We start from the raw sequence: 71,411 nt of genomic DNA on the forward strand, positions 1-71,411 counted from the left end.
AAGTAGCTCAGCAGGTAAGGCACCATCTGCTATTCCAGAGGTCCTGAGGTTGATTCCCAGCAACCACATGGTGGCTCGTGACCATGTATACTTAGATCTAATGCCCTCTTCTGACAGTCAGACATACATGCAAATTTAACATTTATATTAAATATGTATATCCATTATATGTATCTATGTAAATATATATTATTTAAATGCATATAAATGTATATGTATAAATGTATAATGTAAATATACATATACACAGAAAGAAAGAAAGAAAGAAAGAAAGAAAGAAAGAAAGAAAGAAGCACCCAGCACCTTAGCAGTTGACTATGCCAACACCTTAAATGTTGACTGTGATATATTTTAGCCAAAACCTATCAGGCTACTTTGTGGTACTCTTGTAGAAGTCAGCTGGCCATCGGCCTACAGCACTGCTATGTGCCACAGGCTGGACTCTCTGATGAGAGCTGAGCCTGTCATGGAGGAGCTGGGAGAAGGCACATTCTAATGTACCAGTCAGCTAAACCAGGGGCACGAGTTCACCAGCACTCACAGACTGCTTGGAAAAGGAGACTGCTCCCCCCAAAGTGTAACTATTTAGTGTCATGTTTTCTGAGAAAATGGCTTTGAAATAAGAAAAGACATCAATCAAAGCATGAGTTGAATCAAGTCCTTAAATTTTTTCAGATAGTTGTCACTGAGGATATATCTGTAGGTTTATATTTTCCAAAACCTACTTTAATAAGTGTATTCAAACACTTGAACCTTCCTTCTGGCCCACCACCCTCCAGAGGTAGTGGAAAGGAAAGGATAATAGAGCATAGGAGGATGTGGGCCTGTTTAGAAATAGTTCTTTGGAATGAATCCAATATACATCATAAGGACATCAGCAGTTCAGTTCGCCCAAATCAACAGCAGTTGCGTGATCCACTTGCAAACACTTGTAACAGCAGTTTGATCCAGAAGAAACTGAGAGGCTTTGCCAATCGGCTTGAGTCCACAGAAGCAGCAAGAAGCTGCTGGAACACCACCAGATGTTCCTTCGAGCATTTCTTTCTATGAAGTCATAACAAATGATGACCAGCAAAGAGTGGCAAGGCGAACCAATACTACACAGCATCGTCCACTGTCCTTTGGCTTATATTTATACCTGAGTTCTAAGCATCACAAGTTCTCTCAAGCATCCACTCTAGCAAAACATCACATGCCCTTTTTCCAGGCTGCTTCCAGAAAAGCACCTTGTGTCTTTTCTCAGCAAAACATCCTCTCACATGTCTGCCACAGTAAAAACATCCTCCCATAAGACAGTTTCCAGAAAAATAGCACATGGCACAACTGAGTCTCCAAAGAAACCAGAAATTTCCACTTCACATACCAGTTAGGTACATTTTCCCCATAATGAAATGGACACAGAAGAATTCTCTGCAGATTCTAACCTGGGTTGACTTCACAGTGTCTCCTTTCCTCTTATAGGCGTCCCCTTTGCAGATCATTGTGAAATCTGCGAATCAGTGTTCACAGATCATAAAGCCAAGCATTTGGAGGGGAGGGGGACAGTGAGATCAATGAGAATGCTTTTCTCTCCACCAGCTACAGGAAGGATTTTCTTTTTTACCTCAAGGTGGCACCCAACAAATATTAAAGCAAGGCATTATATTCTTGTTTAGTAGTTCACCGTGAATCTGGCTTCATGCTTCTAAACACGGCTCTAGCAAGGGGGTTTCCAGAAGTAGAAATAATAGCAGCTATGCTTCTAAAAGTTCTTTCCCCAGCAACTTACAATGGATCCATGACTACCATATAGGTCTTCTGCCTTTATAAAACAGTGTTTCAAAATATGATAAATAAACACAAAGGAATACACCATAAGTATGTAGATTGGTGAATTTTTATAAGCTGTGCATATCCTAGTACCACTCCTGGAAACATTCACTTAGGGACCCTTCCCCTTACTAGTCTGGTCATAAGAATTTGATAGCTACCACCTTGACTTCGAGCAGTTGTTCTCTCTCTCTCTCCTTCTCTCTCTCTCTCTCTCTCTCTCTCTCTCTCTCTCTCTCTCTCTCTCTCTCTCTCTGATTTATATGTACAGGTCAGGCCCTACACATTCTTTTGTGACTGCTTTCGTTAGCTTAATGCCATGCTGGTGGGACCCAGCCTTAGAGCCTACACTGTAGCTTTAGCTTTCTGAGGATTAACTAGTGTAGACTAGAATGTTCCACACGATTCACAAGGCACTCCCTTCCTCTCGGGGCACTGATGAGCGGCTTATCATGTTATCAAATATCCCAAGACAACTGGCCAGGCTAGCTACACTTTAGCCCCAGAACAAGGAGACTCATGAAGAAATGATCTGGGACATCTGCCTCAGACAAAGTTTTCTTAAGCATGGTCCCTTGGGTCCTCAGGGAGGTGGCCACTGTCATGTCCCTTAGCCTGTTGGTGACCTTGGGGAACTGTTCTTACTCTTTGAGTCAAGGGAAAGATTATTAGTAAGTCCAAGTCCCTTCTAATGCTCATAATTTATGATTCCATGGTTTGAACTCAGATGCCATGAATACCCAAGTCCTCCTCACTACCTTGTGCTCCCCTGCAGCCAGACCAGCTGGTAGCCAAAGAAAAGCCACAGCCTTCAATTAGAATCAATGAAACTAGTCTAATTTTCATTTTGCAATATCCAGGAACAGACCATAAAATCCAGAAACAAGGTCATAAAACCTAATCCCAAAGAACAGCCTGGGCATAACCACAAAAATGGTGAAATAATCTTGTTTCAGAATGGGTCATCTGTGCTGGGCAGCCATATCTCATTCTACGGTTAAACATTCTTGACATGGGAATGCAGATCACTGTCCACCTGTGACTCCCTAGCACCCACCATTGAAATTTTAGATTATCTAATCCTTCTAGAGAGTTCCCTATAAGAAGGCCTCTGCGCCTTTGTCTGGGGTCACCATTTTGAACAATGGCTGAAAACCCCCCAGCCTCCGCATTCTGGTTGTTTCTGCAGAATAAACTCTCTTTGTCTTTGCAAACTATCTGAGTCTGGGGTCTTCCTTCAGCAATTTTCAAACCCTTACATTTATTGCCTTGGCTGGGAGTCACTGATGTACCCTTTGACTTGATAGTAGAGCTTTATTTTTATTATTATTATTATTTTTTTTTTTGGAGAGCAATTGACACTACACTGATCAGAGAGTTGGGGTGTGCCTCTCTGTGCTGTGTGTCTTGTCTCTGTCTTGCTCTGAGTTGTCCTTTGTCTTGTTCAGTAAAGGGTGATTTTCTTCTCTTTTGTCTGTACAACCTGGAGGCCAACTAACACACCACTAACTCCCTCCTGGTGTGGGGAGGACTCCAAGGATGCTCCCCAGTCCCCCTCAGTTGGAGACAGAGAGCTCCATTCTGATCCAGGACTTTGCAGAAGCTAATGGGTTCTTCCCAGCCAAAAGAGCTCATTCTTAGGGATAGGCCGCTGTCTCTAGACTCCTTTCCGTTGGAGCCATAGAACACCAGTCCAACCTAGACTTTGGTAGATTGGCAGGAAGCTCCTGATTGGTGGAGTTCATTTTGGTGGGGAGAGGGATAGGTCACCATCAGCTTCATTTTGGTTTCTTTTCTAGACACCTGTAGACTTATGTGCATGTTTCTGTGTTTGTGTTTTATTAGTTCTTTTTTAGTTTCTTGAGAACTATCATGGGCAGGCCATCAGCTCCACCCCACTGGGCCCAGTCCAGTCACACTTCAAGAACTTCAAATGTCTGGTAGAAAATTTGGGCCTAACTGTACAGTCAGGGAGGATGATTGTTTTGTTTGTTTGTTTGTTTGTTTGGGTTTTTGTTATTGTTGTTGTTCTTTTTCATTTTTTTTCAGTAATGAATGGCCAGCTTTTAATGGGTGGCCAGAAAAGGGCACTTTCCATCTTCCCACTATCTAGTTGGTTAAAGGTATTGTGTATGGAAATTGTGGATACCCTAACCAGGTTCTAATCATCACTGTCTGGCAACATCTGGTAGGGAGCCTTGCTACCTGGCTGAGGGCGGCCTTTCCTACCATCTACCCCAGTGGCCTTACAGATAAAGGAAACAGAACCTCCAAAGAATCAAGCCAGCAGTCCTAACCCTTTAGATTCCAGAGGAAGACTCCTCCATCACCACCATACACGCAAACCTGGTTCTGCCTTGCAGGAAGCTGCTCCCATCTGTGAGTTAGACCATTTCTGCATCTGGCCAGGGGATTTCTGTCAGGTGCCCACTCCATTATCATCCTATCCCAGTGCACGCCCCCTCCCTTGCAAATGGTGGATGCTGATCCAGAGCTCCAGAGAAGCAGGAGGGGACATAGTCTGCCCTTCTCACACACGAGCCTGCATGGCAAGGTAGGCAGATTTCACCACAACTGTACTGCCTTTGCAGGCTAGATAGACAGGGCACACAGTACCGGACCCACATCCCTTTCCCACTAGTGATCTATATAAACTGGAAGATACAGAATCCCCAGTTTTCAGAGAAACCCTCTGCCTTCTTAGCCATATTAGACTCTGTCATGGTTACTCACAAGCCTACTTGGGACAACTGCCAACAACTCTTGCAGGTGGTCTTCAAGTCCGAGGGAATGAACAGGTGACAGCAGCAGCCTGGAAACTGGTTCAGGGTGCGAATGGCCAGCCCACCACTGTACAAGCTGACATTGAGGCTCGATGAGGCTTTTCCCTTGGTTTGTCCTGATTAGGGTCCTGACAACCCTATGGTTGAGGAGAGGCTAAAAGTCTACTGCCAGATTCTAATGAGAGATCTTCAGGAGGCTGCTAGGAGATCCACAAATTTGTCTAAGATAGGACAAGTTTTACAAGATAAGGAGAGTCCAAGGGCATTCTCAAAAGGTCGCTGGAAGCCTACTGCATCTATACGCCTCTGGACCCAGAGGTGAGGGAAAATCAATGAACCTGGCATTCACCAACCAGGCAGTGCCAGACATCCACCGAAAACTCCAGTGAATGAAAGGATTTGAAGGTAAGTGCATGGCTGAGCTCCTGGCTACAGCCAAAAACGTCTTTATCAACAGGGAGGGTCCAGAGGATGGGCAGACTAGGGGGCTCACCAAGGGGCTATTAGTTGCTACTGGAAGAGACCCATGGCCTATCCGTGTAAGAAACTAGACCCTGTCACAGGAGGGTGCCCAGCTGGCCTAAGTACTATGGCAGCTGCTGCCTTGGGGTCAAAACACAGATGAAATCACCATGGGACAAGGACTGGTTATAACCACCCCTCATACCATCCAGGGACTACTCAAAACCTCCCAGACTGCTAGACATCTAATGCCTAGCTGCTGCATGACCAGTCCCTGCTCCTGTACCTGCCCCCACATTAAATACCACCCCACCTCTGCCTTAAACCCAGCTACTCTGCTCCTGAACCAGGACCAAGATGTTTGTGTATGACTGCCCAATAGTGCTGAGGCACGTCTAGAACCTGAGACCACACCTGACAGAAAGCACCGGGCCAGATGCAGAAATGATCTAGCTCACAGATGGGAGCAGTTGCATCCAAGGCAGACCCGGGTGTGAGGGTGTGTGGCTGTGGTGGCTCCTGACTCTATAGTGTGGGCTTCGGCCCTACCGCCTGGAACTTTGGCTCAAAGAGCTGAATTAATTGCCTTCACTCAGGCCCTAAAACTGACAAAGAGCAAAACTGCTAACATCTGCATGGATGGACGATACGTCTTCGCTGTGGCTCAGGTTTCTGGACTCTATATAAAGAAAGGAGGCTGCTCATGGTGGGAGGGGGAAAGGCTATAAAAAATAAGAACAGATTTTGGCCCTATTAGAGGCACTCTGGTTGTCCCTCAAGGTAGCCATCGCTCACTGCCCAGGACGTCAAAAGGACATGGGTAAGAGAGCAGAGGAAACAGGCTGGACCGTAAGGCTGCAAAGAGACTGCCTTAGATTTCACAGCCAAAGCCATGAAAGCTTTAGCTCCACCAGAGCTTCCCCCACCTCACCAAAAGGGAGACCACCAACGTGGTAGCCAAGAAGTAGCTGGGGAACATCATCCCCAGGTGTGGACTGCCCTTACTGCTGGGTTCTGACAATGGGTGGGCCTTCATCTCTCAGGTAACAGTCATTTGTTAAGGTATTGGGGACAGATTGGAAACTACATTGTGCTTGTTGTTCCCAGAGTGCTGGGAGCACCCCTTTTATTTCAGGTTCGACCCCTTTGAAGTTCCTGTATGGGAGGTCCCCTCCCTTCTTACCTAACCTTCAGTCTGAAATTCTTGCAGAATATGACCACTCTGGAAGTCCTAGAGTCCTTCTCAGGATGCCAAAACAAATATGGCCAAGCGTCCACCAAATCTATGAGTTTGCACCCCTCCTAATCCCCATTGCTTTGAATCAGGTGATGAGGTCTGGATTAAAAGGCATAACCACCACACCCTTGAGCCTCATTGAAACAGCCCACACACGGTGATCCTGACAGTGCCCATGGCCATGATGGGATAAAGGCTTGGATCTACCATTCCCACATCAAGCCTGCAGGACCAGAGACAACTCAGCAGTTGAAACACTGCAGAGAACAGCTTCTGGAGGACTGGGCACCCGAGGCCAACACTGGACTGTAGCTCACTGTTGTCTTCCCACAAGATCCACTCAAGCTAAGAATTTAAAAAAAAACCAAAAACCTCTTGCTTCACCCACAGCCCATGTACCCTAGATGACGGAGGTCCTTCACAGGTCTCCAAAGGGTTCCATCTACCTGCTCCTTACAGACTCAGACTTAGCTTAATTTAAAAAGCCTATTCATCACTTAGAAGAATCTTTAGACTCATTAGCTAAAGTAGTACTACATTAGACCTTTCCCAGGCCCCAGGAGAGCAATGCTATTTCTACACCAGCAACTCAGGCATTATCAGAAACAGCCTGGCCATGGTCCCCCAAAGACTAGAGGAAAGGGCTACACTCAGGCAACAGAATCACAACTGGTATGAATCATAATTTTTCTGGTAGCTGACTACTAGTGAGGACCAATTCTGTTCTTGCTAATTGTTCTCACTTGTGGATCTTGTGTGATAAATGCTCAAATTCATACGAGAACAAATCTCTATGGTCCAACTGATTAGATCTTTTTTTTTTTTTTTTGCATTCTAAAGTAGATTTTATTCAACACCATCCTTTCACTCTACACAAGTACAAACACAACCTTATCTAAAATGCTACAAAGTTATAAAACTCAAAATAAATTTTATTGTACTGACTATAATAAAGTGAAGAGGGGCAATGTACACATTGCCAAGTTTAACCCGCAACATCACCATGAACGGCAGGTGAGGAGGTGAGGGGGGGGTTGGGGGGTGGGGGGTGGGTAGGGTGAGGGGGTAGGTAGAACTGGCTCATGAATTTTAGAAAGTAAGAGACACAGGGACAGAAAAGAGATAACCATTTGTGGAGGAATCCTTCAAAGGTTTTAACCCTAGAAGTTAAAGAGCACTCAGCAGGGGGCATGGCCAGGCCTAACAGAACAGCAGCTTGGTGCTATCCACGCGCTATCCACGCTATCCACGGGTGCAGCACAGTGACAGCAAAGGGCTTGACCAGGTTGTCTGACTGGTTCTGGGTCATTTGTGGAAAACGCCATAGGCTGCCATAGGCTCCAGCTGGCTCTGCTACCAGACTATCAAGAGCTGAAGGGGTGAACTTTCTAGCCAGACAACCCTCCTGCAGAGGAACCATCTCAACTGCTGTCTTCAAAACCTACCCTGGTAAGGGGTCCTTCCCTACAGATAGATCCTCATTTGGCTAGAGAAAAGGACAAAACTGAGTCTGCAGAACGTAAGTTACAGAGGTACGAATCAATGCCCCTGCTTATCTGGAGGAGTTGGAGCTGGATTTGCTCCTGTGACAGCAGTGGTGGCGGTAGCGGCGGCCAGGAGATCAAGACCTTCTACCCACAGGGGACCTGCATCTTGGTGATCGAGAGCTTCTCCTCATCCGTGGGGGTGACTTATGCCACATGGGAGGTGGTGGAAGCATTCTCCTGGGCTGACTGGATCGCAGAGGCTGTGACCGAGCCCGGGGTGCCAACAGCAGTAGCAGTGATCTCTTGGCCATCAATTTGTCCTCCGTCCAAGTGTTTCAGTGCCTTCTCTGCTTCATCTGGAGTCTCAAGTTCCACATATGCATAGCCCTTGGATAGATGAGGATGCATCCTTTCTACAGGCATGCCAATCCTTTTAATTTTCCCGTATGTCGAAAACATTTCCATGATATGATCTTTGGTCACATTCCTGGTGAGCCTCCCAATGTGCACTTTGGTGGGTTTAGGTGAAGGGCTCTGCCTTTTCCTCTCTTTTTCATCTCTTTGAAGGGCTTTCATCTCTTTGAGAAGGGCTTGGGGAGCCGGAGGAGCTGCTAGAACTGGAGCTTCGGGTTGTGCTGGAGCTTCCTGAGTGGCTGGATGCAGAGGCGGAACTGGAGCCACTGCTTGAGCCTGTGCTGGGGCTGGAGGCTGAGCTGGACCGAGACCTGGTGCTGCCGTTTCCCCGCTTCCGCTTCTGCTTCTGCTTGAAGCACTGAGTCTTATCTCTGCCATGATCCTTCTCACTTAACTCTTTAGTGGCCGCTTTATCTTTAGATCGATTCTTGGACTTCTCATCAGAGCGGTCCTTGCGTTTGGTAGAAAAAGGAGACATCTTCCTAAGGCCACCACCTCCTTCGGCTCCTTAGACCCAGATGCTGTGCAACCCTCCCAACTGATGATTCTTATGTAGCAATATCAGGCCCTGGAGACATCTCAAAAATTAAGATGGGGCCTTGCTCAAGAGATGAATGAAAGGGTGACATACACCCCATTGTCTCCATTTAAGGACCAGGCCTGACTTTGAGAAGAAGGCCGTAAGGCACCAGCTTCAGGAACATACCCTAAGTCCCAGGAACTAAGCTATAAGGCACCAGCTCCACGAACAGACCATAAAATTCAGGAACAAGGTCATAAAAACCCTTCCCAAAGAACAGCCTGGGGATAACCACGAGAATGGGAAAATATCTTACCTCAGGATGGAGCCCTATCTCATCCTGTGGTTAAAAGTTTATGACATGGGCATGCAGACCACAAACCACCTGTGACCCCCTCCCCCAGCACCCACCAATGACATTTTAGATTACCTAATCCTTCTAAAGAGTTCCCCCAGTCCCCTATAAATCCTGTCTGCCTTTGTCTGGGGTCATCATTTTGGAGAATGGTTGACCCCCCACGTTGGTTGTTTCTGTAGAATAAACACTCTTTGTCTTTGCAAACTGAATCTGGGGTCTTCCTATCACTTCCTTTTACATCAGAGCTGAACCAAGCAAACAATCAAGCCAAGAATCCCAGATCATGCTTTTCTTCCTTTCATTTTCTTTGTAAACAGAATATTTATATGAAATTAAGATGTAAACACTTTCAATATTTAATTTCAAGGCTTAAAATATTCTATCTATATCTATATCATCTATCTATATCTATTTTTTTTTTCTGAGATGAGTTATTTCTGTGTAGTCCTGGCTGAAACATATTCTGTGGACCAAGCTGGCCTCAAACTCAGAGATCTACCTACTTCTGCCTCCCAAGTGCTGGAACTAAATGTATGCTCTACAATTTTTATAAACCAATTTTGATTTTATCAACTTTTTCCTCCCCCTTCCCAACATGGAAGTCAATGAAGGCAAAAATCCTTCCTTCAGTCTACAGATGCCACCAGCCAGGAGACAGGAAACCAGCCTACCCACTGTTCTTACAAAGGATTCAAAACTAGTAGTATGGCCTGGAGATGATGTAGTGTTTCTCAGTGGCAGGGCATTTGACTGGCATGGGTCAGACACTGAGTGTGACTTGTAGGTAACAGCAAATGTAGATAAGAAGCCTGCCTTCAAGAGACATGCAGAGAAGAGAAGTGGTAAGCACTTTTATTTACTGAGTCATCTTACCAATTTCCCACCTCATTTTGTTTTTTTAAGACAGGATCTCTCGTTGAACCCAGAGCTCACTGATTTGGCTAGACTGGCTGCCAGGCAAGCCTCACAGTGGGGTCCCCTTGCCTGGTATCAGAATTACAGACACATCTCTGTAGCCCAAAGTTTTGCTTTAAAAATAAAATGAGAATCCTACTTTTAAGAGCTTAGTATAGATGGGGAAGTGATAAAAATTAGGGGTGGCTTTAGTCAGGGGGATGGGAGGTCATTCCAGAAAGAAAGGGAAGAAACAAGAAAAATAGCACTAAGATGTCTGAAAAAGTAGATATGAGGAACTGTATTATATTTTATTTACCAAAATCACATGCATTACATGTGTGTGTATGCGTGTACAGATACACAATTTAAATGACGTTATCACACTTGTATTGACAATGTTCCCCCCAAGAACCATAGGCTACCTAATAAAACACACAGGACTGGACATGAGATACTCTCTCTTCCAAATTATTGGTCTTGGTTGTCCACGGGTCTCCCAAAACATTATAGGTAGGCTACTGTTGTTGGCCTTGGTTGTCTCCAAGAGGTTGAACACAGCATGTACTTCAGGCACAGGACTCAGAGGATCCCAGCTGGATCTGGCCTGAAAGCCTCCTCTCCAGGGACTTGCTTTCACTGTACCAGAAGGTTCTGTGCAAGCTCCTGAGGGAGGCAACCCAGTAATCCCACCCAGCTGTGATGCCTATGACCCACAACAATGGCCAGGCTGGCAAGCTATCCCTAAGGACACAATCCTGGCACTCATGCCTTGATGGTAATCCACAGCTGTGTAATTGGACCAAGGCTTGCTCAACAGGAGGGAAATCGTGCCTAATGCTGGGAACCTAGCCAACTGCTTGGGAAGTCATGGACTTGAGAAGTGAGCCTTCTACCACACTAAACCCACGTAATTCCTGGCTGTATTCTAAAAGCTTATCCTTATACTCACAGATAAGTATAGCTCTCTCTCTCTCTCTCTCTCTCTCTCTCTCTCTCTCTCTCTCGCGCGCAGCGCGCGCGCGCTCTCTCTCTCTCTCTCTCTCTCTCTCTCTCACACACACACACTGTGCAAAAACACACACAAACCTCTTTGTAATAGATGGAGACCATTTAGGAAACCAAAACTGGACAAAACACAGAGAGGAACTAGAGGGCTACTGTCTAATAGATGATGTCTACAACACAATTCCTGGACATTGAGGCTCAGGGAACATCGTGAAAAGTGGGGCAGAAAGATTACAAGAGCCAGAGAACCAGGAAATTTGCTGTGGGATTTGTCTCCTAGAAGTGGCTGGGTAGCTTCGGCCACTATATGTCAATAATGACTGCCAAAACAAGATGTGAAGCAGTTCAGCATCAATAGACATGCTAACGTGGAAGAGGAAATAACATGGGGACCCAGCCCTACACAAAGAACTCCAGGCAACTAAGGAATACTGAGAGCAGGAGAGATAGTCTTCCCTAGGGGGGAGATCTCTACCTGGGGAATTGGTTATCCAATACCAAGTGGTCAGCCCTGAAATCATATACATACAAGTAACGCAAAAAATCATATACATACAAGTAACGCTAAAAATCATATACATACAAGTAACACTAAAAATCATATACATACAAGTAACGCTAAACGAGTATGAGTGCATTCATGTGTATGTGAGAGAGAGAGAGAGTGTCTCGCATGCGTGTGTGCATGTGTGTGTTTAAAGAAAGAAAAAGAGGCCAAAGAATTTGTGAGGGAGTGGGATATGGAAGGTGTGTAAAGGGGAGAAATTATGTAATTATATTTTAATTAAAAAAATAACAGTATACTCATGGGGGAGGGGTCACCTCTAACATGTTTCAGTGACAGGCTTTTTTTTTTTTTAATGAAACGAAGAGAAGTTCCCCCCCCCCAAAGCTTAGGGTATCTGTGTAGTGATGGAGTACTCACCACCCAGGATGTCCCCCAGTCTTCCACATGCATCCACTATTACCAACCTTCTTTGTATATCAGAGCCCTTGGAGGAATTTAAGGAATATGATGGTTTGATCTCATCCTCAGGGATTCAACGGTAATGATTCTTCATGTTTTAAAAGTTCCTGGGGTGGAACATACAGCCAAAGTTCAGATCCACTGAAGCAGATGCAGTCTAGATGCTCCCACAGTCTCTAATCCTCCAGACTTGTCCTGATGTGCCCAGACATGTCTAAACCCTAGGGTAAGCAGGGTTATTTCTCCTTGTTACTCTAGAATGTCTGGGTCTTTTCAGTCCAATGAGACGTTTATAAAACTTCTTTTATGCAAAAAATACTCCATCCACATATAATGATCTGTTGTTATATGCTATGGGTGTGTACAGTGCCTCAGTACCACACATACTAAATCCAAAGGTCAAAAACATAAACAACTGGTTATGGAAACACTACCTGTTCTACACCAATCCTAAACTTCTCTGAGCCCAGCACACACCACAATGCTGGACCCAGGCACATTGGAGTTTGAGAATACAATAGCAACAGGAAGGTCACTGTTATCTTCTCCCCAAAGCAAGCAATAGCAGACAGTTCTCCCGTTAAGCAGAGCCTGACTTCTCAGGTGAGAGGTACCTCTCTTATCTGGGGAAGAGCCTAAGGCACAGGAGCAGAGAAGCAACTGAGCAATTGGGCTTGGTTAAATCACCCAGCGTGAACCGCAAGATCTTAGAATCTCTCCAGCTTACTTCACAATGAGTATCCACTCTTCCAAAACTTAAAACGAAAACACCTAAACTTGCCTGTTTCTTTGCAGCTTCATTTCGTTATGAAGCCTCTTGTGTCATATAAAACATATTAATTAAATTAATGCCTTTCTCTTATTATTATGTCTTGATTTAGGAAGTCCTCAGCCATGAACCTTACTATTCAGAAGGAAAGATATTTTTCTTCACTAATATAATCAGGAGGGAGAGTGATGGGAACTATGTGTTTATAGGCTGTGGCTATAATGCTCATGGGCAGAGGGAGAGAGAGTTTACCTAGAATGCACAGGCTCTGGGTTCCAGTCTCAGTATTGTAAACATAAGAAAAGTGTTGTAATATGTACCCAGCCCAGGGGCAGAATACCCAGCTTAGTGTATGTTCTAGAGTAGGCATATGCAGGCCATGGTCAGACATACAGATATTATCATAAAAGCCAAGAGATGTCCTCAACAAGCTAAGGAAGGGAACGTGGGTTATGGGTGAGAGTGTGCAGGCAGGAAACAGGCATCAGGAGAGAGGTGCTAATGCGTCCTAGTTTGGTTTTCTGTTGCTGGGATGAAACACTGACCACAGACCTGGGGAAGAAAGGGTTCGTTACATCTTACACATTAGAGTCCATTAACGAAGAGATGCCAGGGAAAGAGCTCAAGGCTAGAACTTGGAGGCAGGAACTGAAGTAGAAACTATGGAGAGATGCTGCTTATTGCCTCCTCCTCACGGCTTGCTCGGCCTGCTTTCTTATACAACCCGGACCACGTGACCAGGGGTGGCAGCATTCACTGTGGTTCTCCACTTCTGAGCATTACAGCCACAGCAGATGTCAATCATTAATCAAAAAAAAAAAAGTGTCCTTACACACTTGCATGCAGGCCGTCTGGTGAAAGCAACCAATCAGCAAGGCTCCTTCTTCCGAGATGACTCTACTCAGCGTCCGGTTGTTCAGAACTAAGCAACACGTGATGCTTTGGCCACAGGAGGTGGTTTCCAAGGATTTTCATGCCACTGAGTCGAGTCACCCCAAAAGATTGCTCGCGCTACCTTAAGTATGAAGGAGCCAGAAGTTCCAGGGGCTTTGCCCAGCAATCCTTGCAGATTCTCTGTGTCCTCCATCTGTAGCCAAATGCTAGTTTGGAAAAGAAGAAAGGAAAGAAGAGAAAAAAGAAAACCTGGGAAAGTGGCCTCCTCTTCTCATCTCGGTTTTCTGTTTAATCATTTAGCTGGCACACCCCTGCCTACTCAAGTGAGAAGATATGTGAACCAAAGGTCAGGGTCACAGTCTGACTCAAATATACACACGCGCCCCTTTGTATGTACCTGGGGGGAGACGTGAGGATGTTTATAAAACTATTTTCATCCAGTCACTGTTTCCTAGCAACCAGGCAAAAGCATCTGTGTTCATGATGACTTTAAGTACCAGCTCAAGCCTTTCACTGCCTGCAGGTACTGGAGAGAACAGAAGCGCTGGAATCAGTCTCCCAACTGGTGAGACATTGGGGCTAGGGTTTAAGAGCCTGCACCTGGTATTACATAGCAGAGATCTATACCGCCATGACAAGACTGTGGAGAGGGGATCTGTTTGGAATATTCAGATATTCCACAGTTCCCAGGATTCCTTAAACTATGGGGGCTGTGACTTTTTGGAGTTTGGTGTCTATGACAAAGCCAGAGGTTACAGCAGCTGACCACTTTCCAGTACCTCATTTGAGTGTGTTTCCAGTTCATGGTATTGATTGGAACAAAGGCTGTGGTGGGGCGTGCCTTTTGTCCCAGCGCTCAGGAAACAGAGGCAGATGCATCTCTCTGAGTTCGAAGCCAGTCTGAGTTGGAGGTCTGCAGAGCTAGTTTTCAGGACAGCCAGAGCTACAAAGAGAAACTCTGTCAGGCAAAAATTAACTCTAACTGAATGAATGAATGAATGAATGGTCTATGGAAATGGTCCTCTCTCAACCAGGCAGAGCTGACAAATGACTCTAAATGAATTCTTTAGTTAGCCATACTTGGCCAGGCATTCAATGCTTGTTTTACAGAGGAAGAAATGCACCCCCCCCCCCCAAAAAAAAAAACCCAGAAAGTTAATTTGCATAAGGTGAAACAGCAAATAGGTGGTCTTTCAAGGTCACCTGACCTCCAGCCTAGTGATCTAGAGGTTGTAGGCATTCATATTTTTAATATCTAAAATATTACAAATATGTTATCTCTTTGGAAATTATACCATATTGGGGTAAGAGAAAGTTGGCAGACGCTTATAATTTATAAGTTTGACATTCAAAGGGCCTACTCAGAACTGTAAGATAAGAATTACAGTAAATGCTAAGACTTTTGCTAAGGTGTTGAGCCCACTAAGAAATCAAGCCCACTTTTTTTTTTTTTTTTGAGACAGGGTTTCTCTGTGTAGCCCTGGCTGTCCTGGAACTCACTCTGTAGACCAGGCTGGCCTCGAACTCAGAAATCCACCTGCCTCTGCCTCCCAAGTGCTGGGTGGGATTAAAGGCATGCTCCACCACTGCCCAGCTCAAGCCCACTTTCTAGTCAGAAACTGGAATAGAAAAAAATCTTATGAACATGTGCTTTTATAAATGATTGAATTAAAAGAATTTTAACATATTCCAGCCATCATAGAGTGATAGAATTTCAGGGTGAAGCTAAGTATACATACATACATGCATACATACACACATACGTGCATATATACATGCATACATACACATGGGTGTATATTTTTTTGGTGATACCAGAGACTGAAAGCCAAGCAGTTTGACCTTGGTCACACCAACTGGTTGGAGAGGGGATGCCACATGCCAGTCACTGCTTTCCCTAGGTCAGGGCTTTTCTTCCTCTAGACCATGAGGCCTCCTTTCTAACCCACAGCAAGCTTTCTCTCCTGCCTCTCCAGACCAGAGGAATAGCAGTGTCTTTGGAATTAATCCATCTATGCAGTGCTTCTCCGCCTCTTCATACCCAAGTCTTCCTTCCCACAGGCTGAAGCAGGGGCCACAGCAGGAAGAACGATTCTAATCAATCACCCTGTAGAATTCACTCAAGTCAGTGTCAGTCTGTTTGCTCTCTCCTTATTGTTAGAGACCAACTCAAAGGAACCTTCATGATCGTGAGCTACAATTATCTGCCAAGCTGTCTTTCCATTTATCTTCAAAGTAAGAATGTTAAAGCACATGTACAATTTAAGTAGTCTGTCAACATTTTTTGTTGCATTTATAGTCAGCTTTCTTCAGGGAAACAAAACCAGCAGTGTGTGTGTGTGTGTGTGTGTGTGTGTGTATTGTGAGAGTGAGTATGTGTATGTGTGTATATATGTGTATATGTATTTATGTGTGTGTGAGTATATGTATTTTGTGTGTGTGTGTGTGTGTGTGTGTGCAGGTGCAGTCTGTACTAAGACAGCTATTGAACTACCAGAAGTAAGAAAGAGACAGAGACAGAGACTGAGAGTGATTTAAACAAACAAACAAAAAAATACTGGTTCCCATGAGTGTAGAGGCTTGGTCATTCTGAATTTGATGGAAGAACTGCAGAGCCTGGAGACCACAGCAAGAGTGGCCGTTAGAAGTCTAATGGGCTTCCTTCTTGCTAGGAAAGGGTAACTCTTGTTCATTCAAGACTTTCAACGAGTGAGGTAAGGCTGCTCAAATTATAGAGGAATGTATATTTTACTTTAAAGTATGGTTCAAAGTTTATTTTTTTAAAGATTTGTTTATTTACTTTATGTATGTGAGTACATACCCAAAGAGGGCATCAGATCACATTACAGATGGTTGTGAGCCACCATGTGGTTGCTGGGAATTGAACTCAGGACCTCTAGAAGAACAGTCAGTGCTCTTAACTGCTGAGCCATCTCACCAGCCCCCTGATTCAAAGTTTAATGTTTAAATGTTTATCTCATCCAGAAAACAATTTTATAAAAACATCAGAATAGCGTTTGCCCAAATATCTAATAATAGTAACTCAGCCATGATGATTCATTAAACTAGCCATAACAAAATGCTCCAAGTCTTTTTAAATTAATACAAATGATGCTGATAGATTTGGTTTATAGTCATATTTGTTGCCGAGTTCCTTCATTTATTAGCAACAATTTGTGTGTGTCATTTCAGAGTGCCTTTGATCCCATAACCTTGTCTTCCATTTCCAGTTCAGAGTTAAGCGAGACACAGAAGGAAGACACATTTGCCACTGTTGTGTGGACTGTCAAATGACCTCCCAGCTGTGGGGAGTCAGAGACAGTTCCATCACGAGCTGTGTCTCTGTTATAAACGCACCGGGAGTCGCCAAGTCAACCACACACAGGACACGTCCAAACGTTCAGATCACAAGTCAGTGTGTTAGGGTGGGTCTGCCCAAAGAGCCTTGTCAACCACTCCAGAAACCATTTCTGTTCTACAAGGTAGAGTACTGTGAGGATGCACACACACACACTGAGTGTGAGAAAACTGTAAAAGAGGGTGAGTGACGCAGCTCAGCAGGTCAAAGTACTTAAACTCAGACCTCAAGACCTGCGCTCCGTCCTGGATCCCACGTGGTATTGTGAGAGAACCAACTCCTGACATTTGTCCTCCGACAGCCACACTTGTGCCAAGGCACATGCACACCTGCACTCATATGCACACCTCAAAGGAGTTAGTTAGTACATGTATTTTTGAAAGGAATAATCTCTCAGATAGGCACAAGGTTTGGGGCAAGCCTCTAGGTCACTTTCTGCTTGGAATTTGGCTGGGTAAGAGCCCTGAATTCTGGATGGTCTTGGATCCCTTCCACAGTCTCAAACTCCATGACTGGTATTTGTAGCAACAGCATCCCTAATCCATATCCCCTCTGATTTGCTGCTGTAGTTTCTAGGCTTGCAGAAATTGCTCTTCCTAAAGGCTATCGGGTGATAGCTATCCAGCCAGCAGATACCTGCTCAGCCACAGCCTTCCGGCATGGAGAGGAGGCTCGTGAAGCAGGAGGTAAAAAGACTGCTGTGAGTATTGCCGAGAACAACTCTCGGTTCTCACCCTTGCATTTGGGATGCTCTCACGGATGGTCTGTATATTAGCAGGAGGACAAAAAGCTAAGGAGGGATCTCTGTTCTGCTTCTGCAGGAGAAAGCCAGCAGATGCTTTAGTCTCGTCTCCTGCCATGCAGGTACGCGTGGTACAGGGCAGGATGCAGAATCTCTTGGACAAATGCTCCTGCAGGAGCCTGCATGTGCAAGGCCCCCCTTACAGCCCAGGAGGATAGGATGCACCACAGAAATGGGCAGGATTTACTGGCAAAAGATAGATCCCTCAATGTGCCTTAGGGCCCAGCATCTGGCCCTCAAGCTTAGTAAACAAATGATCCATCTCCTTTTTTTTTTCCCCTTGACTTCTGAACTTTCTTGACTAATAAAAAGAAATGACGTTTCCCATAAAGTTTCCCCATCTCATTCAGTTTTTCTTCAACCGGGTACTTTGCAAATGTTGATTAAAAAAATCACAGATCATACAACAAGAAGTCATATTTTATTTTGTATACATTGTTGCCACAACATGAATATGTTTTTCCTCAAAGATCTTATCGTAGATACCACCAAATGTCCTTTGTCTGCCTATGAAAGTGAATGTCTTTACTAAATCTCTAAGAAATTCTAGAGTAAACGTGTATAGAATTCACTCATGTTTATACATATATGTTTGGATGCTAAGATCACAACAATAACAAAAAACAAACAGTAATTTAAAAGACAACAACGAAAGACAGTAAAAATGCCAACTCTGAGGAATATGGTCATGACGCCTTTAACCCCAGTACTTGGGAGGCAAAGACTTGAGGATCTCTATGAGCTGAGGCTGGCCTGGTCTACAGACTTCTGGGACAGCCATGACTCATAGAAACCATATCTCAAGAAAATGAATTAATGGATAATAAATAAATAAGTGAATAAATAAATAAATAAATAAATAAATAAATAAATAAATGTTTTCTTGCTGCACATGCTAACTTCTGACAGAATGCCTAATGCTAGTGTATTCTGTGGGAAATTTTACAAAAAAATGTATGCTTTATTGTCATGGCCTCTTCTTAGAGTACAAATACCCGTAAGAGGTGTGTCTGCTTCTGTCTCCTGAGTGTTTGGGTTGAAGGTGTAGACCACCATGCCTGGCAGGAAATCTGTATTTTACGCAATGGATCCTAGCCCTCCTGTTGTAAAAATCTTTTCTGTATGATGGCATTTTGAATCCTTCCTTTTTTTTTAAACTGTAAATTATTCTAGTCATGTGTTTAATTCTAAGATAAGTGTGATTTATGCTCATTGTGATTAGATATTTTAAACCTGCAGCCTTCCGAGATCATTATGCAAGCCAATTTTGAATATTAATAGCTGCTAGACCATGACTGACTTCTGTTGTATTTTTGTCTCGGGAGGAAGTTCGCAGAGGGGGTTGCGGGGGCTGGCGGGAATATCAGGAAAAAAGCCTCTTTGTGAGGATGGAACCCTACATCGTTCCCAATAGTTCAATGTTGCTCTCTTGCTTTTCAGGGGAGAATATATTGGAATCAGACTTCGGGAAAATGAATTTGATCCTAAAGGAAGAGGCCAACTCACCTTTCTAGATGATATGGTAAAGCAAGTCATGGTTCAACTCCATTGCATTCTGTATGTGATATGGGGACAGAACAGGTATCAAATGCATATGTAACTAACACACACACAGACACAGACACACAGACACACACACACAGACACACACAGACACACAGACACACACACACACACACACACATACACACGAACACATGCACGCACCCTGTCTGATCCTAAGGCTGTCTCTGTGATCATCATCTTCACCCACTAAATAGGAAGCAAAAAGAGAATGAGAAAATAAACACAGTTGAGAAAAGATTTTGAAACAAATGACTGCAAGATGAAATGTTAATTCACAATGTTAAGACCGTGACAAAATTAGCAATAGTGTAGATCTCAGTAAGCACTTACCATCATTGGCTTTAGTGGGGAAGGCAAAGTGATACAGGATCTGAGAATCCATTGTGTTATTCACACTGAGCCTGACTCTGTGAAGTTCTGCTACCTTGCTATACAAAATTAGAGAAAAAACCACAATAAGATTTAATCCAAGAGAAATCAGTGAACTCAGTTCGCCCCCTGCCCATGTGCTATCCTCATGCTAAGAGGGATGTGTTTCTTCTTAGTTTCCCTCCAAGTAAAGCCAAGTGTGCCTCTCCAGGCACACATCACCAAGAGGCATCAAACAGATCAGAACTGTCCTTCTCAAACTTTAATGAGGTATTGTTACCTCACCGTTTTTATTCTGGAGGTCAGGGTTGGGTTTGTATTTCTAATGAGCATGGCCAGTGTGACTAACCTAGGCATCAGACTCCAGATGAGGTTTCAACAGAATGGCCGAGGTTCAAAACCCTTATCTATTATTTAGGCTGACATTTTATTTTCGTCCAGTCCCTGGAGAATGCCATTGCATGATTGAGGAATTCTTGGAACCTTGAACAAACCCAGACCAACCTTTGCTTCCCTGGATGTGGGGATGGGAAGAGAATGTTAGTAAGTGCTAAACATGCTTAGGAAGTAAAAAAAAAAACCTTACAATCAACCAGGGAAAAGGTCACCAATGAAATAAGAATCAACACGCAAACTGACTCTCGGTTTTGAAACAAGTATGAGGCTCTCTGCCTGTCAGTCTGTCTGCTCCATTGCTCCTGCTATGTCGCCTAACAATGAACAGGATTAGATATTGTTCTCTGTAGCTTTCTTTCCCACCTTCTCCTTTTACTTTTTTTAAAAACTTAAGGAGACGGAGACCCAAGAAAATACTGGAAATTCTAGGGAGAGGCCACATTCTCCAATTCCTTGTTGAGGGTTCTTTCTCTTCTGGGTTATACACAGTAAGAAACTGTTTAATGAGAGATAAACTTAATGCCTGAAGATTCTGAAACACCTCTTGCTGAGTATCACGCTGTAAATAGGAATCTCCCCCCACCTTCTACACACACACACACACACACACACACACACACACACACACACACTTGAAGCTTGGTAGTTAGGGCTTAGCAGTACCATTGTTCAGGGAGTTGCTTGGCCAAGGTCTCAACCTTTCACTCTGCTTTCTACTTCCTGATTCCAGGCCCACTATGACTTGGCCATCAGTGTTGCCAGTCAGTGGCTAGATCATCGCTCAGAAAACTTAACTTGGCTCCAGTGGGAGAAAGTGTAAGTTGAAATATGTTTGTTGTTTTTCTTTGTGATCTATTTATTTAGTGTGGGCAGGGAAATATGTATGTATATGTATTCCTGTGTATGGGTGTGAGTGCATGCAGAGGTCAGAGGTCAATGTCTTCCTCTGTCACTCTTCATCTTATTTTTGAGATAAGGTCTCTCTCCCACTGAATCTGGAGTTCACCACTAGCAAGCCTAGCTGTTTAGCAAGCTCCAGGGAGCTCTGTCTCCTGGGCACTAGGACTGCAGGCTGTGCCACTATGCCGAGCTTTTTATATGGATGATGGGGGAAGGCTCCAAACTCAGGTCCTCATATTTACGCAAGGAAAACACTTTACCTCCTGAGCCATCTCCTCTGCCCTTGTGGTTTTTCCTTTTAAAACATGACTCTAATTGATGGATCAAGTTCCAGTTCTATCTGGCATCTTCCTATGAGGCCCTCTGATGTAGAAACACAGAGCAAACTTCCTCCTCCAGCCAGAAGCCTGAAGACACATTATGGCTGCAGCGTGGGGACATCGTAGGTATGCTCACATATTTTATATTTGTGATCATTGGTTTCTGTCAAGTTTTTTTTTTTTTTTTTTAAGTCTTGCACGGGCTGCTTCTCCTGAGAAGCACGTCGTCACTGTATTGTGTACAAGCTCCACACTGGCCAGTTCTATAGGTAAAGACTGAAATTGCTTCCCAAGGACTATTTCATGGTTTCTGAAGCACGTTAGCAACTTGAATTCATGGGACCATTTCTTTCCCAAGATTATCAGCACTTTCCTTCAAGTGTAGTGACTCAGCAGATTCAGTCGACTGCTCAGGACAGGGAACTGAGAGGCAGGATCAAACAGCTCTGTCCAAAGTCCAGATGCTGTTTCTATTCCTTGCTTCTGGCTCAAGCCCCAGGTGAGGGGAACTGACAGTAATAAGCAGAAAATCCAGTTTGAACCACCTGGAAAGAACAAGAGCAAGGGGTGGGGCGGGTGAGAGAGTGGGAGAGAGGAGGTGGGGAGGTAGGTCTGATTGCCTCTGCTTCTGAAAAGTTTGTGAGTTGGACTGTTGACATAGCAACTCAAAAGTCAGGCTGGTAAGATGTCTCAGTGGGCAAATCACTTGCCACAGCCTGACTGAGCTCCAGCCCTTGGTCTTCCACCGTGGGAGGAGGGAACACAGCCAGATCCCTCAAATGGTCTTCTAACTTTCACAGGAACTACAGAGTGGAGCAAGTACTCCCCCTCTCCTAACATCACTCACTCACACACACACACACACACACACACACACACACACACACACACACACAAGCACACCAAGTAAATATGATTTCTTTGGAACCTTACCAGCTGCCACCACGTTCTACCTCCAGTATCTTTCTTCGGGGTAGACATTATTAGTGTCCGTTCACTTCATAACAAGGTTCAGTTCAAACCAGACAGATTTAAACAAACAACAAGCAAACATCACATGGCTCGGTGTCTCTGGTTCCTGATTTGTCTGGCTATAGAACACTCTGGAAAGACCCAGTCTCAGAATCCAGGGGTATGTTCAACTTCCCTACAGGTGTGCCAGCTTCCGGTAAAGTATAACAGGTCCCCTAAGCAGACGATGAGGACGCATCTGGACATCACCACTCACTTCCTACAGGAGCCACTGATGTTTATAACAGCTTTAGTGAAAACCGATAAAGAAGAACAATACATCACTTGGTTGGAAAATTAAAAATTCAAAATACCACTGATTGGTGGTGGTGCACACCTTTAATCCCAGCACTCAGGAAGCAGAGGCAGAGGCAGATAGATCTCTGAGTTCAAGGCCAGTTTAGTCTACAGGGTGAGTTCCTGGACAGCCAGGGCTACACAGAGAGATCCTATCTCAAAACAAAACAAAACAAAACAAAATTAAAAGTACATGTTTCATCAGCAGAAAATCAATCATATTAATCCTATTTAAAAAGTGGATAACCCACAGCCATCGCAGATAACGTATGGATTAGTGTTACACCTTAGCTTGTGTCAAAAGGAACAAGAATAGCAGCTGGGAAATTAGGGGACTCAGTCAGCACTTACTGTATAAACAAGGGTTCCTGAATTTGATCCCCAACACCTACATAAAATATTGGGTGAGGTGGCACAAATTTACAATCACGGCACTGAAGAGGCAAAGATGTGGCACTTGCTGGCCAGCCGGCCAGTCTAGGCTACTTGGTGACTCCCAGGTTCCAGTGAGAGTCCCTTACTCAAAAAATCCAAGGTGGACGGTTCCAGAGGATGACATCTGAAGTTGACCTCTGTTCTCCACACGCATGTGCAAACGTTCACACACACCATTCCCAACATACACCGCCCCAACTCTTCGCTACCCGTGTTTTCCCCAGGAGAGCACCTCTTCACGTCAGACCTGTGTATCCAAACCGAAAAGAGCGAGAAGCGATGATCTTATCATCTTACGCTGGAGTCTTAATGGTGAGGGGCACCATTTTGTGCACATTTTGTATCTTCTGAAATCATTTGGTTCTAGTACATATGTACATTTTTTTAATCTTGTTTCTAAATGCCTTGGATTTACTAACAGTAAAATTTGTTATTTTAAATGTATAATGAAAAAAATTTGACTTCCATACCATATTGCAAAAATATTTATGGGAGATGAGGGGGGAATAAAAGGATGAGAGATGATAGTGTCTAGAAAATGTGTTTGCCCATTAATTTAGAAATTATTGTCTAGTAGTTGTGCTACCTCGCACCATACTCCATCCACTGGAGCTGCAGTAACTTTGTTTTATAATAAAGAAAAGGCACAATAGAGCAACGCATTGTTTTTATTTCCCAGAACAGTATCCCAATTGAAGAAGTCCTTAAAATTTACGGGGCCAATTCTTCTGCCAGTTCTGATTCTACCAAGGTAAGTGTGATATGGGACTGTTAATACCAGAGGCGTATATGGGCCTGTATATAGTATATGCTAAGCAAGTGCTCTACCACTGACATATATTCCGAGCCAAAGACACAGATACATGCACATAAAGACATATGCGTATGTATCTGGGTGTGTGTGTGTGTGTGTCTTTATTGCTGGGGATTCTACTCAGTCTTGCCTGTGCTGTGTCCATTCTACCTCTGAGCTACAAATCCACAGCCCCTGAATGAGATTATTTAGCATATACATTTATAATGATATATTTTCAGGCATCAGATAAAAGACAGTTTTATGCCAAAAAGCCAAAGCTGAGATGTTGCGATTGCTCAGTAAGCAATGGCTCCTGCAATCAGTCCCGGCTCCCTGATTCAAGTCCCCAAATCTAGGTAACAGAAGGAGAGAACACGCTCCAGGAAGCTGCCCTCTGACCTCCACAGGAATACCTGCGCGCACACACCTGCCCATCCCACCCCTGAATAAATAATTGTGCTTTTTTGGTTTTTTTTTTTGTTGTTGTTGTTTTGTTTTGTTTGGGGGGGTGGTTTTTTTCGAGACAGGGTTTTTCTGTGTAGCCCTGACAGTCCTGGAACCCACTCTGTAGACCAGGCTGGCCTTGAACTCTAATTGTGCTTTTAATAAAGGTAAAAACCGGAAGCTACCACATCCTAATTGAGTCATGATGCTTATAAAATGCCCCCTTTTAGGAAGACTAGTATGTGCCAGGCGTTTTGTGGAAGGCTAAGTCTGGCAGCAGAGAGCACTGGGATGGGAGTCCAGATCCCATTGCTTCTGCACGCCATACTTTCCCACTCAGTTATGTGGGTTAACAAGCCGCACTCCGTCCCTGGATCAGTGTATTCTTCCAACCAGGTCCGTAAGGCTAACTCTTAGACAAAGGAGGCGGGAACATCAGAAGCTCAAGGTCATCCTTGGCAACATAGGGAACAAAGGCCAGCCTGGGCTACATGAGGTTCAGTATTTGAGAAAATAAGGTATTCTGAATGATTTTCAAGTGGCTCCATTTTCGCAGATTTTGAGTGTGTTAACATTCAGTAAGAATTTAAATTTTTGCTATAATCCCCTTACCAGTGGAAACTTGTATGGTCAGGGTGGGTGGCAGGGGTAGGGGTGGGTGGCAGGGGTAGAGGTGGGTGGGGTGGGGCAGGAGTCAAGGAAGCTGAACCAGCATCCTCACCCCTGACCTTCTGCCCACTGTCCCTTGCAATGTCTCCCATCTGGATTTAAAAGGTATCGAAGTGCAGCACCAGGGACAACCATGAACCTAACCACAGGACAAGTGCCCACCCTGCTTCTTTTTCCTATAGACAACAGTATATAAGCAATGGGTCACAGCCATAAGCCGGTTTGAAAAGATTCAGAAAGAGACCAGGGCAGGTCAAGGCCATAGACACAGGACAATTATTTATCTCCTATCCTTGTTCCCACAGACCGCAGTGTGTAAGTAGTGGCTCACAGCCACAAAGCAGCTTTGAAGGACTTAGAAGGAGGCCGGTACCCTAGACTCAGGACTGTTCCTTATCCTCTGTTCTTGTCCTGCAGACTGGACTGTATGAGCAACGGGTCCCAGAAGTTCAAGTGCCTGCCGCATCCACCCCCATAGCCAAGTGTTTACTAAGTCTTACCGTTTTAAAACCAACTTCTTGGCACCTTACTCTTGCTGAGATCCACATCTCCCCCAGTCCTGAAGGAACCACTGCAGCTTTCTCCCTGACCACTGCATGGCTTATTGGTCATCCCTTTGCTCTTTCACAGTATGTAACCGAGTGTCACGGATTTGGCAGTGAGCGAGTTGGGCAAGGCACCTTGTCTTACCTAGATCTTATATTCTGTATCAAGGCTTAGCTCCACTGGTGCGTTTAAGAGACTAAGCAGTTTTGGGGATTTTTGAAATGCAAGTGAATAATAGCAAATGACCTGATTTGATTTCTATGATTTAGTTGTATTTATTTATTTATTTATTTAATGTGCATTGGTGTTTTGACTGCATATATGTCGGCGTGAGGGTGCCAGATTCCCTGGAGCCAGAGTTATAGACAGATGTGAGCTGCCATGTAGGTCCTGGGAATTGAATTGACCCCATGTCTCCTGGAGAAGCAGCCAGTGCTCTTAACTACTGAGCCATCCAGCCCCACTCAGCAGCTTTTTTTTTTTTTTAAGTTGAAGCAAGACCTGCTTTTGTGGTGTTCTGGCTCCACATGCCACCCTGCCCAGTTTCTAAGCCTTCTCTCTGCCCACCTGTCTCCTCCCTCCTTCACCAAATATGCCCGGAACTTGAGCCCTGCTCGCTGTTTTTTACTTAGATTTTCTCTTCTTCTAGCTTAGGGAGGTGACAGTCACACTGGTTGAGTGATTGCATCTCAGTTCCCTTGCTTCATTCTGAAGGGGATTTGCATTGTGACCTCCAGGTTTGGTGGAGTCAACAGTCAGGGTTTGCAAAGGTCGATGTCTGAGCAGCTGGGCGAAGTGCAGCCTAATTATTGGAGCTAAAACAGGAGGCCACGCTGCTTACGTGCTTGTCCACCGGATCGCTAAAGAGCCACTGCTCAGTGACCTGTAACCGCGATCCCCAGAATCATACCAACAGTGGGACAGTTAAAAAAAAACGCCTCCTGAGTGCTAAATGTATCCTAGGGTCAAAATCACATCTGATAGAAACTCTTAGTATCTAAACATCCAATAGCTAATCAATTATGTATACGATTAGCAATGCAAACGCGGCTTATCAGGGGTAACTAATTCCCCAAATGGTTATGGTTTGAGGAAGCAACGCTAGCAGTCCTTCCCTCCCACCACCCGAGCTCCTACCCACCCCAAGCAGAGTTGCAGGCTGACTCCACCCACAAGCTTTCTCTTCAATTTAGAGGAGGAATCAGTAGGATCTCTCAGTGGCAATGTAGCATTTCAAACACTAAACTACAGGACTATTTTAAAACAGCCTTTTGGAGTTTAACACCACTTCAAAAACAATGGTTTAAATTATAAGTCAGAGTGGTTTAAAGACAATACATGTTGTTAAAGTTTCTTTAATTACCGCTTATACCGGAAAGCCCTTTGAATCGTTCGGATAACATGTCTTTTAAGCAACAACTGAAACAGTTTTTAAGCCAGAGTTTAAAACCAAGAGGAATACAAATCAGATTGGAACAATTTCAGGCAACTGGAAAGGACTTGTGGGAACTGTGCTTAGCCTGGTGGCATCTCTAGGACTCTCTGCTGCCCCCTGGTGGAAGGAGAGCAGCAAGTCATGTACTGTTCGCTCTCAGCCACAGGCTCCTGCTAAATGGCCATTTTTTATTAATAAGGAATTCAATTTTCAGTTTGTTTTGTTTTGTTTTCCTGCTAAAGACCCAGAAAAATTTCAATTAAAGGCTTTACATAAGTACAACTGTGTCCAAATGATAAATATAAAATGCCCAACTTGATTTAAACTGATGAAAAAGCATAAATATCCCTTAAGCTTATAAAGTAATTGACAAAAACACGGTTGTACATCACTTTATGGAAGAAAAGGGGTCAAAGGGAAGACGGCAGAGAGAATAAAAGTGTGTGGAAGGAGGAAAAGGTGCTGAACAGAGAACCCTGAGACCTCAGCTCTCCTCCGTCCTCCCGAAGGCCATCCTGGTTCAAGACCTAGCTTTGATCCTGTAGTAGGGGTGCATGCACTCAGGAGGCAGAGGCAGGAGGATCTATGAGTTCTAGTCCAGCCTGGTCTGCAAAGGGAATCCAGGACAGCAAGGGCTATCTATGTTGCACAAAGGAAAACAGATCTCAAAAAAAAAAAAAAAAAAAAAAGGGAGCCGGCACTCACATCCATCCTAACACCCAAATATCATGACTCTAGAGGCAAAGCAGACAGGGCCCAGATCCAGATCCACCCCTTCCAAGTTGGATGCCTCCTGTTGTGGTCCAGGAGTCTCCTCCCAAACCATACAAACACAGATATCAGTCAGAACAGGGATAGTTTATTGAGCATAACAGCCCAGGACTGATAGATCAGGTCACGGAGCCACACTCAGGAGCCGGTTGCCACTGAATTAAGATCCTACAGGGCTTTTAAGCCTAAAATCCACAAACATCTGTGTCAAGTTATCCCACCAATCAGGATTAGGGATAAGGGATTTCCTTAGGAACATGTCTTTGTTGTACACTTATCCTGCTCCCATTGGCTGGGGTACTCAGTTGTGGCAGGGAACTTGTCTAACATTCATGTCTTAACTGGTCAACCAGGATGTCCTTTATCCTCGTACATGTCTCTTTCTGCCAAGTAGGATGTCAGTTCCCAAGGAGGTCTTGGGAACTTAAAGTTTACTGAACCACTACTCAAAACGGAAGTCTTATTCCAAGTAGTTTTTTCTATTGGTGCAGGCGTCTCCCTTATGTTGGGGTCCATCCCAGGGGCAGCTTGTAAAAGCAAACATGGTAAAAGTTTATATACAGGTGCAGGAAGTGCTGCTGACTGCTTGGTTTTGGTCCAAGCTTACTGTGGGGATTATGCAATACAATGCAGCGGCAGGCAGGGTGCCTGGTAGGGCCATGCCAAGGTTTATTTGGGAGAAGGGAGGGGAGTGAGGACCTGGAGAAGGGTAGAGACAGGCAGAGCCATGAGGGCAGAGAAGCGGGGGACTGAAGAGGACAGAAAGAAAGAGAGACCATATGGGAACAGAGAGAGATAGAAAGAGAATGAGGGGAGGGGAGGGTAAGGGAGAGAGAAAGAAGTCTACTGACTTCTATACAGTGCATAGAACATAACAGAATATATAATCAACTCGGGCATGAGAAAGTTTCATAGTAACATCAGAAACATATAAGAAGGGTTCCTTATAATATTAGTAAGAGCAAAAACATGACAGACTAGCCAGGTAACTGTTACCTAGGCCTTAAGTTATTTTTCTCTAAACACAAGTTTCCTATGTGTAAGTAGGCCTGATGTCACATCCCCAAGCACACCAGACTGCTCTGGGATTAACTGGGACTGTGCACATCAATTACGTGCTGGCCCGAGGGGAGCCTTCCATATGGCGGCTCTTACTGCCAAGCCTGCCTGCGGGGAGCACCAGCCTCCTCACTGCTGCCAGCAGCTGGTTCTCCCAGTGCCAAGCTGCCTCTACCCTCTCACGTTTACTGCAAGCATATTCCTTCCTGAGGGATTTACCCTCGAACTAATCTGTACAGACGTGAAAATGTGGCTGCGTCATAAACGGTGGAACCTACGTTTTCAACCAAAGCTGGAGATCAACAGATCAGAGAAATCAGAGATCCAAAACCATGCCTTCGATATTAGTTATGTCCACCCAGGGGGCTCAATAGAGCATCGATATTATGTCCTAACTAACACCATGTGTGTTTAAAGTGTAACGACTAAGTAAAGGTCTACCACGTGCACTGTGCAGAGCTTACCACCCTCACCTGCTGTTCATGCTTTCAGGGCACATGCGACTTTAAGTATATGCCAGTTACTCTTGCACAGTGGTGGGGTTTGGTTATGTTTTTGCAGTGCTGAGATTGGAGACAGGGCCTTGTGCCTCCTGCTGCACTTCCTTGACAAGCACTCTATGTGTGTGAGCGTGTATATGTGTGTGTGTATGTGTGTGTGTGTGTGTGTGTGTGTGCAGTGTGCCTGCAGTGTGTGTGCATATGTGCACCTGTGTTTGGAGGCCCAAGGTTAGTGTTGTGTATCTTCTTCAATCACACAACATCTTTGATTTGATTTTACATGTGTGTGTCATGTGCATGTACATGTATATGCATGCATATTTACACATGTGTATTGCCTAAGTATGCAAATACACATGTAAGCCAGAGAGGCTCATGTCAGGTCTTCTATTAGTCTCCTCTTTATGGAGGTCAGGCGACTCTTGGAGGAAGAGGGAATTTAGACCTCCGAGTGTTTCCTCCACGTGTTTTTGTTGTGTTTTTTGTTGCTTAGCAGCAGAGTTCCTGGATGGTGTGTGTCTAGGAGGTTGCTGAGCTTGGAGTATGAAATCAGTCTCCAAAGTGATTATACTGTTCTATAAGCAGTAGATGCTGTCTACACGAATGCTTTCAAAATATAGAAAAATGTATCAATTGGTAGCTCACTGTGGATTTTATTTTGGGGGCACTGTTGTGGATTTTTTGTTATGCTTGTTTTTGTTTGAAAGTGAGTCTTGTATAATAGCACAGGCTGACCTCGAACTCACTATGTAGGAAAAGATGACTTTAAACTTGTAATCCTCCTGCCTCTACCTTCTGTAGTAGTGTAACAAGCATGTGAAACTACGTGACACCTTCATGCCGGAGCTAGGGTTCTGAGCTCAGACTCTTGTGTGTGCCCAGTAGGCATTTTGACAACTGAGCTATTTCCTTCTCCCGAGAAATACATTCTAAGAAAAGCATTTTATCCTTTAAAAAATGAACAGCTTTGGAAGTGTGGAGATGGTGTGCCTGCCTATGCTACAAATAGTCACAAGAGTGTCACTGTGGGGCAGGAAGTTGTGTGTGCAGGGGGCTGGGCATGTGTCTCTAAACTTCCTACCTAGTCTCCACTACCTTTCCCTGAACCCAAAATTTCTGTTCATGTCAAAGTTAACAATTAAAAAGATGTAAATAGTTAAGGGAATATTTTCTTATTTTTTTTTATCATACTAAAGTAATACTTACCAAAGTAAGACAATAGAAAAATTTCTTAACCTGTTAAAGTATATTTTAAAATCTATAGCAAACATATCCTCCTTGAAGTAAGAAATAGATCAGGGGGTGGAGAGATGGGTCAATGGTGAAGAGCACTAACTGTTCTTCTAAAAGTCCTGAGTTCAAGTCCTAACAACCACATGGTGGCTCAGCACCACATAGAGTGGAATCTGAGGCCCTACCTCTTTGGCTTGCAGACAAACATGCAGAACTCATATGCATAATCAAATAAACCTTTGGGACTGGAGAGATGGTTCCGTGGTTAGGAGCACTGGTTGCTCTTCCAGAGGACTGGGGTTGACTTCTTAGCACTCACATGACAGCTCACAACTGTCTGTGACTCCAGTTTCAGAGCACCTGACTCCCTCATACAGACACATGCAGGCAAACTCACTGATGCACATAAAATGGAGAGAAAAAAGAAACAAATGGATCTATAGTGCTTGCTCTCTTCCTTCTTTTTTAAAACTATTTTTCTTCTTTTTTCTTTTTTTAAATTTATTCGATATATATTTTTATTTACATTTAAAATGATTTCCCCTTTCCTGGCTTCCCACTCCCTGAAAGTCCTATAAGCCCTCTTCCCTCCCCCTGCTCCCCCATCCACCCCTTCCCCCTTCCCTGTTCTGGTATTCCCCTACACTGCAGCACTGAGTCTTTCCAGAACCAGGGGCCACTCCTCCGTTCCTCTTGGACATCAATTAATATGTGGATTATGTCTTGGGTATTCCACATTTCTAGGCTGATATCCACTTATCAGTGAGTGCATACCATGATTGATCTTTTGAGACTGGGCTGCCTCACTTAGTATGATGTTCTCCAGCTCCATCCATTTGTCTAAGAATTTCATGACTTCATTGTTTCTGATGGCTAACTAGTACTCCATTGTGTAAATATAGCACATTTTTTGTATCCATTCCTCCGTTGAAGGACACCTGGGTTCTTTCCAGCTTCTGGCTATTACAAACAGGGCTGCTATGAATATAGTGGAGCATGTGTCCTTATTGCATGCCGGGGAATCCTCTGGTTATCTGCCCAGGAGTGGTATAGCAGGGTCCTCCGGAAGTGTCATGCCCAGATTTCTGAGGACGCACCAGACTGATTTCCAAAGTGGCTGTACCATCTTGCAATCCCACCAGCAGTGGAGGAATGTTCCTTTTTCTCCACATTCTTGCCAACACCTGCTGTCTCCTGAGTTTTTTAACCTTAGCCATTCTGACTGGTGTAAGGTGAAATCTCAGGGTTGTTTTGATTTGCATTTTCCTAATGACTAATGATGTTGAACATTTCTTAAGGTGCTTCTCGGCTATCCGACATTATTCATAAGAAAATTCTTTGTTTAGCTCTGTACCCCACTATTTGGTTCTCTGGTGTCTACCTTCTTGAGTTTTTTGTATATATTAGATATTAGCCCTGTGTCGGATTTAGGGTTGGTGAAGATCCTTTCCCAATCTGTTGGTTGACATTTTGTCCTTTTGATAGTGTCCTTTGCCTTAGAGAAACTTTGTAATTTTATGAGGTCCCATTTGTCAATTCTTGATCTTAGAGCATAAGCTATTGGTGTTCTGTTCAGGAACTTTTCCCCTGTGCCCATATCCTCAAGGGTCTTCCCCAGTTTCTTTTCTATTAGTTTCAGTGTGTCAGGTTTTATGTGGAGGTCCTTGATCCCCTTGGAGTTGAGCTTAGTACAAGGAGATAAGAATGGATCAATTCGCATTTTTCTGCATGCTGACCTCCAATTGAACCATTTGTTGAAAAGGCTATCTTTTTCCACTGGATGTTTTCAGCTCCTTTGTCGAAAATCAAGTGACCACAGGTGTGTGGGTTCATTTCTGGGTCTTCAATCCTATTCCATTGATCCACTTGCCTGACATTGTACCAATACCATGCAGTTTTTATCACTATTGCTCTGTAGTAATGTTTGAGGTCTGGGATACTTATTCTCCCAGAAGTTCTTTTACTGTTGAGAATAGTTTTAGCTATCCTGGGTTTTTTGTTATTCCAGATGAATTTGAGAAATGCTCTTTCTAACTCTATGAAGAACTGAGTTTTGATGGGGATTGCGTTGAATCTGTAGATTGCTTTTGGCAAGATGGCCATTTTAACTATATTAATCCTGCCAATCCACAAGCATGGAAGATTTTTCCATTTTCTGAGGTCTTCCTCGATTTCCTTCTTTAGAGATCTGAAGTTTTTGTGGTATAGGTCTTTCACTTGTTTGCTTAGAGTCACCCCAAGATACTTTATGCTGTCTGTGGCTATTGTGAAGGGTGTCATTTCCCTAATTTCTTTCTCAGTCTGCTTATCCTTTGAGTATAGAAAGGCTACTGATTTGTTTGAGTTGATTTTGTAACCAGCCACTTTGCTGAAGTTGTATATCAGCTGTAGGGGTTCTCTGGTGGAGTTTTTTTGGGTCACTTAAGTATACTATCATATCATCTGCAAATAGTGATAGTTTGACTTCTTCCTTTTCAATTTGTATCCCTTTGACCTCCTTATGTTGTCTAATTGCTCTAGCTAGGACTTCAAGAACTATATTGAAAAGATATGGAGAGAGGGGGCAGCCTTGTCTAGTCCCTGATTTTAGTGAGAGTGCTTCAAGTTTCTCTCCATTTAGTTTGATGTTGCTACTGGTTTGCTGTATATTGCTTTTACTGTTTAGATATGGGGCTTGAATTCCTGTTCTTTCTAAGACTTTTAGCATGAAAGGATGCTGAATTTTGTCCAATGCTTTTTCAGCATCTAATGAAATGACCATGTGGTTTTGTTCTTTGAGTTTGTTTATGTAGTGGATATCATTGATGGATTTCTGTATATTGAACCATCCCTGCATCCCTGGGATGAAGCCTACTTGATCATGGTGGATGACCGTTTTGATGTGTTGGTGGGCAAGAGTATTTTTGCATTGATATTCATAAGGCATATTGGCCTGAAATTCTCTTTCTTTGTTGGATCTTTGTGTGGTTTTGGTATCAGCGTAATTGTGGCTTTATAGAATAAGTTGGGTAGTAATCCTTCTGTTTCTATTTGGTGGAATAGTTTGAAGAGTATGGGTGTTAAGTCTTCTTTGAAGGTCTGATAGAATTCCGCACTAAAACCATCTGGTCCTGTGCTTTTTTTTGGTTGGAAGGCTTTCTATGACCCCCCTCTATTTCTTTAGGGGTTATGGGCCTGTTTAGATGATCTATTTGATCCTGATTTAATTTTGGTATTTGGTATCTGTCTAAGAAATTGTCCATTTCCTCCAAATTCTCCAGTTGTGTTGAGTACAGGCTTTTGTAGTAGGATCTGATAATTTTTTGAATTTCCTAAGTTTCTGTTGTTATATCTCCCTTTTCATTTCTAATTTTGTTAATTTGCATACTGTCTCTGTACCCTTTGGTTAGTCTGGCTAAGGGTTTATCTATCTTGTTGATTTTTTTAAAGAACCAGCTCCTGGTTTTATTGATTTTTTTGTATGGTTCTCTTAGTTTCTACTTGATTGATTTCAGCCCTGAGTTTGATGATTTCCTGTCTTCTTCTCCTCCTGGGTGAATTAGCTTCTTTTTGTTCCAGGGCTGTCAGTTGTGCCATTAAGCTTCTAGCATATGCTCTCTCCAATTTCTTTTTGGAGGCACTCAAAGCTATGAGTTTTCCTCTTAGCACTGCTTTCATTGTGTCCTATAAATTTGGGTATGTTGTGCCTTCATTTTCGTTAAATTCTAAAAAGACTTTGATTTCTTTCTTTATTTCTTCCTTGACCAAAGTATCATTGAGTAGAATATTGTTCAGTTTCCATGTGTATGTGGGCTTTTTTTGTTGTTTTTTTGTTATTGAAGACCACTTTTACTCCATAGTGATCTGATAGGAGGCATGGGATTATTTCGATCTTCTTATATTTGTTGAGGTCTGTCTTGTGACTATATGATCGATTTTGGAGAAGGAAACATGAGGTGCTGAGAAAAAGGTATATTCTTTTGCTTTGGGATGAAAAGTTCTATATATATCTGTTAAATCCAATTGGTCCAAAGCTTCAATTAGTTTCACTGTCTTGCTCTCTTCCTTCTTATTTAATACTACATTGACAATCTTATCCTGCAGAAATCATTAAGTAAAAGGCCAACAGACATACAGAAAATTGTCAGTCTCTAAAATGACAAAATGGATACTTTGAGAGCCCAAAAGAACCTACACACTATTTTATTTAAGCAAAGTTGCTGAATGCAGGATCAGTGTAAAACCTTATGTCTTTTCTATAAGCCATGAGTAAAGAGAAAGCAAAGTGTGAACAGATGACACTGACTATAAAGTAAAACACAGACTTAGGAGTAAGCATAAGAGCATCTGCATGGGGTTCTACACTGCGGATGCGGATGCTGTTGATATTAGAGAGGGCCTGAGTGGGTGGGGCGATGACAGAGCACTCATGGGTGAGAACTGGTGTGGCTGTGAAACTCAACCTCCTCACAAGTAACCCAGAGACCAGCTCAGTCCAGAAAGTGTGCTCTCCCCCTCTCCCTCCCCTCTCCCTTCCTCCCTGCTGTCCCTCCTTTCCTTCTTCTTCCCTCAGCCCACTTCTCTTTCTTCACAAGCAACTGCTTGTCTTTCCTGACAAGCAGTTGTCAAATCCTTAGGAAGCACAAACAGGCAAGAATAAACAATCTTGGAAAACAACGACGTCCCTGCTGGAGACAGCTGCTTTGGCTTCTGGGCCTGCTGCTGAACTATGGGACAACATAGATGAGGGTAAGGACCGGCCAAGTGACCAGGAACCAAACAGTCTGACAGCAGACACAAACACACACAGTCACCGGACTTAGGACTGAGGTGACACTAATGAGCGTGGATAGGACGAGCTGTCAACAAACAGTCCTGGTTCACTCTTGTCTTCCCTCTCACACCCTGAACAAAAGTCCCTCCTAAAGGACTACGGTGTCCCGGGGTCCCGGGGTCCCGTGTGAAAGATCAAAGCAAGAATGACATCAAGGGAAGTGAGACAAACTGTGACTGTGACTGTGGGTGGCCACCTATGAACCTGAGTTGCTCTCATTATCATCTCTGGACCTCTTCTCCCATTCCAATGATGCTGGTTCTGATGATGATGCTGGTTCTGATGATGATGCTGGTTCTGATGATGCTGGGCTCAGGCACGTCTAAAAATCCTGAGTCAGTTAGTTTCTGCTGTCATCAACCTTATATTCCTCCAGGGGTACCTAGGCTTGGGAAGGGTTATCTCGGGACAAGCAATCCATTGGCGGAGTGCATGTGCCTAGCTGGTAATTGTGGGTACATGCTGATTCCTTTTTACTAAGTGTAGTCACATGTGGCTTCTTAATAGATAATAGACAAGTACCCACGTCATTCTACATGCCCTGATACATGGCCACACATGCTGTAACAACACAGCTCACATCCAAACACAGTCAGATTAGAAATAGCATCCATGCTGCTAACCTCTGGCGCCTTGACTTACATAGTAGTTACTCAGATACAGAAAAACTTGGGAGGAAGGGAGACTGTTGTCTGTTGGCTCACACTGAGGCTCAGAAATTCAATGGTCTCTGTGCTTCCATCTCCCCGTGTGTTCCTACACAGAAGCCAAAGTGATCTTTTTGTTTCATTTAATTATTTTTTTTTAAATTATTTTAAATGCTGGGAGTGAATCCAGGGCCTCGGCATGGTAGACAAGCATTCTTCAATTGAGCCCCAGACTGCTTTTAAAAATCTGCATCAGACCCTGTCAGTCTTTAAAGTCTGCCTGCCTAGTACTTTAAAACATTCCAGTGGGGAATAAGCCTTGCCCAGGCCACACCTCTTTGTTGGTTTTCTAGTACAAAATAGTCATCCTTGGATCATATACACGCAAGCCTCACTAAATGGATTCAGCAGCTTGTATTGGTATATTTATGTGTTTGTTTTTAATTTTATAATTTTTGGAGACAGGGTTACTCTGTATAGCTCTGGCTGTCCTGAACTTGCTTTGTAGACCAGGCTGGTCTTGAACTCAGAGATCCACATGCTAGTGCTGGGGTTAAAGATGTGTACCACATCCTGACATTGCATTTATATACATGTAACAATAATTATAAAAAAAAAAAGGCCACCAGTTAGAGACAGAAGGGCATGGGAGGAGTTGGACATATAAGAGAGATTGGGGCACGTGATATAATTATATTCTTTAATTTATTTTTTAATAAAAATATTAATAATAAAAATATTATTAATAAAGTTAAGGGCATGTTAAAAAACATTCCAGTTGCATAAGCAGCACTTCCTAGCCTGCAGTGTGCGTCGGTTTGTGGGGCAGGAGGGAGTAGGTGAAGGATTGTCGGGGCAAGTGTCTCACTCAGCAAAGGCAAGGCAGGAGCCTAGGGTAAAAGAACGAAAGTGGCTACGCCAGGAGAGGGCTGTGAGGGCCAAGCACAGAGTAGACACTGTAAGTGAAGACCGCCATCACCTGCCTGCCTTTCAGGTGCCTCACCGGCACAGTTCACCGGGACTCGGGTTGCTGAGACTGCGATGAAGCACCAGGTACTGGAAGCAGCAGGCACTCCGCATATGTCACTCACATTGCTGTAAACCGGAACTGTCCTCTTCCTTTCAGGTCTCCCAGGCCCTGCTGCCCCGCCGCTCCTTGCACCCTTTTGCCTTGTTAACCGCACCCAGAGCAGCTGAGTGTAACCGGAGACAGAGTAAGCCTGCTCCCTTCTGGATGTAGAGAGAGAGCTTAAATGATAGCACTGGTTAGATTTCTATCTAATGAGATTAAAATAATAAAATAAAATTCAGCATCCTTCATAACTTGGCATATGCCTCCTCTACATTTCCCCAACCAGAAAGGCTTCCTACTTAGACCCTTTGTCGAGGGGGTTAGGGGTGGGGGGCAATGCAGTCCAGAAAGACAAGCTCTAACCCTGTGGTGGACGTGGCTGTTGTTGTTTAAGTTTTATACTCAGGTGTGGTACTGCCTATGTCTGCAGGTGTCAAGCTGAGGAGAGGAGCAATGAATAATAAAGCCACCAGCGGCTCTACAAAGAAAGCCACGGCGCAGAATGGAGATCCTGCCGGGAAAGGTGCTCGCTCACCCACCCCAGCAACAAAGTAAGACTAAACATGAATGGCGTTGCCTGTATCATGCTGAAAGTTGAGTATTTGGAGTTCAGGGTCTGGGTGTGAAAACGGAGCCCATCACTTATCAGCTGTGTGGTTTTGAACAGGCTGCTTAACCACTGTGTGCCTTAGGCTCCTCCTCCCCCCAAATGAGAAGAATAATGGTACCCACCTCTTAAAGTCACGGATTACTTGAGTTATGGGGCGAGTGGTGAGAATGGTACTTGGCATGGTGAAGCCCAAATAGACATCAGCTGTGACTAGCTTTGAACTCTTGAAAATTTCTTGTCACAAGCGAATCTGCTGGTTTTCCATTTATTCAATCAAATAGGGTGGTTTGTTTTAGCATCTGCACATAACCTGTTCCGGATGAGAATTTTACCAGGAAGAGAGAATTTTGTCTTTTTGTTTCATAGCATCTCTCCAACTCCTGCCCTTTCTTCTCCGTGGTCTTTCACTCTTCAACTGTTATGTGCAAGAGTTTAAAGTCAGCTCAGAGACAGATGGGGCTGGAGGGGAAGTAGAAGAGTCGTGTGGCCTTTGCTGTCCTCCTCATATTTACTGCAGCTCTGAGGTCATGTAGACATGTACAAGGTGAAAATAAACAGAAGTCAGAGACACCAAGCTGGGCAACGTAATAGAAGCTGAGGGGGGAGAGCTCCCCAGGTGAAGCCGGGAGTCGGGGTGCTTTAGGGATCTCAGATCCGTAGAGTAGGAAACTCCAGGTTAGCTGGAGGGTCAAGGGGTAAGAAATAGAGGACTCTGGAACCGAGTGACAAATCTGTGTTTGTAGTTAGAACCTAAAATGAAATTTCCATTCACTCAATTGCTATGCCACGCAGGTTTTGAATATGCAACTTTAACTTAACAGAACCATATGGTGCTGGAGATTTGTTTAGTCTTCAAAAATAAACAGATTGATTGATTAGAAATATAACCAACACCACACACACATATACACACTCATATATATATATATATATATATATATATATATATATATATATATCTCTGCATACTACATGCACACACATATACACATATATATACACACATACACATATACATGCATTCATACATATACACATACATATATACTCCATATACACACACTTTTAAAAATAGAAAAGAAATACCACCTCCTCTTTGGAGCTTCTTTAGGAACTTCCTGGGTTGTTTGATTACATCAAACCTTAATACTATTTTATACTTTTTTTAAAAAAAATTATTTATTGTATTTGTAAGTATACTGTAGCTATTATCTTTAGACACCCTAGAAGAGGGCATCAGATCTCATTATGGATGGTTGTGAGCCACTATGTAGTTGCTGGGATTTGAACTCAGGACCTCTGGAAGAACAGTCAGTGCTCTTAACCATTGAGCCATCTCTCCATCCCCACACTATTCTAAAGATAGAAAGTTGGGGAAGCAGCCACCTGTTAGGTTTTCTTTTGAAGAGGCTTGCTCTAATGAGGTCTAAGGGCATAGACTTTCTCAAGATATATCGGTGCTTCTGAAGAACTGTATAAAGTACAGCTTTCAAAAGAATTTGGAAACAACAGGCTTTGGAAAGCAAAATAAAACAACAACCAAAAAAAAAAAAAGGTAAGACTCCTAGACACAAGTCGAATGAACACCTGTGGGTGTGCACACATCATACACAGACACACCCTGATAATCTGAACAAAATGTAATCATACAAAGACCAATCTCAAGAACTGGTTCGTTGTCCCACTGCAGCTCATGTGTATCCCTGTGTAATGAGAACATAGTTCTAAATATTTGAGTTTTAGACATCATTTGGGTGTTCTATTTTTTAAATATAATTTCATCCCGTGTATTTTCTTTCACAATCACCAGTGGCTGTTGGCTTCCTGATGACAGCAGAACTTTCACTTCCTGCTTATCTCTTGTGCATGTGTGTGCTCAAACATACATGTGTGTGCACGTGCAGGGGACCCATACCTCCTGTGGGTAATTGAATAATAGCAAATGGTTCTGGGGTGTTGGTCGACCAGCAGACCTCTTTCTAAGAACAAGCCAGTTCTCCTGTATTCCATCTGAGACTCAAGCCTATCTTTAACTAACTCACTCTGTGGACCAGGCCGGCCTCAGACTTAGACACCCACCTGCCTCTGCCTCCTGAGTGCTCGGATCAAAAACCACCGCCTGGCTGAGAGTGTGCCTTTATGGTTCTCTGTTTGAGGAAATTGTTTATCTTATATATTTGGAATTTGTCATTTTCCCTGTACTTTTTAAACACCTATGTAGCAAATCTTTCTTCAGAGTTTTCTTTTTATTTCCAGACACTGAGTTTCATCACAAACTAAGAGAAAGGCAAAAACTTTATAAAACTTCCAGCTCTTCTGGGACACATTTAAGTGTTTTTCGTTTGTTTGTTTGGTTTGGTTATTGTTTTTTGTACTGGTCACTTATTTTAATCAAAATGGATATGATCAATATTCCCCAGGAAAGCTAATCTCCCTGTGCTTTGCTTTCTTTTCTATAAAAGAAAATGTACTATGAATCTTTCAGGGTTATCTCAAGAATGAAATGAGCTAATGTGCATATAAAGGCTCAGAGAATCGCCAAGACAATAGCATGTAAAAAGATACCTGTCCACCCTCTTCCCCTTCCTAGAGAACCCACAGCATCGTGGAAGGAAGCCAGATGGAAGGAGGAGAATCTAGACTTAAATTCAAAGAAATAGATGGAAAATCTAAAATAATATACTACCAGCACAGAGCTGAAAAATGGGTTGTGTTGAGTAGTGCCAGCCCAAAGAAGTTTGACTTCTATACTTTTATTTTTAAAAAAATTTAATTTGGAGACAATTGTAAATTTGGAGAAATATTGCCATAGGACAAAGGACACAGATTCATATGTGCTGCTGCTGTTTGTCCCACCATCTTAATGTTTTTCTCTTTGTCTGCTCTCCCTGCTGTCTTTTTGTTTGCGTTTATAGACCCTGAAAAACAATCTTTTCTGAGCGTTAAAACTTGTACATATTCTATCAGCTAACCCTGCATATTTTTCTCTGTGCCTCCTAAAAACAGTGTTTTATCTGATATTTGACCTTAACTCCAATAGAAAGCTAGTGTATGTGTCTATGTTCTACAGATGTGCTTGGTACCAAAACCATCCTTTCATTCTGCAGGTCACTGAGAAACGTGGACTAGTGCCGTGGATGTGTAAGAGCTTCTAGGAACAGCCAGAATGCCTCGCCTTAAAGCTACAGCTGTCAGCAGCACGCTCTTTCTCTGCAGTTAGCTCTTGACGCAAACTGTGCTGACTCCCATGTTCGCCACTGGGCTTCCTTCTTTTGGAAGTATATTGCACCTCTATATTTTGACAGAAAGAAGAAATGTGTCTATTCTGTGCTATTTCATTCTATGCCTGGAAGACTGCTGGAGCCTCCAGAGGGGGTTCACTATTTCTGGGTGGGATCAGACAATCTGGCTTTGATACACATTTTAGCAAATGCATATCATTAAATATAGCACAGAATTCTGGAGAAGGAGGAGGTTTCCCACAGCTTTAACTCCAAATAAAATCAATGTCTCACTAGTATACTTTCAAATAGAGAAAATGTAAAGTCATTCCATTTTAATAAAGTTTGAAAAGAGAAATGGATGCCGGTGCTTTCTGGGTAGAACATGATGACCAATAGGAAAAGAAAATGTGCTGCTCTTTTCCGGCCTTTCCCAAGGGTCAGCAAGGCACATGGCTTGACCAGTTAGCAAAACAACTTCAACAGATGAATGGCAGGACACATCATACCATCTCCCCCTTCTTAAGGACTGGGCCAGCCATCTTTCTGCACAATGGTCTTAGTGCCACAGGCAAACTCAGGGGAGTTCGTTGACCTCTTCTAAAAGCAGTGAGGTACTCCTACGTGGGGTCGTGCTTGGGAGGTCAGTATGGGAGCTTAATCACAGTTGTCCTTGAAGTTTACCAGGACCCTTGGGACACTAGGATGGAGGCAGAGCTGCACACAGTGGCCTGTAGCCTTCACCAATGCTCCAGCCGCTGAGGGCTTTGCCCAGGCTGCTTCTGCGCAGCCTCTCTAACTATGAGAAGACACTTCTCGCTGTCTATCCTTTCACCATCTGCCCATGCCCTGTAAGTGATACCTGAGGATTTTCATGCAGTTATTGGACCTGCATTGCTAACTCTAGTTGGGTGTCCTCATGGGCATGACTTCACTACCTAAAATGTGCACAGGGTAGGATGACAGCAGATAAGCCAAGGCTGGGCCATCCTCTGTGCCTGCAATAGAAAAATGCACCAAGTCAGCAGGCAGCGAAGAAGAAGAAGAAGAAGAAGAAGAAGAAGAAGAAGAAGAAGAAGAAGAAGAAGAAGAAGAAGAAGAAGAAGAAGAAGGGGAAGAACGTTCTCACGGCTGCCATCCTGGCGCAGGGAAATTGACAGTTTGGTGAGGGAAATCAGACAAGGCAGAGCACTGCTTTTAAGAACAAAAAGTAATCCTGGAAGAAGAGTGGTAACAGGAAGAATGGCTGCTCCTAACCGGTGTGCCTCAGATTCTTGGGCGAGCTATTCATTTTAGACCAAGAAGAAGTGTTTCACTGTATCTTCATCTCAAACATATATATATTTGTTTTATATATATGCTTTTAACCATTAACTTAAAATTCACACATTTAAAATTGATTCTACTATTTTAATCCATCGAATTTGTAATATATATATTAAATATAAAGAAAAATTAAAGAAATTTTAAAATCAAAAGGAAGAAATAAAATGAAGACTTACATATAAACTTACCATTCACTGATGACCATGGTTGACATTTTAGTCTATATACGGGTCTAGTCTTTTTATCTTAAACACATGCAAGTTGTTTTTTTTTTTTATTCGATATATTCTTCATTTACATTTCAAATTATTTCCCCTTTCCTGGATCCCCCCCTCCCTGAAAGTCCCATAAGCCCTCTTCCCTCCCCCTGTTCCCCAATCCACCCCCTCCCGCTTCCCTGTCCTGGTATTCCCCTACACTGCTGCATTGAGCCTTTCCATGTGCAAGTTTTAAAAACATCAAATCCGTATTCTACAGATAAAGACACGCAACTGTTTTTCAATTAGAGAAATTTGTCGGTTTTTCTGCTGCTGCCTCTTGGTGCCTGAGAGTGCCTCTGGAATCATGTGATTTTCCTGAGCTCTCACAAACGGAGGCCCCACCCTCCACCTCAGCAGTTTCTATAGGCAAACACTGCAAAATGCCGGGTACATAATGCATTTCTAGAGCGCTGCATAGGGTGAGAAGCGCGCCCTTTGTCTCCAAGGTCATAATGGCTCTGCTGACTTGAATTCCTTTCACTGAGCTAGTGAGGACAACTCGAAAATGCCAGAGAGAACGAGAGCCCCCTACCCCATGATCCCAAATGAAAAAGCGAGAGAACACAGAAATCCCCTTACACATTACGCCAGGCCCCTTTTGTGTTGTTCTTGCCAACACAGCAGACGTCCTGCTGTATATATATCAGCTGCCACTCCTGTCCCCATCACACTCGATACTGACCATTTGCTGTCAACAACGATGGGAAAGGTGAGCCCCTGGGTCTGTTGCGTGTCCCTTCTGTGTGGGAGTTGCGCCTTCCAGTTGACCAGGTGCTATGACTCCCTTTCTTCCTTTACAGATCACCTTCTACGAGGACCGAGGCTTCCAGGGCCGCTGCTATGAGTGCAGCAGCGACTGCCCCAACCTGCAGACCTACTTCAGTCGCTGCAACTCCATCCGCGTGGACAGTGGCTGCTGGATGCTCTATGAGCGCCCCAACTACCAGGGCTACCAGTACTTCCTGCGTCGCGGGGACTACCCTGACTACCAGCAGTGGATGGGCTTCAGCGACTCCATCCGCTCCTGCCGTTCCATTCCATATGTGAGTATTGCTTCAGCCTGGCTGATGTATGAGCTTCCTGCTGGTCACTTTGTTCCCATTCGTGTTCTAATGTTCTTCACAAGGATGGGAATGCTTGACAACTAATATCACAGTAATATCAAAACCCAACTCTTAAAGCTAAATAGAATGGATCTATATTACACATATGAACAGCAATATAAGCGATATATTATGTCTTACTTAAGCGCATCAGTGTTTTAGCACATAAGAAACCACAGCATGACCTTTAGAATTAAGCTTCGCTGAATAAGCACATACCCTTCAGCCATAAAAGAAGGAAATCCTGTCATTAGCGACGACATGGATGAACCTGGAGGGCACTGTGCTAAAAGAAAGGAGCCAGGTACGTAATATAAAGGCCACGAGTTCTCATTCATATGTGGGGTCTACAGCAGCAGGTTTACAGAGGGAAGAAGATCAGGGTTGGGAGTTGTCTAGCAAGCATGCAGCCTTGAGTTTCGTTCTCAGTATCAGGCATAAAAATGATAGCAGAGAGAAAAGTAGAGCAAAGAGAATGGTGAGGCTTGGAATGACAGAAACGGAAAAACTGCAGTCAGAGGGAAGCAATGTTCTAGACATCTACTGTATAGCAGGTGATGACTGTTCATGGTATGTATTAGAATTATTAAAAAATGCTGACAGGTGAGGCTGGAAGATGGCCCAGTGGTTAAGAGCACCGGCTACCCTTCTAGAGGACCTGGGTTCCGTTCCCAGCGCCCACTAGTGGCTCACAACTGTGTGACTCCAGTCCTAAGGAATCCCATGCTCTTGGTCTCCGTGAGATCAAAGCACAACTGACACAGTACACTCACAAACATGCAGGTAAACACTCAGAAATATAAAATCCAAAGAAATACATCTTAAGCACACACAAAAAATGCTGAAAGAGTGGATTCTATGTATTCTCAGCACAAAAATAATTATGTGGGATAAATATATATTAATTAGCTAGATTTAAGTATAGTGCTTACTTTAAAATACACCATGCTATGCCTAATAAATATGCACAAATTATTTGTCAATTTTAGAATACATAAGTTCATTTGATAAATTAATTAATTCAACTTGGTTAGAGCTAGTGTATTCTGATCGTGTTGGTGAGTTTTCCTTACCATACCCTCTCACACTCACCTAGAGCCTAGAACAGTGGGAGTCAGATCTGGGGGTTTTGTATTTTTTTTTAATGAATCTGAATCATTATTAACTAGTCTCTTATGAAACAGGTGATTAGAGTTTCAAGAAATACAGTCCGTATCACCAGTGAGAGAGAGAGAGAGAGAGAGAGAGAGAGAGAAGAAAAGAAAAGAAAAGAAAAGAAAAGAAAAGAAAAGAAAAGAAAAGAAAAAAATAGAAAAAGAAAAGTATGTGGATTCAAAGTAAATCCAAATCATTGCACATCGTCCATATAAAGGGCAGCTTCCAAGTAAGCTTCATAGGACTTGGTTACACGGGCAGTAAATGCTTTCGCTCCCTGCCTTTCGGTGTTAGTTTCCTTCACAAGAGTTCACTGGTCAGGTCAGCTTTATGTTAGTGCATTTCCTAATTTGTTACAACAACAGCACATGGAGCAGGCTTAGGGAAGATGCACACTTGACAGATTCGCCTGAAAGCCGTGCTTTGTGAAGGGGCCAGCGGCCTGCAACACCCCAGCATGTAAATCATTGTTTTTCCTCTTCGGTCTTCCTCACAACAGACCAGCTCTCACAGGATAAGGCTGTATGAGAGAGATGACTACCGGGGCCTTGTGTCTGAGCTCACGGAAGACTGTTCCTGCATCCACGATCGCTTCCGCCTCAATGAGATCTACTCCATGCACGTGCTAGAAGGCTGCTGGGTCCTCTACGAGATGCCCAACTACCGAGGCCGCCAGTACCTGCTCAGGCCTGGAGACTACAGGCGCTACCACGACTGGGGCGCCATGGATGCCAAGGTTGGCTCTCTGAGACGAGTCATGGATTTGTACTAAGCCTCCTTTTGCTTGTTACAACCCACACACATGCAATAAATATACAACTTGTGTTCCTGGCACTAAGTGGCTCTTGCTTATCTTCAATATCTAAACCCTATTAAGTGGTTAATAGGAAACTTAATCCTGAAAGAGGTTTCAAATGTCCACCCACTTCCTTCCCGTCAGGAAACAGTACTTACTGGAAGGTACATACCTTGGTGACCTCTGTGTCTGCAGGAGAGAGGAAAACTAGCGTAAACATCCATATTGAACCCAGAGAAGGGAGAAATGTAAAGCCTGCCTATGGCTACACCACTAAAGACAAGGGATTACCAGAGGGAGGGACAGCTGCTATCTCATAAGACAGTATTAAAAGATGCTTGAGGGGCTGGGAAGACAGCACACGCCTGAGGAGCAGAGTTCTGATTTCCAGAACAAACATAAAGCCAGAAGCAGCAGTGCACATCTGTAATACCAGTGAGCCTATGGTAAGATGGGAGACAGAGGCAGGAGAACCCCTAGAAGTTCACAGGTTGGATAGCCTTGTGTGAGCGCAGTGAACAAGAGACTCTTCAAACAATAGCGAAGGCAAATACCTCTACCCATAGTTGTCTTCTGACTTCTGCACACACCTACACTCACAGACATAGAAGCATGCACATGCACATACATACATGCACATATCTCAGGTACACGTATACACACATTTTTTTTTAAAGAAAAGATTTATGAAGAGATGGGCTTAAGCAGAACTTTCCAAAGGAGAAGCCTGATCAACCAGTGTTTGTAGGAAAATTACTAAGAATTAAACAGCTGATGGCCTACCCTGCCGCTGTTACTTAGTGCAGTGACAGCTTGGTCCAATTTCCTTAAGACATCTGCTGTTCTTTCACCATTTTGCATGTAGGCAAGCCAGGACAGCTGCTTTGCTTTCTACCTCATCTCTCTGAACAAATCAGTTTTTATCTTCTCTGTGTCTACATTGCCTTATTAAAAACCACAAGTGATTACAGAGTCATGCCTCTCTAAATCTCAGAGATGTTATGATGAAAAGATGAGAAAACGACAGTGAACGCATGTTGTTATCTCCAAGTTACCATATAAGCATAAAGGAAGCACATACCCTTAGCCCCCCCCCCCCAAAACTAGGTTGTGTTTACTTTGGACTCAGGTGTGAGCTGGTCCCAAGACTCAGGTACACAGAGCAAGATATTAGTATTTGCTATTGAATATGCCTCATTCCAAGGGAACAGTTTTCTGAGAGTGCAATGTCTTCTTACACATTTCAGAAGCATGGAATGATACTCTTGTATCTTTGACGTCCTTGGAGAAGTTGATAAGCTAATTCTAAAGTCCCTATAGAATTTCAAGGGACCAAGAAAAGCCAATGTAATCCTGAGAAAGAGCAAAAGTAAGAATATTCTGTCTTCACTATTTCCAAACTGACCACAACACCATGGAATCAACACAATGCAGTGCTGGCCAGAGGAGAGACTGTAAATACACAAAACAGCCTACCAGTCCAGAAAATAAGCTACCGTGTCTGTGTTTCTCTTAGTTAGGGTTTTACTGCTGTGAAGAGACACCACAACCAAGGCAACTCTTATAAAGGACAACATTTAATTGGGGCTGGCTTCAGAGGTTTAGTCCATTATCATCATGGTGGGAAGCATGGTGGAATGCAGGCAGACATGGTGCTGGAGGAGCCCAGAGTTCTACCTCAGGATCTAAAGGCAGCTAGGAGGAAATTCTCTTCTGCACTGGGCAGAGCTTGAGTTCTAGGAGACCTCAAAGCCCGACTCCACAGTGATACACTTTATCCAACAAGACCACACCTCCTCCAATAAGGTCATATCCTCTTAATAGTGCCACTCCCTATGACATGAATATTCACAGACATGAATCTATGGTGCCAAGCCTATTCAAACTGTCACAATGTTCAACTGAGTATTGGTAGAAATGAGAAGATTATTTATGGAGAAATGATAGTTTTTTAAACAAATAGTATTGAGACTACTTTGCATACACATACACACGGACACATACACACAAGCACACACAAGCACACAAGACTGACCCTCACCTATACTGCATATAAAAATTCATTCAAAATATTATATAGACCTGAGTGTAAGAAGTCAAGATATAAAACTTTAAGAAAACTCTTAGGAATAAGTATTTATAACCTTTTATGAAATAATGATTTCTTTTTTAAATATAGCATTAAAATATGGGCTGATGTGATGGCTCAGCAGGTAAAAGCACTTGCTGCTAAGCCTAAAGACCTGAGTTCAATCCCTGTTAATAATATTTTTAAATTAAATTTAAATGTAATTAGATTCCACCAAAGAGAAAACAAAAATGGTTGGTGAGGATGTGGAAAAGTTGGAACTCTCTTACATTTTTGATGGGAATGTGTAATGGTGCGTGCCCCTTCTGTAGAAACTGACTTTGCAGTTCCTCTAAAACTGTTGCCTGATGACCCAGCAATTCCACTCACAGGTAAACAGTTTAAAAGGAACTGAAAATAAGTGTTCAAACAGAAAAGTATGCATGAACTTGCATAGTAACACTCTTTATGGTGGCTAAAAGGTAGACACAGCCTAGTGTCCTGATGTCAATAGATTACCAGACAAACACAGTGAAGACCTGTTAATACAAAGACGTAATATCTGACCATCAATAGGAATGAGGTGCTGATACATGCCGTGACAGGGTGAAAGAAGAGTCACACAGGCTACAGACCACACAGACCACACACTATGCATCCAGTATATGAAGTACCCAAAACTAGAGTGACAGCAGGAACAGCAGTGGCTGCTCAGGGCTGGCTGAGGGGCTTCTTAACTAAGGGTGTGATCTCCAGAGTATAGCTTCTCATTGTGATGATGAACATGTCTATAAACACACTAAAAACACTGAGTTGTGTACATGGAATGGCATGGCCAAAGCTGCCTCCAAACACTCCCCATCTAATTCAGAAAGCTTCCCAATCGAGGGCGTTCTTTCCTACCCAAAGAACATTCGGGGTAAACTGGAATTAGGAAGCTCAAAACCCCGTGACTCTTACCAATATCAAATATGCAGAAAATCTGTGGCTGGCTGGTAGCCTGCATGACTCACTGCCTTATCCCACTGTGTTAGGTGACTAAGGACATGCAGCTGGTGTCCTCATGTTTGTTTTAAGGTGTGGATCATGTCTCATGGGAAACGGTTTTGCTGACTTGAAATCTCATTTCAGTCTGGAAGAACAGAACAATACGGAAAGTTGCATTTCAGTTCATAAAGCTTAACGTGTTACAGTTTCCCTTTCTCAAAATAAGGGGTGTGGATAAGGTGCGTCCTTCAAGCTCGGGCATGATAATGCTCTGCAGGGATTCTAGGTGAGATACATCTATGGCTTAGTGCAGGGTCTGTCTGGAGCCATACATTTGGCTTCGTTCTGTCCACTTTGTGACTGTGAGCAAGGTCTGTCCCTAGTTTCAATTCTGCACTTTCATGCTCTCGTGAAGAATAAGTGGAATTCCGCCTGTTCCTGCTAGCAGATAGTAGAAGCTCAATAAATAGGCGTCATCACTCCTTTGGTTTGGCGTCCTTACGCCCAGTTCTTCTGCTCATGTCTCCAGGGAAGTTACAGGAGAACAAGAGTAAAGGGATGAGCTATTTTCCAGAAAGTATCTCTAATTCAAGTGAATGTGAAAAGTCTATTTTATTTTTTCCACTTTGTCTCAAAAATCACAATCTTCCTGCCTCAGCCTCTCAAGTAGCTGGAACTATAGGCATGTCCTACCATACCTAGAACTTTCTGCCGGTTAAAGCATTGCCTATTTTACTGCTGTATCACATGTCCATACACAAATTAATAACTAATATGTAAAAAGATGCTTCTGGTTGGTTAAATGCTGAGTCATTACAAAAAAAAAAAGTTGAAGTCAATTGATCTGAACCCATCTGATGTACACACGAGAACTCCTGTTATGGTCAAAGACACCTAAGGCTGTCAGAGCCTGAGTAGACTCTGTGGGTGATAGGGCTTGTGGATTCATTTTTGAAGAAAGACCTTGGACCTACTATGGGAGGTCCAGTTTAATGTATGAATTAGTAAGATCTGCACATCTGAGAAGATGACATCTAAAACAAGCCACTAGCAAATGGAAAGGCCATTAGCCTTTTGGGGACATTAGTCTATTTGGGGGCAAATATACTTCAGTTTAATCTTCACTTTCTCTATGCACTACGATGTATGCCTTTCTATAGCATAAGCAAACATGTAGACACTATGATACCCAAACCTGGAAATATACTATCAGTTGACATATCAAAGATGTTAATAATATCATCTCTGACAAGTATCAAATGCTGGCAGACTGTCCCTCTGATCAAACTTGAGCTGGATTCCTCTGATCACTCAGCTTGGCTTTGACCTCGGACCTCCCTCTAAGCTCTTGCACAATCAGATTGAGCAACAAACCTCCTGTCAGTTGACTGGCTCTCCTCCAGCCGTGACCACCCTGGCCTGCCTTCCTTGTTTATCGTACCAAGCAGTTTAGTTGGAAACTCCTTACCCTTGCCGTTTCCTCTTAGTAATTCTCCATCTACCGACACTGGGCCCCTCCTGCTCATTGGTTACAAACCTCCACTTGTGCATTTTCGTATTGAAGTGCAAGTCTAACTATCTTGCTCATTACAAAACTCACATGTAGTTACGCCTCCACTTGTTTTTATATAGTCTTCTAAACAAAGTTAGCCTTGCCACCGTTAGCAAACACTATGACTGATTTTTCTTTAAGAATAATTCTTGTTTCAAAATACAACTCTTTCCCACTGGTATTGCTTTTTTGCTTGTACTTTTAAATTCATGATATTATTTGATTTTCACTAATTATTCTTACCTTATAAATGGGGAAACTAAGGATTGGGAGGTTAAATGATTTTCCAGGGATTAAAGAAACATTACCAGAAATTGCTAAATATATGTAGACATGTGCATCCACGGGTCCCCTACACATATCCTCCATGGATAGTGACTATTCAGGAGTTCCTCTGTGATGAAAACAATTTTAAAGGAAGTAATGTGAAATAGAGAATGAGGCAGGAGGAGAGGTCCTTCCAGGTGGTGTGGTTTGCAAGCATTGGATCTTCTAAGTCGATGACCGTCCAAACCCTGAGAATATCATTTGTGCCCAGGTCTCTGATGCTCCCACTTTATAAACTGTGAGCATAGGCCACTGATTTCAGGCCCAGACACTGTCATAAATTCTTCATTTATCTAAAGAGGCCAAGTCTCATCACTGAATCAGCATTTTATTTCTAGGTATCTTATTTAAATTTCAACATGTCATAATACAATTGTTAGCTTCAGCTATCCTTTGGGACTGCCATTGTTTGGTCAAGATGTTGGAGTGAATTCTACAGTATTACACAGTGTATGCCACGGACTACCCCAGATAGGTATGGGAGTCCCTGGGATGAGGGTTCTCCAAGTCTAGGTGGGTAAGGATTTGGCAGTGACATACAGAAACAAACACAGAGGCAGTGTGAATCTGAGTGTATTTTGCAGCTCTCAAGAAGGAGATTTTATACATTAAACCAAACATAACAACTCTTATCCATATCATGAAACAATCACAAACACCAACAAGAATCATTTGGCACAGTAAAATACAAAAATCATCTGAGCATTACAACTCTGAAACTACATGTTCAATGAATCACAAACAGAACAGGCAACATCATCATCAGAATATAACAATTCTAAAAGAAAATATTCAATAGGGCAGTCGTCCAAGGCTATGGCATATTCCCAAGAACAGGTTAATAAATCTTTATGGTCAGTGCTCTTAACCGCTGAGCTAACTTTCCAGCCCCTATGGTTAATTATTGCTTGACATCTAATGTCTGATTTTTTATGTCTTTAAAGCACAAATTTGATTTTTTAATTTTTTTTAATTTTTAAGTTTAAGTTTAAATTTTAATTTTATTTTTAATTCTAAGGCTTTCTTTACCATATACCAAAACTCACCTTCGATAACACACATGTAGCCATATGAAATTGTATTGCTGGGAAAGTTTTTATCTATCATAATAATTTTGTAAACGATTTGAAAAGTAAAGCATTGGTTTCCCTGGAGATAAGTCATGTTAGTGACCCATCTCAAGGGGTGATTTCATACCCATTATTCTTGCTTAAGATCATGGTCTAGGCTACCAGGAACCTGTAACTAAGAAAAGGAATGAAAGAGAACAAAAAAGAAAAATTGCCACGACTCTACGACTCAATGTTCTCTCCAGCCGAGAGTTCCACAACAAGTTCCAGGAGACCTCCTTCTTTAGAAGTCTAATGTCTCAGTCTGTGGAACTTGTCCCAGATGTCTACTGGAGTTGGTGTGGCAGTGTAAGGTAAGGAATAGGCAGGATGCAGAAATATAACTACCTTGGACCTTTTAATCTGTGACAGATTACCTGATAGGAATACCTCAGAGAGGCAAAGGTTCATTTGGCTCACAATTTCAGAGGATTGTAACCTGACATGGTGAGGAAGACAAACTGACCACAGAGAGCAAGCTATGGCTTCCAATTCACATCTGGTAGCTCACCAGGAGACAGAGAAATGGGACTGGAAAGAGAAAGAGGTAATAAAATACACCCACCACTGACATTTTTTTTCATATAAGTCCCATCTGCTAAAGGTTCTATAGCCTAATATACAAAACACCACATGAGGACAAAGTTCTCAAAACATGAGGATGTGGAGAATATGTCACAATCAATATGTCCATGACTCCACAAAGAATGATGACAAGACCAGAGTATAAACTCCTGCTTATTAAAACCTACTATCAATCTCTCTTTTTATTAGGGTGGCATGAGTCAGCACACAAGCTGGTTGGACCAGGAATGTCAACCGTGACAGGGTTATCTGGAGACACTCTGTGCTCTGGAAACTTTGGAGCAGCCTGAATCCTTGGTGCTCACAGGATATTAGAGTCCCTCACTCCTGCCAGGAAAATAAACTTCCGACATATGTGAAACAGAGAGCTAACAGCCACTTCTTGTAGATCATGGTTACTATGGGAAATCCTACTTCTTTCATTATCATGGGCATCCTTGCCTATTCCAAGATGAGCTCCTTGATTTGTGTACTGTAAGCACTGAACAAGTTGTAAGACATCCTCTAACGCCATAGCAACTGAAATGAGGGAGCACGCCACTACTCTCTTTACCCTGTAATCTCCATCACAGCTGTCCAGCTCCAACAGACGAAGCTATACCACCTCACTTCGTCCACTCTAGCATTCTCAGAAGACTGCTTCTCTTCATTCAGGATGGTGTCTTCTCAAGAACATCATCTTCCTACCTTAAACCACAAAGGTCCTGGACCGGCTCTGAGATGCCCATCTGCAAGGGAGAGAGCACACCCTGATGTGTGAATAGGGAACAGGCATCTATAATTAGGAGAGGAGAAATAGCAAATCCAGTCCTTCACAAAGAGCTAACAATTGACATGAGATTTAGGTCCAGTTGGGCCTGATTCCATTCTGAACGTCTATTCCTTCATCTTGATTTATTTTTGTTTTGGGGATTTTATACCACATTTACTCATCTTTGGATAAGTATTTATACTTGTGGGTAGATCAGAGACAACTTTAGGGAGTTAGTCCTCTCATCCTGCCACATGGGTCCCGGGAATCTAACTCAGATTTTCAGACCGAATGGCAAAAGGAGCCTTTACCCACCGAGTTTTCTTGCTGGCCCCTGATTTATTGTTCTTTCCTAAGATTATTGACCTCTCTGTGTGATTATTGATCAGAACTGGATCACTTTGTCAAGCATGGTGGTACAGGCCTGTAGTCCCAGCACCAGGAGGCTGAGGCTTGAGAAATACAAATTTGAGGCCAGCCTGGGTTACATAGCAAGATCCTGTTTCAAGGGGTGAAGGGCATGTGTATGGGAGAAATATGGAGGTCCAGGTGAGGTTCAATCAAAATCAAGGGTATATAAAAATATACAGAAACTTACTACTTTATAAACTAACTTAAAAAACTTTAAAAATTTGTTTTTATTTTAATTATATGTGGGGGCGGGGTGGGGAGTGTGGTGTGCCTATGAGTCAGAGAAGGACATAGGACCCTTCAAAGCTGGAGCCGAAAGTACCTGAAAGCCTCTGGACAGAGACACTGGGTCTTCTGTAAGAATAGTATGTGCCTTTAATTACCAACCTATATCTCCAACCCCTGCCCCTCCCCCACCAGATGTAAAGGGGTGCTCTAAATGGTTGAAGAATGCTCCTCCAAGTAGCAATAGGTTTTAAATGAAAATCCTAGTGCCAGATGTGGGATACTTCCCTATGAGCTTTACCAGGGAGATCCCAAAACGTTAGACTCTATTTCCATCACTTGTGGTTGTCTGCTAAAACTAGATGGTGAGACTGCATTGCTGCAGACACTAAAACACTTTGAATACAGGACATAAAGAGACCAGGTTGGAACTGGGCTAGAGGCCTTTTCTCTGCTGCCTAGTGTCCATTGTATCAAAGGGGTTATGCAGGAGAAAAGTTAGCAGTAGTCTTTTTCAGCTATGGACTCTGAATGTTGCAATGCCAATGTACCAGACAAGACAAGGCCACTCTGGGCACACTCAGCTGCTTCCCGGTTGTATTTCAAACCATCTTCATGGAAGGAAATATATACCTGCTATTTTAACCCTGGCCGAAAGCCTATGGCTGGAGAGATCACAGGCCCTGGCTGGGAAATTACTACTGTTGTTTTATTAAATTGGATGGGTAGTCAAACTACCTTCTAAATATTTATGATTCTAACCATACATTAGTGTGGCTTTCAGGTACAGTTAGAGAATCTCTTTTTTTTTGCAGAGGGTGATAGTTAATACAGAGACTCACGACTGGTCAGAGCATTGAAAATAAATGAATATTAAAGTACTCTGCGTTATGTGGGACATTGGCAATAATCCCTGCAAAACTTAAGACGAGGCAGGAGGATTGCAACATTTAAGGTCTGAGAGGAGTGCTATGCAATGCTGTCTTCTGTATTTGGTAAGGCCGTTGAAACCATGGACACATAGTTACATAGCTACCTTCACAAGAAGCATACAGACACTTGTATACGCAAATGCGTGCATGTACACACGCACACACACACACAGAATCAAACAGTAAAAATGAATGTAAGAGGGCAACCCATTTTGGAAGAAAAGAGTCAGGGGAATGGAAGGGGGCTAAGACAGTATACTGAGGATGAATATGATCACAATATATTCTATACATGCAGGAAATTGTCAAAAAAGGAAAGCGTTCTGGGATCTTAAATGTCGTATATTGAGTATGAAATGTTCTCCTTCCCTCCAGCCTCATGCGTGGCACCATGGTCCTCAGCTGATGATCCTGCTTGAAGAGGGACTGGGAACCATGAAAGGTAAAGTCTAGACAGGGCGAGGGGTCAAGTCAGGGAGTTAGGCTTTGAAGGTTATGTTTGGTGGTGACCCCCTTCTCTGCTTCCTGTCTGCCCTGATGTGAAGAACCCCCTCCTCCACACATACCCACAGATGGGTCCTTCAGGCCCAGAAACAACAGAGCTAAGGACTCTGGAACCTCGAAACCAAGAACCAAAAATGAGCCTTTCTCCCCTCCTTTGTGTCATATTGTTGTGGTACAATACAACGCCTGACATCAGACTGCAAATAAAAACCGAGGTGATTTAACTCACATTAATGCTCACTCACTGAGGTTTCCTTACCATCCTCAAACACTGAGTGACACTGAATATATTGAGTTATATATAACATAAAGTTGTGGGGGCTGGAGAGATGGCTCAGCGGTTAAAAACACTGACTGCACTTCCAGAGGTCCTGAGTTCAGCTCCCAGCAACCACATGGTGGCTCACAACCATCTGTAATGGGATTTGATGCCCTCTTCTGGTTTGTCTGAAGACAGCTATGGTATACTCATAAACATCAAACAAATAAATAAGTAAATAAGTAAACAAACAAACAAATAAATATTAAAATAAAATTATGACCTTTTTCCTTTTAAGGGTTAGAAATCTTAGCATATAAAAATGACACAGTATTTTTCAGTGAGTTCTCCCAGGTGAACTTGAGTACCGGATAAGCTTCAATCAGGATATGGTTAAGAGTCCAGTGTGACCATTAGTTTTTCTTCACTGAAATACTAACCTTTCATCAAAAGGCTAATATGATCACCTTAGCTGGTGTTACCATTCACTTTAAGAGAGGGTTCAGGATAAAAGGCAGGTTGCTACATAGTATAAATATTATAATCATAATACAATAATAAGAAATGGACTTTATATGCCTTGGCACCTGGAAGCTAGACACCACTGTATTACCTTAACTAGTGGGATCAAGAGAAGTGCTTATTTTCTTCTTGGAGTGCGCACTGTGGTACACTGTCCACACCACCGTTCAGGACCAACGTCCTCCTTCCCACAGACACTGACAGCTCAAAGCTCCATGTAGCGAACCTCCAGGGCTTTCTTCAGCCAGAGGAAGCTGCTGAGCCTACATTATCCTACATCGACTCACTGAGCATCGAAGGGACACAGAGTCCCAACCCCTTGTTCAGTTCATGGTGGCCCTAGAATTCCCTGTGGGACGTCACCACCATTTTATTTTCTCACAATTCTAATGGCGTGCATGACCCTGTGGTCAGCTGACTGGAGGAAGACAGATGGATAGGCTCAGTTCACTAATGAATTGGCTTGATTTGTGGGTTCCAGCCAAATGTAGTGATATTGAACGATGAAACCTGTGACAGATTGAATATGCTTGGTCCAGGGAGTGGCACTATTAAGAGGTATGGCCTTGTTGGAGCAGGTGTGGCCTTATGGAAGGAAGTGTGTCATTGGAGAGGTAGGATTTGAGACCCTTCTCCTAGCCACATGGATACCAATGTCTTAGTTAGAGTTTTGCTGCTGTGAACAGACACCATGGCCAAGGCAACTCTTATAAGGATAACATTTAATTGGGACAGGCTTACAGGTTCAGAGGTTCAGTCCATTATCATCAAGGTGGGAGCACGTAAGTGTCCAGGCAGGCGTGGTGCAAGAGATGCTGAGAGTTCTACATCTTCATCTGAAGGCTGCTAGGAGAAGACTGGCATCCTCAGGCAGCTAAGAGGAAGCTCTCAAAGCCCACACCCACAGTGACGCAGTCCTCCAGCAAGGCCACACCTCAAAATAGCGCCACTCCCTGGGCTAATCATATTTAAATCAGCACAGCCAGTCTTCTGTCTGCCTTTAGATCAAGATGTAGAACTTTCGCTCCTCCAGCCCCATGTCTTCCTGGACGCTGTCATCTCTCTGCCACGATAATAATGGACTGAACCTCTGAACTTGTATGTCAGCCCCAATTAAATGTTGTCTCTTCACAGCGATGGAAACCTTAACTAGGACACCACCTCATTCAGGTAGTCCCCAAAATAGCAATGAGAGGGTAGTCCTCTCAGTGGGTAACCTTAGAGAAGTAAGCCTTGTGCTGGAGAGGTGGCTCAGTGGTTAGAGGTGCTTGTTGTTTTTGCAGATGGCGTGGGCTTGATTCCCAGCACCCACACGGCAGCTCACAGCCACCGGTAACTGCAGTCCCAGACGAACCAAAACCCTCTTCTGACCTCTGTAGATACCGGGTATGCATGTGGTATGCACACATATCTGTAGGCAAACACTCATAAAAAATGAAATGAATAATTTTTAAAATATTTAGTTTTTTTCTTAAAAACAACAAAAACCCATAAAAATCAAAAACTGACGAAGTAAATAACTTTAAAATATTTTATTTTATTTTTTTCTTAAAATGAAACAAAGCATCTTCCCACTTTGCACGGGAAGAAAAGTAGCCTGAGTAGCTTACATGGAGTCATTGAGCACGGTGAGTCACTTGGCTGGTTGATTCGGGGCCAAGAAAGGGAAAGATTCAGAGTAAGAGGGTCTAGGGTAGAGGTATGTGCATGGGGATACAGAAATGGCTACACAGTATGAAGATGACCCTGTCCGTGCCTATCATAGCACATCCTCAGTGAAAACAAAAACAAAAACAAAAAAACCCCAAACAAAACTCTAAACCATCTAAGCAAGTGACAGACAGATTGGAACAAAGAACTCAAAATTATCATGTCTATAGCGACTCAGGGAAGGCTGTGCCTAGCTGCTCCCGACAACATTAATTCAGCCATTACCATTATGCAATGTCCAGTCCACCTGAAAGACAGAAGAGCCGCGGGCCTCAGTGTATTCTCAGCCTTTGAGGAAGTCCAGCAGCCTCCCAGAGGTAACTTGACTACCTAGATCTTTCCACTCATCCTTGACGGCAGCCACATATGTCACAGGTATTTGTTTCCCTCCAGGGTCTTTCACAGTAAACTTCTTATGTGCTAAATAAATAGTATATGCTAGCGAATAGCCGCTATATTTCCCCAAACAAAGACAATGAAAAGATGCATTGTTTTGTACTTTTACAAATCCTCAATGTGGGGAAAAAAATGACAGTACTCATTTGTTCATTTGTGAAAGAAAGAAGAATATTTTCTTAAAATAGCAAATAAACTCAGTATTGTACTGAAAAACTGTCCTGAGAAGATATCACGTTGAAGTGGACTAGGGGACCCCAGGGCTCCCACAATGTATGGAGCACACTGTCAAGACACCCTCCCCCTCCTCCCACCCCCCACTCTCCCCACCCCCCACCCTCTACTCCCCATGCCCAAATCTGGCCTGGATGGTGCCCATTATCTCAAGTCTGAGAAAGTTCGTGGTGAGGTGCTAGGAAAGTTTCTGTGGGGATCCTTACACTACCTTGGTAATAGTTCCTGAAAAAGCAAAAAAACAAAACAAAACACCAAAATAAAACAAAACAAAAAACAGTCCAAAAAAAGTGGAAACTAAACATCTGACATTTGAAGGAGGCCAGATTCTGGGTGAGCATCAGCAGAAGGAAGATGAAGTTTCTCTGAGGAAATCAGGAATGGAGGAAGCATATAAATACCTGCCTTTTCTTCCAGTCAGAGCCTTGGCATCAAACCTCTGTTCTAGGTGCAGGGGTGGAGAAGAGACGTCAGGAACGACAGCTAACAATTCTATTCCAGACCATTTCCCAAAGAACATTAATGATCACAGAATCTTAAATTTGAACTAAACGTTATGCTTTTCAGAATGTTTCCACCGATTTCATCTCTTTGATCTTTCTTACTCAAGATTCCTTACTGTTTAAGTGTTCGCGTTTAAAAAGTTTATACATGCAATCAAAACCCGAAGCACGTGCAATTGCTAACTCGGATTCGCTTTGAGAAGGCGATTACGCCGAGTAAGCAAGCTATAAAATAAACGCATAGAATTACAGCCTCGCTCATTCTTTTGCAAAACAAGAGCAAAGACTTTTCTCATTGGTGGCAACAACACAACAGCTTTAGTGAATTAGAGCAACCCGAACCTACCAGAAAGAATGAGAGTAAACCATTCAGCCAACCCCAATGATCAGAGGGAGGGAGAGAGCTCTACAAGCTTGCAAATCCCCTTACTCACCGGAATGGGCCCTTTTGTGTGATTTCCTGTGGAGGCAGCAGTCGTGACAGCTATATATACCAGGGGCGCTCCGGTAGAGCCTCACAGCTCCCACAGCATCTCCTACTCTCAGCGAGATGGGAAAGGTAAGTCCTGGAACCCTGGCTTTGTCCTCAAGCAGCATCCTTGCTGACAGAAATCACTTATTTGTCTGGTCCCCTTCTGCCCTTACAGATCACCTTCTTCGAGGACCGAGGCTTCCAGGGCCGCTGCTATGAGTGCAGCAGCGACTGCCCCAACCTGCAGACCTACTTCAGCCGCTGCAACTCCATCCGCGTGGACAGTGGCTGCTGGATGCTCTATGAGCGCCCCAACTACCAGGGCCACCAGTACTTCCTGAGACGTGGAGAGTACCCCGACTACCAGCAGTGGATGGGTTTCAGCGACTCCATCCGCTCCTGCCGCCTCATCCCCCAAGTGAGTTTGGCTCTGTCTTTATTATTGGTCTCTGGCAACACAAATTATCCTAAAAGATCATCTTAAACCAAGTCGTTTCAACTAGAGCAGAGAGTGGTGTGGCACTTTGTGTGTATGTGTGTGTGTGTGTGTGTGTGTGTGTGTGTGTGTAGTAGGATACCTGAGAGAGGAATTTCACTTCTCAGGAACTTGGTAGTAAGTTTTTTAGAAACTCAAATCCCCATTTTTACATTTTATATGCCATCGAGAATTCAAACACCAGAGAGCAATTTAGAAAAAAAATAAGACATTGAAGACAATGCATTGTCCTTAGTTCATTCCAAACCACTTCAAGTCAGAAATTCAGTTTCTTAATCTAAAAGTACAGTGGACTACTGTGTAGGTGTTTTAAAAAGGACTGGGTGGGGAGGATGCCCTGAAGAGATAGCGGCAAGAGTTCAAGGCCAGCCTGAGCTACCCCCTTTGTATAGGACCATATCACCCTGACCTCACCTAAAACGCCTTGGCTTGCTTAGCCTTGCATTTCTTTCTACTTGATTATTTTTCCCATCTTCTGCCTTGTATTCATATGTAGTGGGCAGGACCTATTGGATCCCTTGGGGGAATACGCCAGCAAAAAGGCCAAATATAAAACTAAAGTCCAAGATTCACGCTCTCTGGAGAAGGACGGCGATAGCATCCCCGGCACGTGGAGTATGGGAGACTGAGACACAGAGTCACAGTGTAACTTCCCCGGGTGGGTTGCCCCTGACAGGGGAGGGTCAGTCTGCGTGCAGGAAGCCAGGAAAGGCCTTATTTGGACTGAAACTGAGGCTTGGAAAAAGGAACCGGGGAAACACAGCACCTTCTCTATCACAGGGGCTCAGTCTTCTGCTCTGTAGATAGGTGAACCAATACATGAGTTTTGCAGAAAGTCACTGAAGGTTGATACCTTTTCAACAAGGGAGATCTATCAAAATGCTGCCTTTCTGGCAACTTTCCCATTTCCTGCCCTGCAAAGGGCTGTCTCCACAAGCACCGAGACAGTATGATGAGTTTTATTTTAAGCAACTTTCAATTACTAGGGACTACCGACTGGTAGATAGGCATGGAAAAGCCTGGGTGCTGTTTCTCAATTGGCCGTTGACACCCCAGATTCTTCAGGTGACACCCTAGGCTGTAGGAATGGAGACTTCTGAACTCTGTAACATGCTTGTTCTGAATGCAAACTTAGACTTGGGATTTAGAGGCTGGGGGTCGCTGACACAGGAAACTTAGCTTAGCTCTTTGTGCTCACTGCCTGTTCCCCCTCCCCACCCCCGCCCCCCAGCACTCTGGCACTTACAGAATGAGGATCTACGAAAGAGATGACTTCAGAGGACAAATGTCAGAGATCACAGATGACTGCCTCTCTCTTCAGGATCGCTTCCACCTCAGCGAAATTCACTCCCTCAATGTAATGGAAGGCTGCTGGGTCCTCTATGAGATGCCTAGCTACAGGGGACGGCAGTACCTGCTCAGGCCCGGAGAGTACAGGAGATATCTTGACTGGGGGGCTGCGAATGCCAAAGTTGGCTCTTTTAGACGAGTCATGGATTTTTACTGAGGCATTTTGAGACTACCTTTCTCCTCTAGAACCTAATAAAATACGTAGCTTATGATTCTGGCACTACAGGAGTCTTGTCCTTCTTTTCATCTCTTAAGCATTCCTAAGCAAATACATCACTAAACCAAACGTGATAATCAAGATGGGAAGGAACCTCCTATACAGGGAAATAGCCTTCTGGGTAAAAGCACATTCTCTAATGACTAAATATGTAAGATTAAAGGAAAGTTTAAATTATCAAGAAAAGTCACAACTAACCTGGTGACATGGTTTAGCAGGTAAAGATGCCTGTCCCAAGTATGGGTGTCCCATGTTTGATCCCCAAGACCCTACCAGAAGGAGGGTGTCAATTCTCCCAAGAGTTGTTGGGAGTTTTTGATTCACCCCCACCTTCCACAAATAAGTATATAAAAGTGCAATGGAAGACAGTTAAAGATAAGCCGAACTATTGCCTGTACTAAAACCTGGTTTTTCTTATGGGTCTTGAAAAAGAGGATACTGAGTACAAATTGCTAAAAATGGCTTACATTTGTTAAATGAGGCTATAGGGCTGTTTCTTGTAAAGCTCATAAAACAAATTCGATGAATTTGGGTCAAAATTCATCAGATTACCCCATCCTTTGAGAGGTTAGTGAAATGGCTCAAATGTCATCTTGCCTGGAGTGGAAACTTTAAATAACCTCCCCTTCCCACAGAGACATAACCAGTATCTCCTGGAGAAGGAATGAGTGGGCTATGCCTTTCCCATGAGCCCCTAGCCCTAGAGTCTCCTGTCTCAACACTGGGTGGGGCCTCACACCCTCCCATCAAATGCTGATTTTCGCATAGGCCACCTGACCCAGATGGAGAACTCATTCTCCAATGACCCCTCGCCTGTCTCTCACATATGATTTCAATGTATACAACTGCTTTTGTTATAGAGGTTCCGGGGCATTAGTGTAAGCTTATATTAAAGTAGTACAATTATAGAAATTTAATGCAAGATGATGCCTGCTTTTGAGGGTATAGCTTAATGTAGAGCATTTGTCTAACATGTGTAAAGCCATAAATTCAACCCCAAATATTAAAATAAGCAAAATGTATTAGATGGCCACAACGTTAGATGGCCTATGGTCTATAGGTACCAGCAGGCCTGGACCCTGTCCTTCCTTGTTCCCCTTATCCTGGTAGTTATGCATATATACAAGACCACTTTTTTTCCTTTTGGGTTCTCTATCATTTCACGTCTTTGGAATCTTCATGTTCGATACCTAAGTACTGTATAGATACAGTAAGCATATAATCGGCACATAAAATTTGGTCACTTTTGAGAGTTAAGGAACTTCCTATTAATAATCATTTATAATTCTGGTCAAAGAATTGTTCTGAAAAAAAACCTGGGACATATTATACATTTTATGTGAATATATATTTGGTCAGATAAATGTCTTATAAAATGTTGCATATAAATATTACTTAACCCTAGTTCTTTAACCTTTAACCTCCAACAGCAGTTTATCTGTTAAACTCCACTCCTGAGATAAATTAAATTCTCTGTTCACCAACAACATATCAAATGTGAGCCAGAACCACTGGCAGAAGTGGTTTGCCTGTTGACTTTCACACTATTTGCTTGGGAGTCAAAAATCACACCTGATCCAAGGAAATTATTCCTAAACCCCTGAACTGGAAATCCAACAAAACAAAAAAAAGAAACAAAAAAGAACCTCCCTTAGCCTTTTTCTTTTTGGAGGGTGGTGATAGTTTGAGACTGTGTCACTCTACGTACCCCTGGCTATCCTGAAACTCACTATGTAGACCAGGCTGGCCTCAAACCCAAAGATCTGCCTGCCTTTGCCTTTCAAGTACTGAAATCGAAGGTGTTGACCATGATGATCATCTTCCCTGCATCTTGGAGTAGTTGTTCTTGAAAATTCTCTGCTCCCATCTGTGAAATACAGAAAAAGAGATAGGTTCTCTTCCCCAGCATAAAGAAAAGTCACCAATGGAGAATGGCTTGGGGAAGGCACTATACCTAAACCACCGCCAACTACTACTGCTTCTCTTCCTCCTCTCCCTCCTTCTTTGATTTTCTGAGACAGGGTTTCTCTATGTAGCCTTGACTGTCCCAGAACTGATCACTTTGTAGATCAGGCTGGCCTGACTCATAAAGCTATGCCTGTCTCTGCCTCCCTAGTGCTGGGACTAAAGCCATGTGCCATGACTCCCAGGCCCAAACCACTGGAGAACATCAGTCATTCATTTATTGTCATTTATGTTCCAATTCATTCAACCAACTAGTGAGCATGAAGTGAGAGACAAAAATATAAAGAGGGAAGTGTCCTGATCCCTCAAGACTCTCCTCATCTGTTTTTAAGGAAATGTGATCTGAACAAAACAATGAAAACAGGATAAAGAAAGAGAGTGAGCAAGGCTTAGTTCAGCCCAGGCCACCATGGCGGTGCCTGTAATCCCAGTTCTTGTGAAGCAGAGGCAAGGAGACCTTCATCAATTCGAGGCCAGCCCCGGTCTACACAGCAAGCTCACCTCAGAATGTGTCCAGTGTCATCAGCCTAGCATGCTGGCAGAGACCCCTGTGGCATGCAGAAGGTAAGACTGGGCAGATTCAGGAGGCAACTAAAACCCAGCTAAAGAAGAGGTGGGGTGGGGCACAGCATGGGGCAGGGAAGAGAAGGAACTGAAAAGTGGGAGAAAGTCGAAAACTATGTTTTTTTGAAATAGAACTAAAATTTGGAGGACAGGGGAGCACTCTCTGATTTCTCTGTAACTTGTCTTCTAAGTACTGAATTTTATGCAATGGAATCTCCACCTTGGTCCTCCTTTGTGTGTATATAAACTTTATAGAATAAGAAAGAGAACTAGAGAGCAAACTGTACTTCTACTTACGGGGTTAAAGAGATGCTTAGTGGTAAGATCCTGTTGCTGAAGATACCACAGGTTCTAGTCACAAGACACAGAGAAATCAAACTGTAATTGGGCTGGAAGCCTCCTCCCTGCTGACTAGCCCTTGGTATCAGGGGGTATAAGAGTCATCAATGGTGTTATCCAGTTGTGAGCCCTGCATGCAACACTACCAGCAGGCCAAGCAAGACGTCCCCACTGACAACAACGGCATGCTTGTTGGGGTAACCAACCATTCTCTGATTGGATAGGATCCTGCAAACCCAGTTAAAAGTCTGTGGCTGGGGATGATAGAGGCCTTAGTACCGAAGCTACTGCTCTTATTTTGCTAAATGTGTTAATCAAATTGCCTTTTAAATATTCATATTATATTTATATATAATGTATAAAATATATATTTATACATACATTTATATACATATATAAATATATGGTATTTGCATACATACATATATACATAAGTATAAATAATATTATATTATATAACCATACATATATAATCATATAAAATATATATGTACATATATATTATTACTGTCAACTTTGTTCAGATAAGAAGGCTTCTTGTTTGTTTGTTGTAAATGTAACTTTTATTTGCCAGATGTAATTATCATCTTGGAGGCTTACTGCTGAGTGAGCTCACCCTTTCTGTGTCTTTCTGAACTCTAGCTGGCTGACTCAACTCAGCTGTTCTGGCTCAAACGTGTTCTAAGCTAGGTGATTCAACCTGACTTCTCTCAACTTCTGACTGAATTGCTCGGCTTGGCCTCAAACTAATTCTAGCCGTCTGTTCTAATCTTCTGGCTCTTTCTCATTCTCCGCCTCATTCTGTCTTCACCTGTCTCAGTAAAACTGCCATATACACCACCACCACCACCACCACCACTACCCACCCCCCCACCCCCCGCCGCTCTTAAATAGCCTCGTTTTCTTGTCTGTCCTCATGAAAATTGGGCATATCCTATCTCTGACTCATTCTGTCAAATCTTTCTCTGGTTCATTACTTTATCTGCTACCTCAATTAGACGTCATTTTCAAACATGGTTGCTTCCTTCTACAAACTAATTTTACCTTTGTTGCTTTGGATTAAAGGTGTTTACTAAAGACATGCCTGTATTCCAGCCAGATGGATTAAAGGTGTGCCATTCCCGCCAGATGACACAGACCTAGGAGGTGTTTGGATGTGATCCCTTACCAAAGCAACCATGTTGTTGGATTAAAATTCCTCTACAGTTTGTTTTTGTTTTTGCTTTTCAGTAGGTTGTGGAAATTGCAGAGATTCAAAAGTGGTCAATGTGATAGATTAAGTGATAGTCTAATGTTCAGCCATGAACTGAACATGTATATTACCCCCTTCACACAAGGCACATCACAGGAGAAGGTAAAGAATTGTGTGGAGCATCAGCGCTGCTGGAATTGGCACGGCCACTACATTCCTGAAGTCACAGCAGCTATGGTCACCTGCACAGAGCTGGCCTGCTGTCATCCTGTGACGGAGCTGGGAGGAAGTCATAGGTTCTACTCCTCCCTGAGAACTTATACCTTGGTGTAACCTTGGTGATGGATGATGTCGGAAGGAGAGGTGTTTTCTTCAGTGGTATAACTACTGATACGTCCCCATGTAAACAACCCCTCATCCATGCTTCTGTAAACACCCAAATGCAACTCATGGAGACATCATAAGCAGCAGCAGCAACAACAACAACAACAACCACACACACACTCACATATACACAGAAGAAGAAAACATTAGTGTCTTAGAGTTTTATTGCTGTGAAGAGACACTATGACCATAGCACTTCTTATAAAGGAAAACAGTTAATTGGAGCTGGTTTACAGTTTCAGAGGTTCAGTCCATTCTGTCATGGTGAGAGACATGGCAGTATGCTGGCAGACAAGGTGCTGGAGACAGAGCTGAGAGTTCTACATCTTGATGCTAAGGCAGCAGGAGACTATGTGACACACTGGGCATAGCTTGAGCATATAAGACCTCAAAGCTCTGCCCCCACAGTGACACACCTCCTCCAACAAGGCCTCAGCTCCTGATAGTGCCACTCCCTATAGCCAAGGATTCAAATCTGTGGGGGATTTCCTATTCAAACCACCAAAACTGGGGAGACTAATTAAGAAGGGCATTAATAAGAGTGTGAGGGAGATAAGAGAGTATGGTGGTGAATATGATCAAAATATAATATGTACACATATGAAAAGTTATAATGAAACCTATCCTAAATAATTAGCATATGCTAGCAAAAAACAATAAAGAGAATCTTAATAAGGTTCTAGCAAGACCTTATCTGTAGATTTTCTTAAGAAAAAATACAGGAATGAGTCAGGCAAGTTGGTACAGCCCATAATTCCAGCACTTGAGAGGGTGAGTCAGGAAGATCATGAGTTCAAAATCAGTCCATATCAAATTTAAATCCAACCTGGCCTATATAGAAAGGCTTTGCATTGAAACAAATTTTAGGAAGATTTGGGGGGAGGGGAGACAGGGTTTCTCTGTGTACCCCTAGGTGTCCTGGAACTCAATTTGTAGACCAGGCTAGCTTCAAACTCAGATGTGCCTGCCTCTGCCTCCCAAGTCTGGGATTAGAGGTATGTGCCACCACTATCCTAAAACAATTTTTAAAGCAAAACTGAATGTTTTGTTTGTTAATAACTTTAGTTAGCATACCATAGAATGGATTTCACTGTGACATTTTCACACCTGCTTATCATTGTACCATTGTACTTAGAGAATATTTATCCCTGACTTTACCTATATCCCTCCCCTCCCCCACTGGTCCCCTTCCCCTTTTGTTACCATGCCATATTACTTTAAAAATAAAGTTTCCACATAGAATATGATATTCATCTTTGTGAGTCTGGTTGATTTTATTTAATATGAAGATCTCTGGCTCTATCCATTTCTTCGCAAGCAACATCATTTCATTCTTCCTTCCTTAAACAGGCAGGCTATCTTTCTTCATCCATTCACCGGTGTTTAAGTTGCTTCCACACCTTGGCTACTGTGAGCAGTGCTGGCATACACACAGACGAAGACAAGCAGGTATTTCTCGCCGACATGATTTTGAAAGTTTAGTCCAAGAACTATCTGGTCCTGATTAAAACATACAGATGCGAAGGCTCTTGTCTTCATTTAATAAGGCAGGCTCTTGGGAGAGGCTAGGGCCCAGCAATATATATTTTTACAAACATTGTAATTATTATACACAGTAGTTTACAAAATACGACAAGATTTCTTCTTCGTTGTTTTATTTCTTCATAGCTCTGACTGTCCTGTAAATCACCATGTAGTCCAGGCTGGCCTTTAACGCACAGAGATCCACCTTCTTAGATCAAGATTAGGGACTAAAGGCATGTTCCTCCACTCCCAGCCCCGTGAAGAGACGCCTAATGTCTTACCGTTTTTAACCACAAGATGGCGCTATAGAAGAGAAGGTTTCAGTGGTCAGAAAGCAGGCTAACGTCATCTCTAATCATGACACTCTAACGCTACTGCCAATGTCACTAGCATCATCAGTGTTCATCTGCACCAAGTGCTGTGCCAAAAATGGAATACACGTAGTCTGGCTAAGGAACGCTAATGTCTATTAGCTAAGCATCTCTAGGAACTGCCTGCCTGTACACAAATTAAGTTTCAGACTTGTTGCTTCCGGGGAGAGCACACACCCTGAGGAAATGGGAACGTTTTCTGAGAGCTGACTTTAGAAAAGCCGTGTCTCGGATGTATACCTTGCTTGGGTGGTTTCAGGAAGGTCTAAAAAAAGAGGTCTGGGTGGAGAGGCCCAGCAGGAAAAGCTCACCTAGCATGCAAGAATAAGGCTGCGGGTTCAATCCCCACCACTGCTATACACAGGAAGAGAGACTGGAGTGGAGGTGGAAGGGAGGGGAGAGGAGGGAGGGAGGAAAGAAAACAAGAAACAAAAGCTCAGACATTTGGCAGAGCTGGCTGTGCACACCTGTAACCACAGCGCCAAGGTGACTGAGGCAGGAGGACTGCAGTGTGTTCAAGGCCTGCCTAGTGAGATCCGGGGTAGGGGCAGGAGAGTGGGGGGAGAGGGAGAGGGAGCAAGAGACAAGGCTGTAAATAAAGAAGTAACAGCTTGGTGCTAGACTCAGAGGGGGAGGGTGTGTGTGTGCGTGCGTGTATGTGTGTGTGATGGGTGTGTGATGTGTGTGCTATGTGATGTGTGTGCATGTGTGTGTGAAGTGTGTGTTATGTGATGTGTGTGTTATGTGATGTGTGTGTGTTATGTGATGTGTGTGCATGTGTGTGATGTGTGTTTTATGTGATGTGTGTATGTGTGTGCATGTATGTGATGTGTGTGTGAGATGTGTGTGTTATGTGATGTGTGTGTATGTGTGTGCATGTATGTGATGTGTGTGTGAGATGTGTGTGTTATGTGATATGTGTGCATGTGTGTGTCCATGTGTGTGTGTGTGCATGTGTGTGTGTGATGTGTGTGTGTGAGTTATGTCTATGAGTGCGTGTGTTCATTAGAAAGGCTCTGCTGAGCATCTATGAGGCATTGTATTTGATTAAAATTTGCTAAAAAGTATCTAAAAGTAATGGTTAAACATTCAGGCACTGAGAAGAGCAGTGTTCAGCACCTCTGGCTGCTTTAAGTTTGTCTTTGTTCAGACAAAAGTCACTCTGAATAACCTTGCTGAGGATACTTATTAATACTGTTTATATCTAGCAGCTGCATAGCAGGTCCTGGGCAGAGCTCTGCTGGATAATTGGATATCCTCAATTAGCTTTTGTTTTGTTCTCTCTCTCTCTCATTCTCTCTCTCTCTCTCTCTCTCCCCTCCCCCACCCCTGTTCTTTCTTTCCTTCCCACTCTCCCACAAGGTACTTCTTGCCCTGAGAGATTTGTGCTGGCCCTGCAGCCCTGCAGCTGAGGTTCAAATCTCACTCACACAAGAAGTGCAGGACCTTCCCTGGCCTTGGAAATCAGGAAGCAGTTCATACACACTTGTCAGTCTTGGGCCTCAGGACCATAGGAATTTTCCCCCTTCTTAACACAAGCTGATTACCAGAGGTAGATGTTGACTCACACACTGTGAAACCACCAAAGGGGAAGAAGATAGCTTAGGTCCGGGAGCATCATCTCAGCACAGCTTGGGAAGAAGAGCCAAAATAAAAATCTAGATTTGTGCCCCATACTGAACCAGCAAAACCAGAAAAGACGTGGGAAGGGGAATCAGATTGCCTGGTCTCTGTCGCACTGTTCAGTGTTTGCAGTGTTCACAGAGTTCCTGCCGCCTCAGCTCTGGGGATACTTCTACAAACGCACAGATTCTTCCCAGATTTACCAAGTATAATGGACTCAAAATGTAGGGACATGGACTTCAGGTCAAAAGTTCAGGCTGATGTGCTGATAAATTTAAAAAACAGTAAGAATCTGAATAAAGCAACTCTGAGCAGCTCATCCAGGGCAGCGTTAGAACACACCAGATAACCAGGCGAATCTACAATCACCGCCACTGAATGCGGCACGTAACAGCGATCCAGGAAATTCCCTCAGCCCGGAGGGCCCTTTTGTGCAGTTCCGCTAACGCAGCAACCCTCCTGCTATATAGACCGGCCACTCTCTGGCTGGACACTGAACTCACCACGGGTCAGCCAGCCATGGGGAAGGTGAGCAGAAGGCAAACTCGACGAAAAGTCGGACTGAACGGCCTTAACACAAGGAGCAAACGATCTCATTCAGAATTGCTCTTCCTTTACAGATCACCTTCTTTGAGGACCGAGGCTTCCAGGGCCGCTGCTATGAGTGCAGCAGCGACTGCCCCAACCTGCAGACCTACTTCAGCCGCTGCAACTCCATCCGCGTGGACAGTGGCTGCTGGATGCTCTATGAGCGCCCCAACTACCAGGGCCACCAGTACTTCCTGAGACGTGGAGAGTACCCCGACTACCAGCAGTGGATGGGTTTCAGCGACTCCATCCGCTCCTGCCGCCTCCTCCCCCACGTGAGTCCTGTTTGATTTCATTTCTTTGTGCCCAGGGGTCTTCACTGCTTTCCTGATGTGCGATCCAGAAAGTAGGGTTTGTTTTGTTCTGTTTTTTTTTTTTTCCTGCAGACTTAAGTATCTAAGGGTTAAGTGGTCCCCAAATGCCTGCCTAAGTCCACGGGGATACAGGCAGGAAGACAGAATTAAAAGGACTTACAGAAGGTCCAGCTTTTCTTTTTTGTTGCCACCATTAGGTAAATCAAAAGTTATCCCAGCTAATGTAATCTTATGCAGGGATATAAAACAAACTCTGTGACTGGGAAGCTGGTTGGGAATGAGAGGGTAATCACACCCATCAGACCGATTTTTATGTCTTTAGTAAAGGGATTTTTGATAAGTGAGTTAAACTTTATTGTGGAGTAGAAAACATTGAAAAGTACGGTGATCAGAAACTATATAGGCAAAACTCAAATTTGAAAATGTTAATTTTTCTATTTTTGAAAATCGGCTAAGTTCTCATTATAAGCGGTTATTTAAATTAACTTTCCACAGAAGTATATGATTTTTCTAAACTCCACTTTAGCCAGGCATAGTGATAGCCTCTATTCCTAGCATCCAGGAAGCTGAGGGAAAGGTATCTTGAGTTTGGTGAAAATAAACAGAATGGACAGATGGAAATAATGTAAATTCAGTACTAATTTAAGAAATTCTCAGAAAACAAAAATTATAAGTAAAAAATCCTATTTTAAGGATGGACTTTTATGTATATATACATAAAACATTCATATATATATATATATATATATATATACTAGTCAAAATACATTATCTGTATACCCTCCAACATATAGCTTAGAATGAACTAGAAAACTGTGAATTAAGATATTTGAATTTTTAATGAACTCAAATTCACTTTTAACATCATAAAGATTCTACTTTTAAATGATCAGGGAGTTCTCAACCTTCCTAATGCTGGAACCCTTTAATAAAGTTCCCTATGTTGGGTGACCCCCAGCCATAAAATTGCTTTTGTTGCTATTTCCTGACTGTAATTTTGTTAGTTATGTATTATAATTATCTGTGTTTTCCGATGGTCTTTAAGTCATCCCTGTGAAAGGGTCACTGGACTAAACTCTGGAGGTTGCTACCTATATATAGATTGAGAACCACTGTCCTAAATGAAAACCAGAACCTGGGTGTCGGTAATGCTAGCAGGAGACCCACCGATGCAGAGCTCTCCAAAATCTCACAGGCTCAGATCTCACATCAGCAGTCTCCTGCCTCGGTCGACCACACCCACCCGTTGTTTTGCTTGGGTGAGTTCTGGAAGAGACTCAATTGCTTTTTCTGTGTTTCTTTCTGTGACCCAAGCAGACAGCTTCCCACAGAATGCGGCTGTACGAGAAAGAGGATCACAAAGGCGTCATGATGGAGCTGAGCGAGGATTGCTCCTGCATCCAGGATCGCTTCCACCTCAGTGAG

At 43.3% G+C, this 71,411-nt stretch overlaps 4 protein-coding genes and 1 pseudogene across 6 annotated transcripts in view; 4 read left to right on the forward strand and 1 right to left on the reverse strand.

Moving 5' to 3' along the window:
* Nucleotides 1-7,797: 7,797 nt before the first annotated feature.
* Nucleotides 7,798-8,670, reverse strand: LOC127692746 (RNA-binding protein with serine-rich domain 1-like; annotated as a pseudogene).
* An 8,949-nt stretch (nt 8,671-17,619) lies between these two features.
* Nucleotides 17,620-38,087, forward strand: C9H2orf80 (chromosome 9 C2orf80 homolog). 2 transcript variants are annotated; one of them, XM_052192472.1, is made up of 8 exons: nt 17,620-17,660; nt 19,203-19,299; nt 20,824-20,909; nt 23,281-23,368; nt 23,736-23,807; nt 37,096-37,183; nt 37,472-37,592; nt 38,018-38,087. In XM_052192472.1, exons 1-8 carry the CDS (start codon nt 17,620-17,622, stop codon nt 38,085-38,087), a joined length of 663 nt encoding a protein of 220 aa, XP_052048432.1. The 2 variants fall into 2 exon arrangements, with proteins under 2 accessions (XP_052048432.1, XP_052048433.1); XM_052192473.1 differs by having other exon boundaries at nt 19,203-19,284.
* A 5,071-nt stretch (nt 38,088-43,158) lies between these two features.
* Nucleotides 43,159-45,488, forward strand: LOC127691898 (gamma-crystallin A). Its single transcript, XM_052191830.1, has 3 exons — nt 43,159-43,167; nt 43,259-43,501; nt 45,216-45,488. Exons 1-3 carry the CDS (start codon nt 43,159-43,161, stop codon nt 45,486-45,488), a joined length of 525 nt encoding a protein of 174 aa, XP_052047790.1.
* A 13,649-nt stretch (nt 45,489-59,137) lies between these two features.
* LOC127692405 (gamma-crystallin B) lies at nt 59,138-61,062 on the forward strand. Its single transcript, XM_052192718.1, has 3 exons — nt 59,138-59,146; nt 59,235-59,477; nt 60,787-61,062. The coding sequence occupies exons 1-3, from the start codon at nt 59,138-59,140 to the stop codon at nt 61,060-61,062; spliced, it is 528 nt and encodes a 175-aa protein (XP_052048678.1).
* An 8,421-nt stretch (nt 61,063-69,483) lies between these two features.
* LOC127692280 (gamma-crystallin C) overlaps nt 69,484-71,411 on the forward strand; it is a 2,161-nt gene continuing 233 nt past the window's right edge. The window contains exons 1-3 of one of the 2 annotated variants that reach the window (XM_052192482.1): nt 69,484-69,612; nt 69,705-69,947; nt 71,301-71,411. The exon at nt 71,301-71,411 is cut by the window's right edge and continues 233 nt beyond it. In XM_052192482.1, the coding sequence (XP_052048442.1) occupies nt 69,604-69,612; nt 69,705-69,947; nt 71,301-71,411 (363 nt within the window). In that variant the 5' untranslated portion in view covers nt 69,484-69,603. The remainder of the gene's footprint in view (nt 69,613-69,704; nt 69,948-71,300) is intronic. The other variant, XM_052192483.1, reaches the window with a different exon arrangement.

Source organism: Apodemus sylvaticus, chromosome 9, assembly GCF_947179515.1.
Source record: "Apodemus sylvaticus chromosome 9, mApoSyl1.1, whole genome shotgun sequence".
NCBI classification, from domain to species: Eukaryota; Metazoa; Chordata; class Mammalia; order Rodentia; family Muridae; genus Apodemus; species Apodemus sylvaticus.

Coding starts and splice junctions, on each gene's coding strand:
- LOC127692405 (XM_052192718.1), top strand. Junction 59,478..60,786: donor CCTGCCGCCTCATCCCCCAA/GTGAGTTTGGCT, acceptor CCCGCCCCCCAG/CACTCTGGCACTTACAGAAT.
- C9H2orf80 (XM_052192472.1), top strand. CDS start 17,620: ATGGAGAGGAGGCTCGTGAAGCAGGAGGTAAAAAGACTGCT. Junction 23,369..23,735: donor CTTACGCTGGAGTCTTAATG/GTGAGGGGCACC, acceptor TTTATTTCCCAG/AACAGTATCCCAATTGAAGA. Junction 23,808..37,095: donor CCAGTTCTGATTCTACCAAG/GTAAGTGTGATA, acceptor TCTTCCTTTCAG/GTCTCCCAGGCCCTGCTGCC.
- LOC127691898 (XM_052191830.1), top strand. Junction 43,502..45,215: donor CCTGCCGTTCCATTCCATAT/GTGAGTATTGCT, acceptor TCCTCACAACAG/ACCAGCTCTCACAGGATAAG.